This window comes from Procambarus clarkii, chromosome 25 (assembly GCF_040958095.1).
Source record: "Procambarus clarkii isolate CNS0578487 chromosome 25, FALCON_Pclarkii_2.0, whole genome shotgun sequence".
Lineage (NCBI taxonomy): Eukaryota > Metazoa > Arthropoda > Malacostraca > Decapoda > Cambaridae > Procambarus > Procambarus clarkii.
The window spans coordinates 41,350,913-41,420,445 of NC_091174.1; the positions used below are offsets into that span (position 1 = coordinate 41,350,913).

General features: G+C 50.7%; 6 protein-coding genes across 6 annotated transcripts; all 6 read right to left on the bottom strand.

The window, feature by feature from the left end:
- Positions 1-23,165: 23,165 nt before the first annotated feature.
- Positions 23,166-23,606, bottom strand: LOC138368576 (high mobility group nucleosome-binding domain-containing protein 5-like). Its single transcript, XM_069331104.1, has one exon. It carries the CDS (start codon positions 23,604-23,606, stop codon positions 23,166-23,168), a length of 441 nt encoding a protein of 146 aa, XP_069187205.1.
- Positions 23,607-26,198: 2,592 nt separating this feature from the next.
- Positions 26,199-27,344, bottom strand: LOC138368577 (eukaryotic translation initiation factor 3 subunit A-like). The gene has a single exon (XM_069331105.1). It carries the CDS (start codon positions 27,342-27,344, stop codon positions 26,199-26,201), a length of 1,146 nt encoding a protein of 381 aa, XP_069187206.1.
- A 91-nt stretch (positions 27,345-27,435) lies between these two features.
- On the bottom strand, positions 27,436-28,119 carry LOC138368578 (eukaryotic translation initiation factor 3 subunit A-like). Its single transcript, XM_069331106.1, has one exon. The coding sequence runs from the start codon at positions 28,117-28,119 to the stop codon at positions 27,436-27,438; it is 684 nt and encodes a 227-aa protein (XP_069187207.1).
- A 77-nt stretch (positions 28,120-28,196) lies between these two features.
- Positions 28,197-28,797, bottom strand: LOC138368579 (DNA topoisomerase 1-like). The gene is made up of 2 exons (XM_069331107.1): positions 28,675-28,797; positions 28,197-28,436 (listed from the first exon to the last, which is right to left on the bottom strand). Exons 1-2 carry the CDS (start codon positions 28,795-28,797, stop codon positions 28,197-28,199), a joined length of 363 nt encoding a protein of 120 aa, XP_069187208.1.
- Positions 28,798-46,024: 17,227 nt separating this feature from the next.
- Positions 46,025-47,320, bottom strand: LOC138368580 (fibrinogen alpha-1 chain-like). Its single transcript, XM_069331108.1, has one exon. It carries the CDS (start codon positions 47,318-47,320, stop codon positions 46,025-46,027), a length of 1,296 nt encoding a protein of 431 aa, XP_069187209.1.
- Positions 47,321-58,676: 11,356 nt separating this feature from the next.
- On the bottom strand, positions 58,677-59,471 carry LOC138368582 (uncharacterized). The gene has a single exon (XM_069331109.1). It carries the CDS (start codon positions 59,469-59,471, stop codon positions 58,677-58,679), a length of 795 nt encoding a protein of 264 aa, XP_069187210.1.
- Positions 59,472-69,533: the final 10,062 nt, after the last annotated feature.

The window sequence follows — 69,533 nt, forward strand, 5'->3', positions numbered from 1 at the left end:
TACAAAAAAAAACAAAAATACAGCACAATTATTTGCACATTACTGCACCATAATATAATCCTTGCCAACCTTTAGTAGGTTGCAATTTAGGCTGTGATTGTGTTGAATTTGGCACAAGCACAGACTAAATATAGTTGTAGTTTCTCAAGTAGAAATTCTCACGACTAGGCTTGAGCTAGTTAGTGACACATATTATTCATTTTGTGCTGACCCTATCAAGGGTGGGATTAACCATTTATTGTGTAATTATTTTATTGCATATTTCTATGTATGTCTTTGAGTGTTACTGTAAGTCCACTACCCATCCGAGGCTGATTTAGATGAGCTAAGCTGAGGAACACCTGTAGTGAGACCAAGGTACCACTCAAATCTTAGTTGCTTATTATTAGGTAGGTAGCTAACCTCTAAATGAGGTAAATTACAACCAGCCTCAAGAAATATCAGGCTGTCAATACTTATACCTGCTCTACATCAAGGAGCAGACACCATAGCTATACCACTAGCTACATAAGCCCTATCAGGCTGTCAATACTTATACCTGCTCTACATCAAGAAGCAGACACCATAGCTATACCACTAGCTACATAAGCCCTATCAGGCTGTCAATACTTATACCTGCTCTACATCAAGGAGCAGACTATAGCTATACCACTAGCTACATAAGCCCTATCAGGCTCAATTTACTGCAAGAATGAATCCTTTAGAAAGGAATGCAAGATTCTTGACAGCTCTTCAACTTCAGCTAGGAAAACAGTTTATCAAATGTGACAACTGTGTAGAAACTGACTCAGATTACGTCTACAAAATAGCAAGTTCCATAAGGAGCGCTAACAAAAGATATGACTATATCAAGACTGTAATCGAGTCCCACAGGAATTTACTCCAGGCCGATCATACTGTCACAGACGACTTATGTCTAACAGAATCTGAGCTTGATGACTATGAACGTATCGTTCAAACCAGGTTAGACCAATATGATAAAGTGCTTGCAAGACTAGATATTCCCGAGTGGATAGATCAGATCATTAATAGACCTGTATCCAAGTTAACACTCAGCTCAGATGAAATACTTGAGCTACATCAAGACGAGGAGAATCCTCTAATCAATACTGATCACTATACAAGATCCACAACTGAAGTTCAACCTTCATTTTCTAACCTCTCATCTAATACAGCTTCATGTGATGATTTGTTTACAGAGTCTGATCAAATTTCAGACCACTCTTCTCAATGTTCCCTGGATTCTATAAGTTCAATACATAAAACTACTGAATTAACTAGCTTATCACAAGAACCCAGAGAAACAAGTGAAGCTGCAGATGAAACAAGTGAAGCTGCAATGATCAGTGAATCTGAACCAGAAAATGATAAAGCTAATGCTGCAGCAGCAGTCGAAGCTGTAATCAAAGCTGAGGCTAAGCAAGAAGCCTTAAGTAACACAAGTAATGGTCACAATTGCTCACAACAGCCTTCTAAAGCAAGCGCTAACAATGAGAAGACTATTATAAACCTTGTGCACCAATTATTAAATTTATCTTCACCAGAGCAATCAGTTGACTCTTTACAAGCCTTTAGTTTTCAGCTTGAGTCACTGATAAATTCTTTCAGTAAAGAGGTGGATCACCCAACTACTGAGTGGATGACTAAAATTATCATCCAAAGAAAATTGTCTGGTGACACACTTAATAAATTATATGTATGCCAGAATGGTAATACCCTGTCAATGCAGGATATATTTACAGGTTTGCGTAATATGAGCAATCATACAGCAGACCAAGCAATTAATGCTAAATCTGAATGCACCAAAACTGTACCTACATCAGTTTCCTTACCTGAAACTCCTAAAGTGACTCTGTCACTAGGTAACCAAGGTGCTAATAATCAATGTAACCAAAATCAGTCAAACACTGATTTATCAGTGAGGCCTAAGAGTCCCACAGGTGCTCCTAAGAGACCTAATAGTCCAAAGAGCACTGCTAATAACTCCACAGGTGCTCCTAAGAGACCTAATAGTCCAAAGAGCACCCCCAATGATTCCATAGGTGCTCCTAAGAGACCTAATAGTCCAAAGAGCACTCCCAAGAGCCTATTAATGGTTCCCCAGAGTACACCAAGTACTCACAAGAGAATAAATAACAAGCAAATGCAAACAGCAAAACCATCACAACCTGCAAATACTGTTTTGCCTAAATCGGTAAGTCCTAAACGAACTGTAGGATGAGGAATGTGCTTGTTTTGCAATCAAAAACATTCTCTGTACAAATGTACTAATTATCCTAATAGAGACACGAGAGTCAGACGACTCAAACAGTTACACAAATGTACTAGGTGTCTCAAACCACATAATGTTAACAGCTGTGACACCCCACTGAACACCTGCAATAGGTGTAGAAGGGGCAAGCATCATTCTGCACTGTGCAAATTAGTTAGAACTAATTATGTCAATCCTAGAATAGGACGTAGAGAATCTACACCAGTACAGTGCTGCAAGGTGCGAGATGTGTACAGCGTAACTTCACAAGCATCTCAAGTGGATGCTGCCTTGCCCACTGCCCAACTCCAAGTGAAGAACAGAGGAACCAAGATCACCATACGTGGACTATTTGATCAAGGTTCCCAGAGAACTTTCATTACTCAAAGGGCAGCAGAGGCACTTAATTTACAACCAATTGGACAGGTAAAATTAAACTTGTCAGGGTCCATGATAAATCGAGGAACCCATGAATACTCAGTAGTTCAACCGCTTGTACGACTAGGTAGTCATGCCAAGGCTGTCCAAGCCATTGTTGTAGATCAAATACCTTTAGACTTAAACATTAAGGGTCTGGGGTACACAGCCCACTTCCTGCAGGAACGTGAAATTAATTTGGCTGACAACAAATTAATGTCTGACCGCCTTAACAATGTAGATGTACTAGTAGGAGCCGAACTACTATTACCAGTTCATAACTGGACATGTTAAACGATTGGGAATGAATATGCTCCAATCTGCAGGAGGCTACTTACTTACTGGTAAAGTTCTGAATGTGAACAAGCCTAAGCCTGCCAACAATAATAAATTAGTCAGCAGTAAATCAATTCTCCAGCAGCAAGCTAAAGTGAGAAACACAGCTGAGTAATAAACTCAGATTGAATGTAGTGCAATTGATACTCGCCGAGATGTTTCATGGCTCTCAGTGAAAATCAATGGTCCGTACTCAAACAAGTACAAGTCACAGCGACCAAACCATTGAATTCACTGCAGACCTAGAATTATTCTCGTCAAGTAGTAGTTGAACACACTCAGTCTTCCTAGTTAAAATGTAATGTTGGGCTAGAGAATCTAGTACCCCCTAGGTAATTAATAATGTTAGGCTAGAGAATCTAGCACTCAATGCCACTGGCATTTCCTGAATTTAGTAATAAATTCACTAGGACCACTGGTCCACTATACTTGCGCTTAAAGGTTTGCCAAGAAAACCTTCTTAATACCATGTTTTCTGCACTAAGAGTTAGTGATAAATACTTGCATTAATTGTTTGAGTTGTTTTTCTTTCGTTTCTGCTTATTTAGTGTAGGAGCGCAGCACGAACAAACTTGCAAACTTACTAATATGTAAGTGAATTTTCAGAGAACTAATATGTTTAATGCATTATCGTTAAACATTAGCATTGTTAATTAACATGCTTCCTGAGCTTAATATAGCTCACCTTAGAATTAACGTAATAATATGAGTGCTTCTTCACCATGCTTACGAGCTTAATATTGCTCGCCATGACAATTGAATGACAAAACTCCACCTCGTTAATTCGAGTTCACTGAACTCACCCTGTTAGCACTGCTAACAAGCTCACTGTAGCTCACCCTGTCAACACTGTTGACGAGTTCACTGCAACTCACCCTGTTAGCACTGCTAACGAGCTCACCCTGTCAACACTGTTGACGAGTTCACTGTAACTCACCCTGTTAGCACTGCTAACGAGCTCACTGTAGCTCACCATGATCACGAGTTCAATATAGCTCGACTTGTTAATGAGCTCAATACTGCTCACCATGTTAATTCGAGTACATTTTTGCTCACAATTAGCTTAGTCCCTTACTTAAGTAGGTTAGAAATTCAAACCATTTATTTAGGTAAGCTTAGGGACTTTAGTTAGTGCCAACTGAGTACTAACCTAATCTGTACTCACCATTAATTACAGTTGACTATACTTATAGAGACTGATTTAATAAACTCAATTTCATGTAAAGGTGATTTCGTATTAACAAGTTTACAGTGTCAAGCCTATGAGCTGCCATTTAATTAGCTCATAAGTCAGAATGACTAGGCTACTAATCTCACTGTCGACTCAGAATTTTCCTTGATTTTAATGAATAAACTTTTCAGTTCTCTACCTTTCTATTATTTTAGCTAGTTAGCAAATTAGTTGTACCATCAGTCAACATGACTACTGCACGGCAGTGCACATTTAATTCAATTTCCTCATTTGAATTTGAGGTGATCGTGATGCTGCGTGATGTTATTGTCTAGTAACTCAATAGTTACAAGTCACAGCGACCCTAGACAGTCACCTTACTGTAGTGTCATAGTCTCCTTGATCTTAAATGACTAATAATACTTTACTGGATAATCATACAATAGTGTTATCAGTTCTTAGGAACTTATTCTGAGTTTACCTACGATTCAGCAGCTACGTAATACACCATTACATGTCACTGCGACCCTAGTTGTTGAGTTTATTGTGAGCTTTAGAGTGTTCCTGATTACCGATAACTTAATCATTTAATGTTTCATAATTTCATGCATGTTTTCACTAAGGGAAACTGCAAGCCTATTACAACTCTGAACAAGAGTAATTTTCTTCACATCCCACTTAGATAACTATGATGATGCTACGATGTGATATCACGTAACGAAACATTACACGTCACTATGACCCAGGATATCGCATCGCCGTAGATTCTGTTAGTTTAAATTGGGAGAGTTGAATTGTATAAATATTGTGTAGGCTACAAACAACATGTTTCATTTGACATATAAATAGCAAGACTCAAGTTCTTGTGGGTCCTTGATAAATCCGGGACGTTCGTTATGTGTGTACTAACATATTAACATACTAATGTACTAATCTTAATATCACTTCGGGATAAGTCAGTACAACACAGTACACTACGACCCTAGAACCCTCCCCCCGGAGTTATGTTGGATATTTCCAACACCGAATACAACATTGTTGTATTCTCATTACTTATTACTAACCATACTAATTATTGTAGTAAGTAAAATTAACAACACATAGAATTCTCATGTACTAATAATTTCATCTGTGCAGTAGGCTAGAATTCTCACGTCACCTGACGCCAGTATTGCGTCAGATTTCCTTACAGTAAACACATTATATCCAATTTGTGTGAGAATTAAATTCGATTCTCCATAATTAAAGCATTTAAAGTTCTCTAACTAAAAGCCGAATAGAGCGTTAGAATCATAGCGTCTACCTCGCGATAGAGTTAACGTCATCAATGAATGCCATGGGGAAACATTAATTCCTCTCCCTTATATATTTACTATTCTTAAATTGGTAAATAACAATATTTTGTTCCTCTAAATAATAAACCCGTCCAGTCTTTAACGTTTCAAGCGCAAATGCGAGAAATATTAATGTTCGAGACAATAATTTATTCTATGAACGCAGGCTCGGCGTGGGTAGAGGGACGCCATCCTCAGTACACGTGTGGAGCCGAAGAAAGGCAGACCTGCGCTTACCGTACTCATAAGAAGACGCCATTGCCCAGCAAATAGGGCAGGTGTTATCCATCCTTAGATGAAAGTCGCCACTGTGAGGCGTGAATAACCTTGCAGATAATATCTTCAGCTAGTGCTGGTGTCAAATAAGGAGCCCTTTGACTTGGTTCCTGCCGACACGTGACCAGCCAGCGGAACGCATCACTATTCAGGATAGGCTTAGCCGGAGCCTGAGATGCGAAACACGGCAATCTTAATACTTATACAGTGCCCACAGCTAAGTATTCTTTTATGTGATGCATCAGGTAGAAGTTTGATAGTAGCAGGGTGATTGTCCGTTAAGACGCGCGATAACACCTAATAACAGGTGATTAAAATTTGTCACCTGTAATTCTTAATATTCTTGAATATAAATTGAGTAGTTAAATCAGTTGCTACTGAAAATTATTTATCTTGCAGCACGAGAAGAATTCCTCATGCTGCCCACCCCATGATAACCCGTTCCACTCGTCAGTGTACCGAGTCTGGAGAATAAGAGGACTTCTATGGCCTTCTAAAGGAATCTTCAATAAGCTAAGATTTATTTCCTTTTACCATTCTATTGCAATTTATTTTGTGCAGAATTCTTTAGGATTAATGTGTGGTTTACTGTAACTCATTACTATGCTCATAATCTATGTTCTTCCCTTTGGTAATGATATCAGTTTCAATATTATTTTAGAGGATTAGATTATTATTAATTGAATTAGTGAACGAACCACACTAATTCCTGGACGTGTTTACCTCCAGTAATAACCCCCCAATGTAGGTGTTTGAGGTTTGTTTCATTTAATAATACAGCCCATTAATTATTATTATGATCATACTTTCTAGTTTTATCCATAGTCACTGGTTTCATCTAGGAATTATCTAATGATCAGAAATTCTCAGTTTCCCTCTTTACTTTAAAAGCGGGTGGTCCTTCGTAATTTAATTTACTACATTAATATTTAAATAATCAGAATCAAGCCCAAATATCCCACACCTTGAAAGCCACTACTAACTTGGGGCCAGATACCCAAACTCTAATAACATCAGAGAAAGAACCCAGTTGCGACCCAATAGGGCCGTAACATACACAATTCTAAATGTGTGGTATATGTGAAACTCACATTCACAGACGAGTGAAATGCCGTGATACCACACAGATAACATGCATACACCGTCGATTCACCTATAACCTGTGACAGGTATGAGAAGGTGAGAACTGTGGTTGATACCTCAGATCAACACAGACACAATAAAACAATGACAAGATCTTGTACTTACAGATAAGGTACCTTTCCTTACTCACTCCCTCAGGCACATTTATGCAAGAACTCGTAGGTGGCCTAACAGCTGGGCGCTCGTTCTGACGTGAGACCATTGATGACAGGCTACCCACAATCCGTACTTGACACGGGGGTATTGCAGGAGGGCGTGCTGTATGCTGAATAGACAGACACACGCACACACACTGGCACTGGCGGTGAGTAAGGGTGGTGACGTCACGTGGTACAGTGAGGGCGGTGGCGGCTGGCTATATGGTACCATGCACTACACTGTACACTGTGATACAGGTACACTGTGGTAAAGTCACACACAGATTACTTAGGCGGCGGCACTGCCTTGGTTCACTCTAAGTCATTCACAACAATCTTTGTCACCAGGGGTTACCTGATACCAGTCTGTTTCGCTCTGATGATTTTGTCACTTTAGGCTTCTGAACATATATTCACACTCGTGATTCTGGGCAAGTGTGTGGTATATTTTAAAGACGCTGAGTTAACTTGATGGTAAGGAATGGACGGTTGTTCAGTCTATTGGCCGATAGACAGAACAGCTACACGTCCTCTTTGCAAGAGATCCCTCACGAGAATACTTTTTCCTGAGGCTCAGAGCATCTTGTGGGCACAACACAAAAAGAGTTACAATTTGACCAATAGCATTGCAGCAAATGAGCGGGAACCAATCATATTGACCGTTAGATGATCAGTAGCAGGAGTGACGTCATGAACACGTCATCGATGTTATTTTCCATTGCGCCGGTTGACCCCAGAGGTCAGACAGTCGCTGGTGTCTCCCCTCTACTCTCACGCTTACCCCAGCCAATGTACTCACTGACCCTGTGGCAAGTATGTTTAACTCCCTGTGTCTACTTCCTGCCTGGACATACGGCGGCCTCCGTATTATGAAAGTGTTCCTGGTTAAGTGGGCATTCTGGAGATACCCAACATGCCAGGTCACTATCCAGGGTTAACAGAAATAGGACCTTGTGCACGAAGTCGGTGCACTGTGCACTGCAATGAGCCATTCCAGTCAGCTGTGGGAGAATCTTGGAAGACATACTCCCACATCACCCCCCAACAAAGATCGAGCTCCACATGTGGTGCTCATTCCACCTCTCACACCGCTGACGCACGCGCACGTACCCTGATTGCACGTGGTGCGGCCGGGTCGAGCGGACCCCGTACTGCTAGGCAAGGCGGGTCCTCGTCTAGACTATTCTCTTCTGTTAAGTGAGGAATTTCTTCAGTCACCGGATCACATGTGGCTGTCTGTTCAGGTCTTGAGCAGGCACTGCGGTCGGACGTAGCTCCAGGTATGGGTCGGCTCAACACCTCGAAACACTGAGTGGCGCTAGTCTGTCCACTGCCTCTCTCCACCTGTGTCATGCCTGAAACATCAGAGACACACTGGGAAGTAGTGTCCGGTGAAGCGCGTTGCATTACCTCGCTCATGTCTCCCTCGTTCGACGTCTCGTTAATCACGCCTGACCTACTCTACCAGTCAGCACCAACGTTGTCGGCTCCCTTTATGTAAACCACGCGGAATGTGAACTGTTGAAGGAACAACACCCAGCGCATTATTCTAGGGTTTGCGTTTTTAAGCGTACCGATGTGGCTGAAGGGTTGGTGATCTACTTGAAACGTGAAACGCTTACCATAGATATACTGGTAGAATTTCCGTACTCCCACGACAGCAGCAAGGAGTTCCTTTTCTACAGTGGAGTACTTCTGCTCAGCATCGCTCAATTTACGACTGGAGTACGCAACTGGCCAGATTTCACCGTCGTACTCTTGCATGAGTACAGCACCAATACCTGTATTTGAGGCATCTGTCCGAAGGATGTACTCCCTGGTAGAATCTGGTAGTCTAAGGATGGGTGCTTCAGTCAGCTTCTTCTTGAGCGTCGAGAATGCCGAGTTCTCCATTTCTGTCCAACGAACTCTAACAGGTGCATTCTTCTTGGTGAGATTAGTTAGCGGAGTTGCTATGGACGTGAAATTGGGAATGAAAGTTCTGTAGTACCCTGCAAGTCCCAGTAATGACTTAACCTGTGTCTTGGTGGCAGGTGGAGCGGCTTCACTGATCTTGGTGATCTTCTCCGGCAGCGGCCTGGTGAACCCTCCTCCTATCACGTGACCAAGGTACCTGACCTTCTTGCACCCCAACTCACACTTTGTGGGTTTTGCAACCATTCCTACTTCTTGTAGTCTTGCCAACACCTGCCTTAGCAAGGTCAGATGTTCTTCCCACGTAGCAGAGTGGATGAGTACATCGTCCACGAACACTTCTACTCCAGTAATTCCCCCCAAGACTTTGCGCATAGTTCTGTTGAACACGGCTTGGGCGTTCACCAGTCCAAACGGAAGAACTGTGTACTGGAAGAGACCTTCGCTAGTCATGAAGGCAGTGCAGCGCTTACTGTCTTCATCTAATGGAATCTGCCAAAATCTTTTTGTCAGATCAAGCTTGGAGAAATAGCAACTGGAAGCTAACCTCGAGAAGATCTCATTTTGATTGAACATCAGTTCAGCATCAAACTCTATGATGGAGTTCAACTTCCTGAAGTCGAGGCAGATGCGCACACCTCCCCCAGGCTTCTTCACTAACACCATCGGGCTTGAGTACGGTGAGGTTGACTTCTCTATTACTCCTGCATTAATCATAGATGCCAGTTCTTCTCTCACCTGTGGTACAAGGTGATGAGGAACAGGATATGGTTTTGTTCGTACCGCTAGCTGCTCTAGAAAAGGTATGCGGTAACCCTTTGGGGAGCCGGTCGGCCGAGTGGACAGCACGCTGGATTTGTGATCCTGTGGTCCTGGGTTCGATCCCAGGCGCCAGCGAGAAACAATGGGCAGAGTTTCTTTCACCCTATGCCCCTGCTACCTAGCAGTAAAATAGGTACCTGGGTGTTAGTCAGCTGTCACGGGCTGCTTCCTGGGGATGGAGGCCTGGTCGAGTACCGGGCCGCGGGGACACTAAAGCCCCGAAATCATCTCAAGATAACCCTCTACCTTTGCTACTTTAGTGACGTCAGAGAGTACCTCCTTGTACTCTGCTACCAGTCGAGTAACCTGGTCGACTTGATCTTCAGACAGCTGATCATATCAACCTTAACATCTCTGTGTGTCTCCTGCTGCTGTTGATTGAAGAGACCTGGCTGACCAACCTCCTCGTCTGCGGTTATCATTGAGACACCGGCGATCGTTGCTGAGAGCAGAGGGTGGTCGATCGGCCCTGTCGATGTCGAGCCCCGGGGTCCTCTCCTGTTCTTACGTCTTACATGCTTCTTCGGTTTTGTGGATCCATCTACAGGAGGGTCCTCGTAGCGTTTGAGCATGTTGCGTTCCTTTGCTTCTTTCTCCATTACTTCACAGCTTGCTTTCTCTCCCTTATTCTTCAGCTGGGTGAGGGTGTGGTCACTCCCTGTGATGTCATCCCCGGGCGAGTCACCCGCTCCAGCTGACTGAGGGCGGCTGTGCGCCTTACTCTCCCCCGTTTTCTTCGAGGGTGGACTCGGGCAATCAGAGACCCCGGTACATTTCACCAATAAAAGTCCATATACAGCACGTTCCTGTTGAACGGCACGGATTTTACCTTTGATGTAAGCTGTGTCGACCCACACATACACCTACACCATCTCTTTAGCACAGCCATTTGGGAATTTGACATAGATATATCTACCTGTCTCAGATCCTGGCTTTAATAAGCTTTTTCTCACCATGTGGATAATGGCGCCTTTGTCACGGAAGATTTTCGCCGATTTTCTGTTAACATTTCCGTCCACCACCTCAAGGGTCCAAGCTAGTGGATCCTTTCCGACGTTGGAATGTTTCTTACCACTTGAGCTCACACCTGCTATGTAACCGGATTTCAGTTTACCTTGCAATCAGCTGCACGATGACCTGGCTTACCACAGGTGTAGCACTTGTGCACATGCTTGTTGGAGGAGTTTCCCTGCTCCCCTGACACACCAGTCTTAGGCTTAGCTTCCTCGCCAGTACCTGTAGCATGATGCTTCTCGTGCGGCTTCACCCCTTTCACCTGTCTCCTGGCCCCAGCCCACAGATCACCTTGCTTGGCCATAGACAGATTTGACACAATTTCTTGCTCTTTGAGCTTGACACGCAGAGACGATTCGCATGCTTCTAAGAACTGTTCACGAATCATCAGCTGATTGAACTCCATGCTCCCAGGAGCAGTCTCCATGAGTTCACAATAACGGTTTAGACTCGATTCTAACCCCTGTAACATTAGCACATATGTCTCTCCTTTTGCAATTGAGCCCTACGTAAATTCTCTAGCATCCGGTCTGCAGTGATGCCAAAACCATTCAGCAGCGCTGTTGTCAATGCCTCGTAATCTCCGCGCTGGTGCGGACCCAGACTGTGGTAGATAGTTAGTGCCCTACCCTTTAACAATGCACTAAGAGCGAGTGCCCACTCTGATCTTTCCCACCCGCAATCAGCGGCGTGACCTTCGAAACGCTTGATGTATGCATCCATCGAGTCGCCCCTTTCATCAAAGTTAGCTAGTTTAGGTAGTTTGACAGTCTTACCTTGTTCAACGTTAGTCTCTGTTGAACGACCACTTGTCTGGTCATCCTGCCTTGCTTGCAACTGCATGCGAGCTATGCGTTCAGTACTTTCTCGGTTCTGCTGATCAGTCCAGCGTTTGTTTTCTCTCTCCTGCTTATCAGTCCAGAGTTTGCTTTCTCTGTCCTGCTGATCAGTCCAGAGTTTCATAGCTTGCTCTGCTACTTTATTCCCTTCGAATCCCAACTCCCTAACTTGGTTACGGTATTCCTCTAAGGTAAATAACTGCGAGCCTGTAATACCTACTCTTTGAGTTGGTATCGTCCACAAGGACCTTTTGGGCCAAGATTCTTCCCTGTAGAATCCCCCCAATGGAGTGTTTAAAGGGCTAGATTCCCGCGTGACTCCGTTTTCTTCCGCAGCGCGCGTGATTCTAGTGACATCATTCTCGGTGACGTCACCCACAGGGGTCTCTACCTCCAAGTTATCTCTCACTGGGGTCTCTCCCACTGTGTTATCTCTCACCGGGGTCTCACCTCCAATAGCTTCATCCAGGGTGATGAGACTCATGCACGCCACCTCAGTACTACCCTGCATGTGTGCTTGTAGCATCACCTCTTCCACGACCCTCATGTGCTGCTCCACTCGTTCCATACACTCTAGCTCAGTAAGAGTGTCGTAGTCGTCAGGTCTAAGAGCGGTCACGGCCAAGTGAAGATGCAGGTAGCGTTGTTTGTACTCTACACACTCAGACATACTGGTGGTGTGTGTACCTAACAGGGTGTTAAACGTCCTCTGAATACTGCTCGTCACTTGAATTTTCAGGGAAAATTAAGTGCGAAATTTTACTGTACAACCTAGCTCATAGGTTCCAACTAAGCCAGTCACGTTGGGCGCCAGATGTGGGGGGTTTTCTTTTTTGCTTTCACGACTGCAATGCGTATGTCGCCAATGTACATGTGGCAGACGCTTCACGAAACTGTCGGAATTAGCAGAATAGAAAATACGAGAGCAACCGTACAGGGCCTGGGAGCAAGGTCGAGTTAGAGTCCTTGAGGGTCTCTTCTCAGACTAGCCTCACCTGGTCCTGCTCCACGTTGATCGTTGGAATATCCTCAATGATTTAACACTTTAAGGGACTCCTAGGGTCCTCATCACATTTATAGTTTAGTGAATTAGGCAACTCGGTGTTGAAGACACCTAGAGCTGAAGGCTTGAGTAATTGATTGGCAGTATTCGGAAGTGGTTCAACGGAAACACCGCATGAAGCTTAACAGTAGTTTATTTACTAACTTAACCACTAATACACAGGGTGCTTGATTTACTTTAGATTGGCGTCAGCAAAGCTATGGTTATATTAGCGAGACTCTTGACGTCTGGCTAATCGACTCATATCCACTCGTGGAGAAACACCTAACTTAACACAGTTGACAGCCAATTATTAACACGGCAACCTAACTGCCGGTATGCATAGGGATCACAAGAGCTCCAACCGGATACTCGGTAATGATGATATGCAATAACACAATGGCACTGTCAATGGGACAGGCATTAACATGCACAATAATAATGTCACACAATACTAAATGTGTGGTGTATGTGAAACTCACATTCACAGACGAGTGAAATGCCGTGATAACACACAGATAACACGAATACACCGTCGATTCACCTATAACCTGTGACAGGTATGAGAAGGTGAGAACTGTGGTTGATACCTCAGATCAACACAGACACAATAAAACAATGACAAGATCTTGTACTTACAGATAAGGTACCTTTCCTTACTCACTCCCTCAGGCACATTTATGCAAGAACTCGTAGGTGGCCTGACAGCTGGGTGCTCGTTCTGACGTGAGACCATTGACGACAGGCTTTCCCACAATCCGTACTTGACATGGGGGTATTGCAGGAGAGCGTGCTGTATGCTTAACAGACAGACACACGCACACACACTGGCACTGGCGGTGAGTAAGGGTGGTGACGTCACGTGGTACAGTGAGGGCGGTGGCGGCTGGCTATATGGTACCATGCACTACACTGTACACTGTGGTACAGGTACACTGTGGTAAAGTCACACACAGATTACTTAGATGGTGGCACTGCCTTGGTTCACTCTAAGTCATTCACAACAATCTTTGTCACCAGGGGTTACCTGATACCAGTCTGTTTCGCTCTGATGATTTTGTCACTTTAGGCTTCTGAACAATATATTCACACTCGTGATTCTGGGCAAGTGTGTGGTATATTTTTAAGACGCTGAGTTAACTTGATGGTAAGGAATGGACGGCTGTTCAGACAGGTACAAGAGGAGTGTTGTTAACGCATATGTCGACCGTGCTCTCAGCCACAGCTCAGAATGGAAGCAAGTCGACGAAGAACTCTGTAGGGTAAGGCAGGTCCTAGTCAACAACGGCTTCTCCAATGGTTTCGTCGAAGACATCATAAGAAGGAAAGTGAAACGCCATGCAACCTCTGAAGAGACAACTAACACAACACCTATACCCCCTATTAGACTATTTTACAGGAACTTCTTTTCGACAGCTCATAAAACGGAGGAAAGGGTCCTGAAAGATATTGTTAATAGAAACGTTATCCCTACAGACAAAAATCAGAGGATACAACTGACGATTTACTATAAAACCAGAAAAACGGCCAGCCTACTCATGAGAAACTCTCCAGACACAAAACAGAACGCTTTAAAAGAGACTAACGTCGTCTATGCCTTCAAATGCCCTCTTGGGGACTGTAAGCTCCAAAAAACCCAGTATATAGGCAAGACAACAACATCTCTTTCTAGGCGTTTAACGATGCATAAGCAACAGGGCTCCATTAAGGAACATATAATCTCTTCCCACAACCAAACCATCGCCAGAGAAATCCTAGTAAACAACACAGAAATCATCGATAGATACAGCGATAGCAGGCGGCTTGACGTTTGCGAGGCACTACACATCAAGAAGTCAACACCAGCAATCAACAGCCAATTAATGCACAACTATATTCTACCCACCTCAAGACTCCGCTCCAATATGGAAGCATCAAGAAATATGGACCAATAGGCTTTCTACAAACACTTCTATTCAATACCCATTGTTTCGTGTTCTGTCTTGTGTTGATGAAATTAATACCCTATTAATGCCACCTCTTGTTCTGTCTTGCGTTGATGAAATTAATACCCTATTAATGCCACCTATTGTTCTGTCTTGTGTTGATGAAATTAATGCCACCTCACCCCATCCACCTCACTCAAATGTAGATATAAAATCGGAGATGTGTAAGTTCTATTCAGTTGTGTATTTGTAAACTAAAGTCTTTGAAAATGTAATAAGTTCTACGAAACGCGCTCGTGTCGCGTCAGACTAGAAATAAAAATGAATTTTGGAGAATTGATTTTCGATTTACCTCCAACAGTGAAAAGAAATGTACGAAAGATTGAGAAAATTCGTGTTAGAATTATTAATCTTACTTTTTCGGTCATATTTAATAATATATATATATATATATATATATATATATATATATATATATATATATATATATATATATATATATATATATATATATATATATATATATATATGTCGTACCTAGTAGCCAGAACGCACTTCTCAGCCTACTATGCAAGGCCCGATTTGCCTAATAAGCCAAGTTTTCATGAATTAATTGTTTTTCGACAACCTAACCTACCTAACCTAACTTTTTTGGCTACCTAACCTAACCTAACCTATGAAGATAGGTTAGGTTAGGTTAGGTTCGGTCATATATCTACGTTAATTTTAACTTCAATAAAAAAAAATTGACCTCATACATAATGAAATGGGTAGCTTTATCATTTCATAAGAAAAAAATTAGAGAAAATATATTAATTCAGGAAAACTTGGCTTATTAGGCAAATCGGGCCCTGCATATTAGGCTGAGAAGTGCGTTCTGGCTACTAGGTACGACATATATATATATATATATATATATATATATGTCGTACCTAGTAGCCAGAACGCACTTCTCAGCCTAGAATGCAAGGCCCGATTTGCCTAATAAGCCAAGTTTTCATGAATGAATATATTTTCTCTAATTTTTTTCTTATGAAATAATAAAGCTACCCATTTCATTATGTATGACGTCAATTTTTGTTTATTGGAGTTAAAATTAACGTAGATATATGACCGAACCTAACCAACCCTACCTAACCTAACCTAACCTATCTTTATAGGTTAGGTTAGGTTAGGTAGCCGAAAAAGTTAGGTTAGGTTAGGTTAGGTAGGTTAGGTAGTCGAAAAACAATTAATTCATGAAAACTTGGCTTATTAGGCAAATCGGGCCTTGCATAGTAGGCTGAGAAGTGCGTTCTGGCTACTAGGTACGACATATATATATATATATATATATATATATATATATATATATATATATATATATATATATATATATATATATATATATATATATATATATATATATATATATATATATATATATATATATATATATAAGGCGATTAACAATGCTTAAGCAACAGGGCTCCATTAAGGACATATAATCTCTTCCCACAACAAGACCATCATCAGAGAAATCTTAACAAACAACACAGATATCATCGATAGGTACAGCGATAGCAAGCGGCTCGACATCTGCGAGGCACTACACATCAAAAATTCAACACCAGCAATCAACAGCTAATTGATGCACAACTAAATTCTACTAACTTCAAAACTCAGTACCAATATAGAAGCATCAAGAGGAAGTATAGGCCAATAGGCCCTTTGCAGTTACTTCCATTCTTATGTTATCCCCGTGGCCCGTGCTCCCCGCAGTAAATAAACAAATTCCTTAGGAGACTTCAGGCTGAAAGCACAAGGTACATAAGGATGCAATTTTCTGTCTGTATGACAGTAATTAATCACTCTAGTTAATTAGAGGGTAAAAACATCAAAGTTTAAACATCAAAGTTTAACATCAAAGTTAATTAGAGGGTAAAAACATCAAAGTAATGACAGTAATTAATCACTCTAGTTAATTAGAGGGTAAAAACATCAAAGTTCCTTGATACTCTGCACAAATTGACTGGTCTTCTCCTAAGTCAATTAGCTTGATTTCCAAGAATTTTAGGAGTGGTGGTGGTGTTAATTCTTAGTTTAATTCTACCATCCAGGACTGTAAAGATTTGTATGTTTTATATATATCATCCTTTGTCGTTCCTTCCCCTGTCCTTTGACAGCTGGGTAGACAGCGCTTCGGATTCGCAGTCCTGAGGATCCAGGTTCGATCCCTGGTGGAGGAGGAGACAAATGGGCAAAATGTTTTTTTCACCCCTGATGCCCCAGTTACCTTGCATTAAATAGGTATCTGGGAGTTAGATAGCTGCTACGGGCTGTTTACTGGCGGTGTGTAACAAAAAGGATGGCCTTGTCGGGATCATCTCAAGATAACCTCAAGATAGGAAATCATCTCAAGATAGGTCTCCTGCTAACTGGCTTGTGCATCTCTGCTGCAAGGGTAGACTCTACAAGTTTGCTGGAGTGGGATTTAACAATTATTACAGGTTGACCAGTTTAGCAACTATTATGGTAAGTGTTACGGTTGTGACATTAGTTTATAACGTTACAAGGGTAGCAGCAGTGTTTGTGATCGTACACCAAGCGTTAAACGAGTCCCTGATTATATTATGCTGGCTTGGTAATTATAAGCTCTGGGAAAACTTGAGGCTGCTTAGCGTTATTCATGGTTCTTATTTATTCCTGAAACATTACCTTGAGATTTAGCCTGGGTTCATTTACGAATTGATAATGGTACGAGACAGACCACAACGTCGTCGTTTCTTCATCTTCTGATGTGTGGTTTGGTCATCTTATCTTCAGTCACGTTATTGTGAATCGTCGTCTGCTTACCTTGAAATGTTTACGATATTCCTAATGACCTTAATTCTTACCTTGAGACGTTGAGAGCATTATTACTGACCTGGAGTCTTACCTTATGGTGACCAAATCACACACCAGAAGATGAAGAGTCGACGACGTTTCGGTCTGTCCTAGACCATTATCAAGTCGATTGTGTTGGGCACGAGATGACTGATTGATTGATAAATATTAAGACACCCAAGAGGTGGCACGGGAATGAATAGCCCGTAAGTGACAAACCAGTAGGGAAGTGAGGTTGTTGTTGTTGTTTTAGATTCAGCTACTCGGAACAAAAGTTCCAAGTAGCACGGGCTATGGTGAGCCCGTAGTAGACTTACCTGGCACAGGAGTGTGGCAAGAAACACGGGCTATGGTTAGCCCGCAGGGAGGTGAGGGAGGTACGAGCTTTATATAAGGCAAGCGTGAAGTGAGGAGCTTTAAATATCTAGAAGAAGGTAAGGTGTAGGATGGGGAGCAGGTAGGAGATGAAGGGAATTCCTAGAAGAAACTCCATAACTATCTCAATTATTCTTAATGCGTTTGAAATATGACGGTTTTAAATTTTAGGAAAATTGAGATGATAGTAGGGGAAACTACACGAACACACTAAGGCAGAGGACATGAGCTGGAGCTCGGTAACAAACTTATTTGTTCTAAATGTGTCTGAAATAACTATGTTTGAATTTGTACGAAAATTGAACTGCTAATAATGAAGTTACATGAGAGAAGTAAGGCGGATGAGAAGAGCTGAAACTCAGTAACTAACTTTGTCTCATTTAATACGTCTGAAATATGTGTTTTAAATCTATCGAGAACTGAACTGTAAATAACGAAATAACATGGGTGAACTAAGGGGAGAAGAAGAACTGAAACGCTGTAACTGTTTCTTTTCTTATTACGTCTGAAATAACTAACTTTTAAATCTCTTGAAAATCACGTTGATAGTAACAAAACCACATTTATAACGTCTAGAAGCGAGCCCAACCACAGACATCTGGCACTGCTAATTACGTCACACACTCCTAATTAACATATCTTCCGAAGGTGTACTTGATACGATCACGACTTAACCACAAAGCAGGTGGCAACTCAGTAACGAATTTTCTCTGACAGTAATTTCACCCTAAAACAGGCGGCAGTGAGGCGAGGAATTTTTCCGGTCCAACCCAGCCACCCTGAAACAGGTGGCAACAAATTTTTCCAAAATTTGAATTCGTCCCTACGCTTCTATCACACCTAATTACATTAAGACTTAGACAATGTTCTTAGTGACCTAAAGTCCTGCCTTACTAATTTGAAAGGATACCTTAGTGACCTGAAGACTTACGATGAAACGTTGACAGTATTTTTAGTGGCCTGAAGTCTTACCTTGAGAACTTGACAGAATTCTGAGTGACCTGAAATCTTACCTTCTGAGTGTTTCTTGGTGACCTGAAGTCATCAAGCAATTAAGCAACCTCTTATGGAAGCAGTAAATATTTCAACCATTATGACAGGTCTGCTTACCTTTATTAAGTGTTTACAAGCTTCCGATCTTCATAATCCAAGGTTGTTATTGTTGCAACAATCTTGTAGTGCTTCGGAGCTTATAAATTGCTTAAGAAATGTAAGAAACGGCCATAATTGTTGAAAAATGGACTTGTTTCGTAAGTGGTGGCATAAATTGTTGATGAATTCTGATCTTGAAGTCTTGCCTTCAGACGGTCACAATATTCTTAGTCCCCTGATGTCTTACCATAAAAGTTGACACTATTCTATGTGGCCTGAATTCTCACCTTAAGAAGCTGGCAATATTCTTAGTGACCTGAATATATTATACCTTAAGATATTGATATGATAGATATACCTTAAGATATTATACCTTAAGAATATACCTTAAGATATTGACAGTATTCAAAGTGACCTGAAGTCTTACGTCACTAAGACGTACGATACTAAGACCTAAGACTCTGTCTTAGGACATTGACAATGTTCGTATTGATCTCAAGTCTAACAGTCTCACTGATTGCGTTTCACATTTATTGCTTCACGTCAATAATAATTAATTTTACAGTTGTCTCATCAGATCAATTATCGGCGCGTCATCAGTACGAGAGCGTCAGCGACAGACTCCCTCAGCAGCACACATACAGGTGCTGGTCCCTAGGTCCTGACTTGCAACTGTTATTTTTTATTTTTGCAAACTGATCGCCATGCCTGCGAATATTTATGTATTTAATTGCGCATGCTTGTCCTCTATATGTTCATGAACGTTTAGGAGTACCCAAATAAATATACAGCGTATTTCACACAGCGTTTCTCCCAGAGCGCAAATAAATCCTCATCCGTTTGCTGGGATGGGAGTGGTCTCCCCCTCCAGCCCAGAGTACATATAAGGGCGGGCACAGGCGGTTACTTCACTCCTGTCCTACCCACCGCGCTCTATCAAAACGTTTCAAGGCCTCCTTCTGTGTCCTACTTTTGTCCCAGGACGTCTGTTCTAGTTTCTGCAGTCCTTTTCCTCTCTTTCATTTATGGACTGCTCCCAGCGCCCACAGGAGTGCGTAATTGCCACAACTAGCGTCATCCCAGCAACTTAAGGGCCGAGTCACCCATCCGCCTCCCACACAGCAATAACCGACGCCCGCTCCCTGCTTCGGCGCCTACTGAGGTATCTTTCTGCCACTTTAAATGTGTTGGTATTAGCCCAGAGATTTTAATTTTTTATATGTAATTCTACGCCACCTGCTCTCGGTGCCTCTCTTCATGCCGGTGACTTTGACGGTTTGTGCTCTAAACCCTCCCTGTACTCAGTTCCTTCACTGTGCTCCGTGCCTTCACTGTGCTCCGTTCCTTCACTGTGCTTTATTCCCTTCTTGTGCTTCGCGCCCTCCATTCGTACCGTGCCCTCCCTGTGCTCCGTGCCTACTTGAGCTACATGCATTCCTTGTGTTCTGTGACCTCCCTGTAGTAATTGCCCTCCCTGTGCTCAACACTCTTCCTTTGCTTCACTCCCTCCCTGTGTTCAACGTTTTCCCAATGCTCTGGCTACCTACCTCTGCTCCGGCGCCCTTCCTGTGCTCTTGAGTCCTCCATGGCCTCTTGAGTCCTTCATGACCTCTTTGAGTCCTCCCTGTGCTCCAACGTCTTCCCTGTGCTCCGGCGTCCGCCCTGTGCTCTGGCGTCCGCCCTGTGCTTCAACGTCCTCCCTGTGCTCCGGCGTCCTTCCTGTGATCCTCGCCCTTCCTGTGCTACTCGCTCTCTCTGTACTCCGGCGTCCTTCCTGTGATCCTCGCCCTTCCTGTGCTACTCGCCCTCTCTGTGCTCCGGCGTCCTTCCTGTGATCCTCGCCCTTCCTGTGCTACTCGCCCTTTCTGTGCTCCGGCGTCTTCCCTGTGCTTTGAGGTCCTGCCTGTGCTCTTGAGTCCTACCTGTGCTCCGGCAACCCGTTCTCACACAAGACAGCACATATATGACTTAATGCTTAAAGTCAATATGTTGAATATGAATTAGTAAATATGTGATATATTCCCAGTTACTTTTTTTACCAAGGCCCAAACTCTTCCTCACGTACCAATTTACGTGTCACAATACCCGTCCGTCAACATAGATAGCAGAATATTCGTGATTGGTTCAATTATAAGGAAAATTGTAGTTTTCAGGTCCCACATGGGTTGTGAAATTTACCTACTATTGTCCATGCTCTTAGAATATTACAGATCAGCTACTTCCTATTGAAGGCTCGTAGTTTTGTTTTGAGAAATATTAGTTGTTCTTAGTAAATTATAATAAGCACTAAAAATTATTACATAGAATAACAGTCCTTCACCAATCAATATTATATACCATAGTTTGTGCTTTAAAAATCTTTAAAGAATGTTTTGTAGGAACGCTAACAGAAAACAATGTTACGTTGGAATGTCTATAGGGTAGACTACTGCAAACAGGACGGTATTGTGTCTACTATACCAACTATAGCTAGGATGGGTATATTGTCACCTACCGCCTGTTAGGTGGGAAAGGGGTCCAATACCACCCACAGGATGGGTATGAGGGTCACATCCACCCACAGGATGAGTATGAGGATCACATCCACCCACAGGAAGGGTATGGGGTCCAATACCACCCACAGGATGAGTATGGCGTCCACTACAACCCACAGGATGGGTATGGGGCTCCAACCACCCATAGAATGGGTATGGGGCTCCAACCACAAATAAAATGGGTATAGGGTCCAATGACACCCACTGGATGTGTATGGCGTCCATTGCCGCGCGTCGAGCTCGAAAACCGCAGCATTCATCTCAGAACCATGCCTATTTCACACAGATTCCTTAATAAACGTAAGAGTTTTATATGTCACAAGAAAGATAGAAATATAAGCTTCATTCTAAATACCTTACCATGGGCATATTTAAATTTAAAGCGAAGATACGTGTACTTTTATAATAGCCGAGCTTTAACCCCGGACAGATTGATCGACCGAGCAACTCTCTCTCAGAACAATGTTTATTTCACGTGAATTCGTTAATAAACATATATGTTTTATATGTCTCAAGAAAGGCAGACATATAAGCTTCACTTTAAACACTTTACCATGGACATATTTAAAGTTCTAATGAAGATACATGTATTTTAAAAATTACGGAGCTCCCACCCCGTACATACTGAACGACAGAGCAACTCTTTCTCAGATCAATGCTTATTTCACGTAAATTCGTTAATAAACACAAATGTTTTATATGTCTTAAGCAAGATAGAAATAAGAGCTTCATTTTAAATACATTACAATAGACTGTGCTGTGCTCTTGCATCCTCCCTGTGCTCTTGCGTCCTCCCTGCGCCCTCCCTGTGCACCGGCATCCTCCCTGTGCTGTTGCGTCCTCCCTGTGCTCCGGCGACTTCCCTGTGTTCCGGCGTCTTCTCAGTGCTCCGGCGTCCTCACTGTACTCCGGCGTCCTCACTGTACTCCGGCGTCATCCCTGTGCTCCAGCGTCCTACCTGTGCCCAGGCGTCCTAACTGTGCTACGGCGCCCTCCCTGTGCTCTGGCGCCTTCCTTGTGCTCCTCGTCCTCACTTTGCTCCACGTCCTCCCTGTGCTCCTCGCCCTCACTGTGCTTCACGCTCTCCCTGTGCTCCACGCCCTCCCTGTGCTCCACGACCTCCCTGTGCTCTTGCGCCCTCCCTGCGCTCCACGCCCTTCCTGTGCTCCACGCCCTCCCTGTGCTCCACGCCCTCCCTGTGCTCTTGCGCCCTCCCTGCGCTCCACGCCCTTCCTGTGCTCCTCGCCTTCCCTGTGCTCCTCGTCCTCCCTATGCTCCTCGTCCTCCATTTGCTCCAGCGTCCTCCCTGTGCTCCGGCGTCCTCCCTGTGCTCTTGAGTCCTCCCTGAGCTCCGGCGTTCTCCCTGTGCCCCGGCGTCCTCCCTGTGCTCCGACGTCCTCCCTGTGCTATTGCGTCCTCCCTGTGCTCTGGCGTCCTCCCTGCACACTTACGTCCTCCCTGTGCACTTGCGTCCTTTCTGTCCTCCTCGCTCTTCCTGTGCTCCATGCCCTCCATGTGCTCCTCGCCCTCTCTGTGCTCCACGCCCTTCTTGTGCTCCATGCCCTCCCTGTGCTCCACGCCCTCCCTGTGCTCCACGACCTCCCTGTGCTTCTCGTCCTCCCTGTGTTTTTGCGTCCTCACTGTGCTCAGGCGTCGTCCCAGTGCTCCGGCATCCTCCCTATGCTCCAGCGTCCTCCCTGAGCTCCACGTCCTCCCTGTGCTCCTCGTCCTCCCTGTGCTCCTCGTCCTCCCTGTGCTTCCCGCCCTCCCTGTGCTCCTCACCCTCCCTGTGCTCCTCGTCATCTCTGTGCTCCTGAGTCCTCCCTGTGCTCCGGCGACCTCCCAGAGCTCCGGCGTTCTCCCTGTGCTCTGGCGTCCTCCCTGTGCTCTTTACTTCCTCTGTGTGCTCCAGTATCCTCCCTGTGCTCCTGCGTCCTCCCTGCGCTCCTCGCCCTTCCTGTGCTCTTGCGCCCTCCCTGCGCTCCACGCCCTTCCTGTGCTCCTCGCCTTCCCTGTGCTCCTCGTCCTCCCTATGCTCCTCGTCCTCCATTTGCTCCAGCGTCCTCCCTGTGCTCCGGGGTCCTCCCTGTTCTCCGGCGTCCTTCCTGTGCTCCGGCATCCTCTCTGTGCTCCAGCGCCTTCCCTGTTCTCCGGCGTCCTCCCAGTGCTCCAGCGTCCTCTCTGTGATCCGGCGTCCTCCCTGTGCTCCAGCATCCTCCCTGTGCTCTTCGTCCTCCCTGTGCTTTTGCGTCCTCCTTGTGCTCCGGCGTCCTCATTGTGCTTAGGCGTCGTCCCAGTGCTCCGGCATCCTTTCTGTGCTCTGGCGTCCTCCATGTGCTCAGGCGTCTTCCCTGTGCTCCGGCATCCTCCCTGTGCTCCTCGCCCTCCCTGTGCTCCTCGTCATCCCTGTGCTCCTCGTCATCCCTGTGCTCCGCCGTTCTCCCTGTGCTCTGGCGTCCTCCCTGTGCTCTTTACTTCCTCCCTGTGATCTAGTATCCTCCCTGCACTTCGGCGTCCCCCTGTGCTCCGGCATCCTCCCTGTGCTCTGGCGTCCACCCTGTGCACAGGCATCCTTCCTGTGTTCCAACGTCCTCCCTGTGCTCCGGCGTCCTCCATGTACTCCGGCGTCCCCCGTGTGATCCGGCGTCCTCCCTGTGCTCCTGCATACTCCCTATGCTCAGACATCCTCCCTGTGCTTGTTACCAATCGTTCGTTACGGCTCGGAACCCTAACAGCCAGACCTTTAATAGTCTAGGGATACTACAACTGCTGTTCTCTAGAGCGGGTCACCCCCTAATTGGTACAAAGCACTTAGTAAAATTTTCCTTTAGGACTGAAGAAATATACATATAAATTTTAATATATATATTAACAATATAATCAATATTATATAAAGTACAGAAGGACAAGGTCAATTATAAAACAAAATAAGAAATACTGTTTCTCCCAGAATATATATCTACTAATGACACAAGAGAATCTCAGACTTATCTCCCACAGATGTTATCCCTCCTGGTCCTTTGAAGCCACTGACCTACATAAGCGACAGGACTAAAACTCATAGCTTCTGCCCCGCGAGAAATTGCCAAAGTTACAAGTATTTATAAAACTTACATGGAGCAATATATTGTGACAAGAGCAATCTTGAACTAACTTAGTAATTGGTTATAATAACATGTATAACAGAAATAAGGTAATTATACTTCATGTAGTAATTAAAATAATACAAACAAAAGGAAATGATGGCACGCCCCAGCAGCAACTGATTCTCACGAACAACTTGCCGACTAAGGTTCAAACAATTATAATTCACCTACTGTTACCCACTTATGATCCCTACAAATCATTACTTCCCACGGGAACAAGCGAACACACAATGAAAACAAACAATCATTCCCACGATACGTTGGGCCTAACTCCAACATACAACAATGTAATATATAAACACACAATTTGTATACAATTATCAATGTACATATATTACACATATATAAATGGGCATACATGTAATCATTTTATACACAAAGCATATATCAGTACAAATCTCCGGTGTCCTCCCTGTGCTCTAGAGTCCTCACTGTGCTCAGGCGTCCTCCCTGTGCTTAGGCGTCCTCCCTGTGCTCCGGCGTCCTCTCTGTGCACCGACATCCTCTCTGTGCTCTTGCGTCCTCCTTGTGCTCCGGCGTCCTCCCTGTGGTCGTGAGTCCTCCCTGTGCTCCGGCGTCCTCCTTATGCTCCGGCGTCAGCCCTGTGCTCTGGCGTTCTCCCCGTACTCTGGCGTCCGCCCTGTGATCCAGCGTCCTCCCTGTGCTCCTGAGTCCTCTCTGTGCTCCGGTACCCTCCGCTCCGGTACCCTCCCTGTGCTCCGACGTCCTCCCTGCGCTCTTGCGTCGTCCCTGTGCACCGACGTCCTCCCTGTGCTCCGGCGTCCTCCCTGTCCTTCGGCGTCCACCCTGTGCTCCGGCGTCCTCCTTGTGCTCCTCGTCCTCCCTGTGCTCCACGCCCTCCCTGTGATCTTGCGTCCTCCCTGTGCTCCGGCGTCCTTTCTGTGCTCCATGTGCTCCTCGCCCTCCCTGCGCTCCACGTACTTCGTTTTCTACGTCCTCCTTGTGCTCCACGTCCTCCTTATGCTCCACGTCCTCCCTGTGCTCCACGCACTCCCTGTGATCTTGCGTCCTCCCTGCGCTCCGGCGTCCTCCCTTTGCTTCTGAGTCCTCCCTGTGCTCCGTCGTCCTCTCTGAGCTCCTGCGTCCTCCTTGTGCTCCTGCGTCATCCCTGTGCTCGTGTGTCCTCCCTGTGCTCCGGGGTTCTCAATGTGCTCCGGCGTCCCCCCTGTGATCCGGCGTCCTCCCTGTGCTTCTGAGTCCTCCCTGTGCTCTGGTGCCCTCTTTGTGCTCCGGCGTTCTCGCTGTGCTCCGACGGCCTCCCCGTACTCTGGCATCCCCCACTGTGATCCGGCGTCCACCCTGTGCTCCTGCGTCCTCCCCTATGCTCCGGCATCCTCCCTGCACTCCGGCGTTCCCCTTGTGATCCGGCGTCCTCCCTGTGCTCTGGCGTCCTCTATGCTATGGCATCCTATCTGTGCTGCGGCGTTCTCTTTGTGCTCCGGCGTCCACCTTGTGCTCCGGCGTCCTACCTGTGCTCAAGCGTCCTCCCTGTGTTCCACGACCTCCCTGTGCTCTTCGTCCTCCCTGTTCTCCCCGCCCTCCCTTTACTCCTTGCCCTCCCTGTGCTCTGGCGTCCTCCCGGTGCTCCGGCGTCCTCTCTGTCCTCCGGCGACCTCCCTGTGCTCAAACGGCGTCTCTCTGCTCCGGCGTCCTCCCTGTGCTCCGGCGTCCTCCCTATGCTCCGGCGTCCTCCTTGCACTCCGGCGTCCCCCCCTGTTATCCGGTGTCCTCCTTGTGCTCCGGCGTCCTCTATGTGCTCCGGCATCCTTTCTGTGCTGCGGCGTCCTCCTTGTGCTCCGGCGTCCTCCCTGTTCTCCGGCATCCTCCCTGTGTTCTGGCGTCCTATCTTTGCTGAGGCGTCTTCCCTGTGCTTCGGCGTCCTTGTGCTCCGGCGTCCACCCTGTACTCCGGAGTCCCCACTGTGATCCGGCGTCCTCCTTGTGCTCCGGTGACCTCCCTGTGCTCTGGAGTCCTCCCGGTGCTCCAGCGTCCTCTCTTTGATCAGGCGTCATCCCTGTGCTCCGGCGTCCTCCCTGTGCTCCGGCGTCCACCCTGTACTCCGGCGTAACCACTGTGACCCGGTGTCCTCCCTGTGCTCCTGAGTCATCTCTGTGCTCCGGTGCCCTCCCTGTGCTCCAGCGTTCTCGCTGTGCTCTGGCGTCCTCCCTGTCTTCCGGCGTCCTCCCTGTGCTCTTCGTCCTCCCTGTTCTCCCCGCCCTCCCTTTACTCCTTGCCCTCCCTGTGCTCTGGCGTCCTCCCGGTGCTCCGGCGTCCTCTCTGTCCTCCGGCGACCTCCCTGTGCTTAAACGGCGTCTCTCTGCTCCGGCGTCCTCCCTGTGCTCCGGCGTCCTCCCTATGCTCCGGCGTCCTCCTTGCACTCCGGCGTCCCCCCTGTTATCCGGTGTCCTCCTTGTGCTCCGGCGTCCTCTATGTGCTCCGGCATCCTTTCTGTGCTGCGGCGTCCTCCTTGTGCTCCGACGTCCTCCCTGTTCTCCGGCATCCTCCCTGTGTTCTGGCGTCCTATCTTTGCTGAGGCGTCTTCCCTGTGCTTCGGCGTCCTTGTGCTCCGGCGTCCACCCTGTACTCCGGAGTCCCCACTGTGATCCGGCGTCCTCCTTGTGCTCCGGTGACCTCCCTGTGCTCTGGAGTCCTCCCGGTGCTCCAGCGTCCTCTCTTTGATCAGGCGTCATCCCTGTGCTCCGGCGTCCTCCCTGTGCTCCGGCGTCCACCCTGTACTCCGGCGTAACCACTGTGACCCGGTGTCCTCCCTGTGCTCCTGAGTCATCTCTGTGCTCCGGTGCCCTCCCTGTGCACCAGCGTTCTCGCTGTGCTCTGGCGTCCTCCCTGTCTTCCGGCGTCCTCCCTGTGCTCCGGCGTCTTCCCTGTCCTCTTGCGTCCTTCCTGTGATCTTGCGTCCTCCCTGTGCTCCGGCATGCTCTCTGTGCTCCTGCTTACTCTTATGCTCCGGCGTCCCCCTGTGTTCCGGCTTCCTCCCTGTTCTCTTGCGTCCTCCCTGTGCTCTGGCGTCCTTCCTGTACTCCAGCGTCCCCCGTGTGATCCGGCGTCCTCCCTGTACTCTGGTGCTCTCCCTGTGCTCCAGCGTTCTCGCTGTGCTCCGGCATCCTCCCTGTCCTCCGCGGTCCTCCTCGTACAACGGCGTCCTATCTGTGCTCTTGCGTCCTCCCTGTGCTCCTGTGTCGTCCCTGTGCTCTGGCGCCCTCTCTGTGCTTTTGCGTCCTCACTGTGCTCCGGCGTCCTCCTTGTGCTTCGGCGTCCTCCCTGTGCTATGGGGTCCTCCGAGTGCTCGTGAGTCCTCCCTGTGCTCCGGCGTCCTCCCTGTGCTCCGGCGTCCTCCCTGTGCTCGTGAGTCCTCCTTGTGCTCCGGCGTCCTCCCTGTGCTCCGGCGGCCTCCACGTACTCCGGCGTCCCCCACTGTGATTCGGCGTCCTCCCTGTTCTCCGGCATCCTCCCTGTTCTCTTGCGTCCTCCCTGTGCCCCAGCGTTCTCTCTGGGCTCCGTCGTCCTTTCTGTGCTCTTGAGTGCTACCTGTGCTCCTCGCTCTCCCTGTGCTCCACGCCCACCCTGTGCTCCTCGATCTCCCTGTGTTCCTCGTTCTCCCTGTGCTCCACGTCCTCCCTGTGCTCGTCGGCTTCCCTGTGCTCCACGCCCTCCTTGTGCTCCTCGCCCTCCTTGTGCTCCTCGCCCTCCTTGTGCTCCTCGCCCTCCTTGTGCTCCTCGCCCTCCTTGTGCTCCTCGCCCTCCTTGTGCTCCTCGCTCTCCCTCTGCTCCACGTCCTTCCAGTGCACAACGCCCTCCGTGTGCTCCTCGCCCTCCCTGTGCTCTTGCGTCCTCCCTGTGCTCCTCGTCTTCCCTGTGCTCCTCGTCGTCTTCCCTGTGCTCCAGCGTCCTCCATGTGCTCATTGTCCTCCCTGTGCTCCAGCGTCCTTCCTGTGCTCCTCGTCCTCCCAGTGCTCTTGCGTCCTCCCTGTGCTCCGGCGTCCTCCCTATGCTATGGTATACTTTCTGTGCTCCGGCGTCCTCCTTGTGCTCCGGCGTCTTCCCTGTGCACCGGCGTCCTCCCTGTTCTTCGTCATCCTCCCTGTGCTCCGACGCCCCCTGTAGAGCCAGCCTCACATGACACATTTTGGGGGATATTCTATGAGATTAATCTATGTGTAACATATATTATGCAATAATAATAATAATAAGTATAATATGCACACACATAGATAATGAGTAAATTATGTAATGCTAGAAATACTACTGCAATGTGAAGATTAATAATGCATAAAAGGCAGTATCAGATATATATATAAGGACTCTGAATAATAAGGTACTATCAATGAAAACTGATTAAATCTCAGCTGTGACAGAGGGACGTAGATGCAGTCCACTGTACGCCAGTCTGGAAACAGTTTGAGATAGTGATACTTGGCACACATGAGGGTATGGCGGTCACACGCTTCCTTAAGGGTGTTGCACTATGCTGCAATAATGATAATTCCATAATTTCCACCCCAAACTAGTATTCACACACATATAAGGTAATATCTAAATATTTGGAGGGGAAAGAGATGCACTTACATGAGATTATTTTTTACGCCCGCAGCATAACGACATGGCACCTACATGATCTTATTTAAGAGCTCGTTAAATAGAACAAATGAGGTAAAAATGCCTGCCGAACTGATGTCCGTGATTCTGGTAAGCTGCGTCCACAATCCAGCATCTAGGGATGTAAGGATGACGTCAGGATGGTAAGATTTGTTGGACCGCTTCGGAGCACCGTCATGCTTGTTGATCGAATATGGCGAGAGTCCTCTCTTCTCCCTTCCCGAAAGTCGCGCATGCGCGTTAGCTCACCGAGAGTGTTCGAGCATATATTATATTTATTTATTAAAGCTAAATCGGGAAGAGGGCGTTTATGAACACTCTTTATATTTTATGTGGCGATGTTTGATTCTCACAGTGCAAGTCAGTTAATGTAGACTGCATAAATAAAACAATACTTGCTTGGTGGTGCAAATGATGTTAGATTATGATGTTTTTACTGGAACAGCGATTAAGCTGGGTAAAGAAATTCCAGTAAACTTTTGTATACTAAAGGTAAACCTATTACTAAATAATTATTCCTAATAAGGGAAAGTAAATGGTTTCATTTGTGTTAGATCTACTGGTATGTGGAAATTTAGTCTCCGTGAGTGGCTGACGCAACACTACACAATTCTAGGAGAAATTACATGATGTTCCACAACCTAATACAGTAAATTCCAAAATACTAAGCTACATATTAGTAGTGTTAATTATTACGCTTAATACAGGAAATACATCCCGTTGTATTAAGGATTAGTAAATGAATATTAGATGTGTATGAAGCCTAATATAGGAAATACGTCCTCTTGTATTATGGATGAGAACAACTGTTGGAAATTTCCAACGTAATTCCGGGGCGGGAATTACAGGTCGTAGCTCAATGTTAAGTACTGACGTATCTATTCCCTTTCCCTGAAATTACATTCTTATATGTTGGTATGTACATAACGAATGTCCTGCATCTGTGTGACAGGTATAATCTGTTATCTCGGGTACATCTATGTAATAATTAATTATTCTATATCTCTTTGAGATCAAGGAGATACTGAATCTACAGTGAGATCAGTGTCTAGGGTCGCAGTGACATGTAACTAGATGAGTTACTAGACACTAACTGATCACTGCAGCTCACAAATCACCTCAACATCAAATGAGAAATTCTAAGTGTTTATACATGATTAAATTTAGCCTAAGGTGTAGTTCTTGCTGCATAAGCATTTCAGGCTATGCAATGATAATAACTAAATTCCTAACCTAGCTAAATTTTAGATAAAGTAGAGAACTGAGTATATGAGTATTAGTCTCTATAAATGTAGTCAGTGGCATGCTAAAGTGAGTACAGACTTAACTTGCACTCAGCTGACCCTAACTAATGTTCCCTAACCTACCTAAGTAGAGGGTAAATGCGAATTATATACATTAGGTTACAGTGCTATAACTTCTCTGGAAGTATAACTAAACACATATAGCAACCTAAAGATTCTAAGTGAGAAGTAAACCTATTCGGTTTATATACATTAAGTTACGGTACTATAACTCTTTGGAGCTATAATTAAGTACATGATAACTTATATAAAGACTGAATGTGGTCAATTATTACTGTCGAGAATAGTTCTGGGTCTACAGTGGGTCAATGACATGTGTCGCTGTGACGTGAACCGGTTTAGGCTGCTAGTCACTGAGGTCCATAGAAACTAACTCGGCTAGTAATAATTGTATCAGACTCAATCTGAAGAAAGATAAGATGAGTTTATTCTATTATGAGAAACAATTTATTTCAATTCTAATAGTCTTCTGGCAAATGTTCACTGACAGGCTGTTGCAAAGTTCAATTTTGCTTGTGCAAAGATACTTCTCCAAACTGTTTCTAAGATGCTTGTGGGCAGAGACAAGAAAGCAGAAGGAGCTCAAACCAAACTGATACAACCCTTCAGGTGTATCATATTAATGGATTACTAAATCCTTGTCCAGACGACTTAGTATAAACCTAGTCTTCTCTGGAAGACTTACCTAAGATACTATAAATGCTGTCTTCACTAGCAGACTTACCTAAGTTTGATAAGGGCAATAAGATCTTATGAAATGCTACGAAGACTCGGCTAGTACTAATTGTACCGGACTCAATCTGGAATTTACCTGGTTGATGGGGTTCTGGGAGTTCTTCTACTCCCCAAGCCCGGCCCGAGGCCAGGCTTGACTTGTGAGAGTTTGGTCCACTAGGCTATTGCTTGGAGCGGCCCGCAGGCCCACATACCCACCACATCCCGGTTGGTCCGGCACTCCTTGGAGGAATAAATCTAGTTTCCTCTTGAAGATGTCCACAGTTGTTCCGGCAATATTTCTTATGCTTGCTGGGAGAACGTTGAACATCCGCGGACCTCTGATGTTTATACAGTGTTCTCTGATTGTACCTATGGCACCTCTGCTCTTCACTGGTTCTATTCTGCATTTTCTTCCATATCGTTCACTCCAGTACGTTGTTATTTTACTGTGTAGATTTGGTACTTGGCCCTCCAGTATCTTCCAGGTGTATATTATTTGACATCTCTCTCGTCTTCTTTCTAGTGAGTACATTTGGAGGGCTTTGAGACGATCCCAATAATTTAGGTGCTTTATTGCGTCGATGCGTGCCGTATATGTTCTCTGTATTCCCTCTACTTCAGCAATCTCTCCTGCTCTGAAGGGGGAAGTGAGTACTGAGCAGTACTCAAGACGGGACAACACAAGTGACTTGAAGAGTACAACCATTATGATGGCATCCCTGGATTTGAAAGTTCTCGTAATCCATCCTATCATTTTTCTGGCTGTCGCAATATTTGCATGGTTATGCTCCTTAAACGTTAGGTCGTCAGACATTATTATTCCCAAATCCTTTACATGCTGTTTTCCTACTATGGGTACATTTGATTGTGTTTTGTACTCTGTATTATGTTTAAGGTCCTCATTTTTACCGTACCTGAGTACCTGGAATTTATCACTGTTAAACATCATGTTATTTTCTGATGCCCAGTCAAAAACTTTATTAATATCAGCTTGAAGTTTTTTAGTGTCTCCAGCCGAGATAATTTTCATACTGATTTTTGTGTCATCTGCAAAGGATGATACGAAGCTGTGACTGGTATTTTTGTCTATATCTGATATGAGAATAAGGATAAACTGTACCAGCGGTGCAAGGACTGTACCCTGAGGTACAGAGCTTTTAACTGCACTTGGACTAGATTTTATATGGTTGACCGTTACTCGCTGAGTCCTATTTGACAGAAAACAGAGTATCCAGCGTCCTGCTTTACCGGTTATTCCCATTGACTTCATTTTGTGTGCTATCACGCCATGGCCACATTTATCGAAAGCCTTTGCGAAGTCCGTGTATATCACATCAGCATTCTGTTTTTCTTCTAATGCCTCAGTGACTTTGTCATAGTGCTCAAGTAGCTGTGAGAGGCACGATCTTCCCGCTCGAAATCCATGTTGGCCTGGGTTGTGAAGGTCATTGGTCTCCATGAAATTGGAGACCTGACTCCTAATCACTCTCTCAAATGCTTTTATGATGTGCGATGTTAGTGCAACTGGTCTATAATTCTTTGCTTTGCTCCCTCCCTTGTGTAGAGGGGCTATGTCTGCTACTTTAAGTGCATCTGGTATCTCCCCCGTGTCCAAGCTCTTCCTCCACACTATACTGAGTGTCTGTGCTACCGGCACTTTGCATTTCTTTATAAATATTGAATTCCATGAGTCTGGACCTGGGGCCGAGTGCATGGGCATGTTTTCAATTTCTCTTTCAAAATTTAGTGCGCTCGTGTTAATATCAGTTATATTTACAGGAGTTTGAATATCCCGCATAAAGAAATTGTCTGGATCTTCCACTTTCATGTTGTTTATTGGAGTGTTAAACATGTCTTCATACTGCTTTTTTAGGATTTCACTAATTTCTTTATCATCCTCCGTGTATGAACCTTCACTTGTACGAATAGGTCCAATACTGGCAGTGGTTTTTGCTTTTGATTTCGCATATGTGAAGAAATATTTTGGATTTTTCTTTATTTCCTAAATTGCTTTCTGTTCTAACTGCCTTTCTTCAGTTTCATATGAGTGTTTCAATTTCCGCTCGATTTCTTCAATCTCCCTATTTAAATTATTCCTTCTTTGACGGGAAATTCGTGTCTGCATAAGCAGTTCCGTTATTTTTTTCCTGCGTTTATAGTGTCGTCTGCGTTCTCTTTCTACGTTGGATCTCTTTCTGGCTTTCCTCAGGAACATGTTTCAGACAGACTTGATACGCTTCCGAAGTCAGTTTTTCTATTCCTTCTGTATGACTTGTATTACTTAGAATAGTTTCCCATGGAATGTTTGTAAGTTCCCTGTTTATTATCTCCCAGTCTATCCTTTTATTATTAAAATTGAATTTACTGAATAGCCCCTCTCGCTTTATCAACGTTTTAGGTCTATTCTGAGTATTGATGGTCGTTTGCACTTCAATGAGCTTGTGATCTGAGTATGTGGTATCTGATATCGTAATGTCTCTGATAATGTCTTCATTGTTCGTAAAGACCAGATCTAAAATATTTTAATTTCTCGTTGGCTCCGATATCTGCTGATTGAGTGAAAATTTGTCACAGAATCTTAGTAGTTCTCTAATCTGTGGTTGGTTAGGTCCTTATAGATTTCCTAGTATAATATTATTGTTTGCTATTTTCCACCTGAGACTAGGCAAGTTGAAGTCACCTAGGAAGATAATATCAGGTATCGGGTTCTCCAAATTATCAAGGCTATTCTCTATTTTGTTTATCTGTTCTGTGAATTCCTCAGCCATTGTATCTGGCGGTTTGTATATTAGAATAATCACTAAATTTATTTTCTCTATTTTAAATCCCAGTACCTCTACCACCTCATTTGTAACGTTTACGAGCTCCGAGCATACAAGGTCTTCCCTAATATACAGACCCACTCCTCCATGTGACCTAGTTTTCCTATCACACCTGTATAGGTTATATCCTGGAATCCAGATCTCACTGTCCAACAGTTCCCCTGCATGGGTTTCTGTGAAAGCTCCAAATACTGCATTTGACTCCGTGAGGAGGACATTCATGAACTGTACTTTGTTGTTTGTTCTTGTTTTCAGTCCTTGTATGTTGGCAAAGATGAATGAGGTTACTCTATTAGTGATAGTGTGAATGGGAGACTTTTTCGGCAAGCCCATTATGCGTGGACATAATGAGTTTGTTCTAGCCAGTACTGATTGTTGTAGGGCAGTTGCCTGTCGTAGTTGTAGTTCCCTTTCGGTGTGTAATTGTATCTGTAATTCTGGAATGCAAGTGGATCTGGCATCCAGTTCCATACACTCTCCATGCTCCTCCTTTTGAATTCTCTTTCGGTCTGGTATAAAAAAATTATAGAGTTTCCTCCAAATTCATTATCCTGCTTGCCGCAGGACAAATTAATGTTGGTTGTCAGCTGGCATAGGCTTCCTCAGGTTCAAGACTTTACCAAGTAAGACAAGTAAGTATCCGCCTGCTGAATTCAACAAGTTCATTCAATGCTGGCTTGTAGTTCCAGTAATGAACTGATAATATTGGTCTGCCCCTACTAATAGATCTATATTGGTGAGGTGGTCAGACTTTATCTTGGTGTCAGCCAACTTGATTCTATTTTTCTGTAAAAATTTGGGTGTGTCCCTTAGACCTTTGACATTCATGTCAAGAGGAATGTGATCAATTACTATGGCCTTAACAGGTCGGATATAACCGCCTAAGCGTACTAGTGGTTGTACTACTTCAAATTCTTGAGGTCCAGTATCTGCTAGGAATCCTGATATGTTCAATGTCACATTACACAAGGGTTTAAGTTTCAGCTGGTTAGCTGCTTGTTGAGTGATGAACGTTCTCTGGGATCCTTGGTCGAATAGATCTCTTGTAGTGATCCTAGAATTCTTACTATTTATTTGTAGTTGTGCAGTAGGTAATACGGTATTATTACAATACTTGGTGTTAAGCACCTTAACCTCCTATCACACCTTACAACACTGCACAATGGTGGAAGTATCCTGTTCCACCTGGAGTTTTGGTGATTTTGGCCTATCAACTCCACACAATGCTGAATGATGTTGATCCTGGTGGCATCTGTTACATATGTGTAATGGGGTGGTGCATGTATTAGGATCGTGTTGCAACAAGCACCTGGTGCACTTGTGCAATTCCGTGAGGCGCTTTATCCTAGAAACGCGATCAGGAAAGTTTTGACATTGATAAATAGTATGACTCTCTTGGCAAAAGAGACAGCATCTCCTTCATGCAGTAGATGTAGGAGTCACTGACTTGGATGACTTATGGGCTACAGGCTGATAGTGTAGGCACCTATGTAGTATTCATCCATCTTGTAGTGGAAGTAGCGGTTTTAGATTTATTAGGCTGTTTGGAGGTACCTATGGATTTGACTGTTTTATCAGTGGTTGATTTGTCAGTGTCAGATATTATTTTCCCATGAGCACTCAGTCGATTAACTGTTATCCTTAATCCCTCGAAAATTTCATCTAAGGATAGGATATCTGTTCTATAATGGGAACAGATGGATGCTAGAATCTCCTTAGGAAACTTGCTCTGTATTTCTAATTTCAATACCCACTCTGGTTTAGGTACATCTGTTTTGACACCTAGAGCTTTAATTAGAGACTCTACCTGGAACCTAAATTCTTGTAGAGCTTCACGGGTTGTATCTGGTGTAGATATCGCTCTTAACTTATAATAAAGATTAGCAATAGCAATTTCTTTATTGCTGTAATTAACTTCAAGTAACTGAATAGCAGTATCGTAGTCCTTATCACTAGGAATTAGGGGTTCGACAACTGCTTTTGCTTCACCCTCTAGGGTACTTTGCAAATAGAGGAATTTATTAAGTTTGCTAATAATTTTTTTGGAGTTTACTAAGGAGTCGAATGTTTTCCAAGAGCATTCAAAATTCTCATCATCTCTACCATGGAAGTGAGGGAGATCAACTGTTGGAAGACGAATTTCCTGGAGTGTTTCCTGTTTATTAGTTTCACTCGTGGTCAGAGTATTTTGAGAAACTGAGTCGCTCTGCAATTTTTCTAGAGATTGTGTTAATATATTAAGATGATCTTGGATACCCTCCTCAAACTTCTCCATCTCAGCATGAAAGGTATCTAGTTGATCCGGCTCAGCATTCTGTTGCATGAGGACTCTGAGATAGTCATCTGCAGCTTCATTTGTTCTTTGCAACTTTTGCTTGGCCGTCTCAATGAGATTTTCTAATACTTTGGCTGTGGCACCTGATTGTACGAGCTGATCACACTTATTCAACTGTCTAGTCACATGGCCTGTGTGACTCGTGTATGATCTAAAATATAATAAGCAGTTGCTGGATATTTCTTCTAGTGCACTGCCTGTGGACTTTGGCTTAGTTGATGCCATGATTTAATAATGAAAATAACTGGGGTATTGATTCCTATATACGTGGAACCAGTCCGATTATTAATAGCCTAATATCTGATTCTATAATTAGGCTATGTGAATCCTACCTCACGTAGAGGTTAGCTTACCTACCTAATAGTAAACAGCTAATATTTGAGTGGTATTTCAGTGTCTCTACAGGAATTCCTCTGCTTAGCTCCTCTTTATCAGCTTTGGATGGGTAATGACACTTCAATAACACTGAAAATGTACACAGTAAATATATATAATGATATAAAAACACAATTGTGTAAAATAATGATAAGTCCTACCCTGACTTGAGTTTGCACAATAATAAATGTTGACTAGGTTGTATTGCCTTGTACAATGCTAGTCTACTAATAATCCAACCTATCAAGGTTGGCTAGTAATAATGAGTTAGGCTAGAGTTGTACACTAGTAAGTACAATTCCAGTCTAAGAATTCTATTCTTCATGGATTGGCATAAAATGCTATAATACTACTGATGTGCAGATTCAAGATAGTGCTATGTTTTTGGCTTTTTATAATTTTTGAGTTATATAGAGTATATACAACTGATTATATGTGTATGACAGTTATTCTACTACTATAAATGATTATATATGTGGCAGATATTTTCCTGACGTAATTCTATATGTGTGGCAGGTATGCTGTAATGGATTCTATGAGTGGCAGATATGCTGCCGTAAATTCTATGAGAGTGGCAGATATGCTGCCCTAAATTCTATCCTAGTACCTGATAATACTCCCTAATTAAAGAGTATAATGTTATCATGGATGAAAAATGAATAATGAATTGTAGATAGCCTAACTTCTGGCTATATTCTACTAATTATAATGTTAAATGTGGTTCATCCGGTACGAAGTCCACCATAAAATATGGGCTCTGAGAACCGGTGAAAATTCTAATCTTAACTCTGGTTCGTTGGATCTCAGACAAGATCCTGGTTCGTAGGAACATATAATATGTGGGGAATTCTGGCTCCAGTATAATACTAATAAAATGTATATTTTTAAGAATGCAAAATAATGATTAATTCTAAGATAGCTCGAAGGACCAGAATGAGTAATGAAATGAGAAAATCAGTGGCTTATAGATCTATGATTTTTTTTTTTTTTTTCAATTTTGTGAGGGTACCACCTCTGGTGCCAATGTGGGGACCCATAGCCTCGGAGAAGAAAATAAAAAGTATTCAGAGGAGACCTTGTGGTTTCTCACTGAACACTAATATTATCTTCTCCTACCACCCCCATTCTTTTGTATGTACACAAATATATTTACTTTATTTGAACTTTGTTACAAAAAAGGAGTTACATATGGGTTACAAAGATGGTTGTCATAGGTTGTCGAGTTCCTCCAGCTCCTCAGATGGCGGGCAGGAACCCTGGATGCAGTGCGCATTTCCCCTCTGTATCGCCACACTGAGGCGCTGGAAAAGAAAGCTTGCAGCTCTCGGGTCCCTTGTTGTTTCAATGAGCCTAGAACCCAGTTCCTTCAAAAAACTGGTAGCACTTTTACCCCAGGCGCCGAGCGTCTCAGAAGCAATGGGGACAAAATTGTAGTGGTGATCCAGTTCTCTATACTTACGGGATTTGGCTGCTTCCCTGTGGGTGGCAGCGCCACCTGGTTGTGCAACACTGAGGTTAATGTAGGTGTTAGCCAGGGTTGATACGCACGTGTAGTCCCATACCAACTGCTTGCCATTCTTCCAGGGGTTCACTGTGATACCATCCGGGCGACCAATAAGAGCATCAGAGTTACGGGGCGTTAGGTAACGGGGCTCTCTTTCAGCTGGGCATCCAGCTGTGGTGAGGCTCCTCTTGATGATGTCGTTAACTTCACTGTGCCTCGAGTGCCATCCCCCTGTGCTTTGGCAGAGTAGGCCATGGTGACCGTACCTGTCAGCCACCACCTCGCCGCAAATACACCTATATCTGGTGTGGATTGGGGCAGCAAGGCGGAGGGCCACAGCAATTCGGAGGGCGTGTGGTGTGAGACGCGTGCCAGTTGCCGACATTGGGGTTGCTAACAGGAAATCCCCTGCATGTGGTGCTGCTACTGCTGTGAGGCGAGCAATGTCGTGTTGTGTTGTTGCAGCACCCAGGCACTCTGCAGCAACTTGGTCTACAATGGGACCATCCCAGCTATGATTATATGTGAATAAATTCTATTAAGCAATGACTGTAAATTAGATAATTCTAGAGCCAGCCTCTCACGACACATTTTGGGGGGTATTCTATGAGATTAATCTATGTGTAACATATATTATGCGATAATAATAATAATAAGTATAATATGCACACACATAGATAATGAGTAAATTATGTAATGCAAGAAATACTACTGCAATGTGAAGATTATTAATGAATAAAAGGCAGTATCAGATATATATATAAGGACTCTGAATAATAAGGTACTGTCTACAATGAAAACTGATTAAATCTCAGCTGTGACAGAGGGACGTAGATGTAGTCCACTGTGCGCCAGTCTGGAAGCAGTTTGAGATAGTGATACTTGGAGCACGTGAGGTTATGGCGGTCACATGCTTCCTCAAGGGTGTTGCACCATGCTGCAATAATGATAATTCCGTAATTTCCACCCCAAACTAGTATTCACACGTATATAAGGCAATATCTAAATATTTGGAGGGGGAAAGAGCTGCACTTACATGGGATTATTTTTTACGCCCGCAGCATAACGACATGGCACCTACATGATCTTATTTAAGAGCTCGTTAAATAGAACAAATGAGGCAAAAATGCCTGCCGAACTGGTGTCCGTGATTCTGGTAAGCTGCGTCCACAATCCAGCATCTAGGGATGTAAGGTTGCCGTCAGGATGGTAAGATTTGTTGGACCGCTTCGGAGCACCGTCATGCTTGTTGATCGAATATGGCGAGAGTCCTCTCTTCTCCCTTCCCGAAAGTCGCGCATGCGCGTTAGCTCACCGAGAGTGTTCGAGCACATATTATATTTATTTATTAAAGCTAAATCGGGAAGGGGGCGTTTATGAACACTCTTTTTATTTTATGTGGCGATGTTTGATTCTCACAGTGCAAGTCAGTTAATGTAGACTGCATAAATAAAACAATACTTGCTTGGTGGTGCAAATGATGTTAGATTATGTTATTTACTGGAACAGCGATTAAGCTGCGTAAAGAAATTCCAGTAAACTGTTGTATACTAAAGGTAAACCTATTACTAAATAATTATTCCATAAAAGGGAAAGTAAATGGTTAAGTAAAGTAAATTTATAAAGTAAATTTAACTTTAAGTAAAGTAAACGAAAGTAAATTTGTGTTAGATCTACTGGGATGTGGAAATTTAGTTTCCGTGAGTTTTTTTTTTTTTATTAAGTTATGAGGTACATCTGCATTAGTGCAGCTACCCTAGACTATATGAAGTGAAGTACAGTGTGTCAAAAAAGCTAACTAGGTGATGCTAAAAAATCCCCATCACACAGGCTGGTTAGTCATACAGAGGCATGTGATAAGCGGTCTGCACTGGCAGACTCCGGATGCATTTTGAGGATATCAACAACACAAGATTGAATAAGGTAGCAGTGGTAATACAAGTCCCCATCTCGCAGGATGGTTAGTCATACAGAGCCATGTGTTTAATAGCCTGCACTGGCAAATTTTGGGTATTTGCCCAAAATTTGGAGAACTCTGAACTCTGGAGATCATTTTTGTATTCTCTGAGGATATCTTCAAGAATACGAGAGTGAATAAAGTAATTACAAAGCTCCAGGTACCTCATGCCAACTGGTCTGAAAGGTCTAATAACTGGGCATTCAGTGATGTAGTGCGGGAGATCATGCCGTAGTTCCTGCTCACAGAGTTTGCAACTGGAGTGCTCAGGATTGGGAAACCCGTCACCTGCAGTCACCTGCCACAGGTAACGGTAACCCAACCTGATCCTTGCAACCACTGTGTCGCACAGTCTAGTGGACGTTTTGTGCTGTCCATAGATGTAGGTTTCAGATCTGAACAAATCATAGCTTTTTATACTTGTACTTTCAGGTCGCTGGGAGTCAGTACGTTCTTTCCTATCAGATCTGAATGTTTGGACCAATACAGTTTTGACAGCAGAGATGGGGATACCTAGATCTAATTCAACTTCAAACTTGTTACACGCTAATTTGGCTGCAATGTCTGTCTCATTATGATGGGTTATATTTATGTGTGAAGGTATCCATACAAAGGAGATTCGAGGCCCTTTACTCTGTGCATCAATTAGGTCATTCATAATTGGGAGGTTCTTGCTGTCGATCTTCCAAGAGAAGTTTCGATTGCTTGAAGAGCAGACTTTGAATCACAGAATATTATTCCTCCTCCAATGTTTTTTAATGTACTGGTTGCTAGGTGTAATGCTGCTAGTTCTGCTTGTGTGGAGGTCAGCCAGTTGTTTAACCTTACACTGACAGTCTGTGTGCAAATATTATTTCTATAAAACCTACATGCCGCTGCAGTCCGTCCAGTAGAGGATTAGACTGAGCCGTCGGTGTAGACACAGTGCTCGTGAGATCTTAAACTCTCGATGGAGGAGGCAATTGTTTCAAGAGTGACAGCTTTGAGAAGAGCAAGATTCTCATTATCTTTCTTGGTGACAGGTGTGTATGATACTTGAATGGTGGGGTACAGATAAAGAGGAATATCAGAGACAGGTAGATTGCACTTAAAAGGAATGTTAAGTTTAATGAGATTGTAAGCATTGTTGCTCAGCCAATTATCATAAAAGGAGTGAGTTGGTATGTCGGCACCAGTCAATAGGCTGTTAACAGCACTAAATAATTTGTCTCTGAGCAATGCAGGAGATGTAGGATCTTTCATGACTTTAAGGCAAAAGGTAGTGTTGACTTGCATTATGTCTTCATGCAGTTGACTTCATCGGACCTGGCTACATAGATGTAGGGCGAGGCGTGTCTAGGGATTATGAGGTCAATGGGGTCAGGAAAATGGCGAGGAAGGTCACATCTCATCCAGGCGTACCTCTGGTCACTGGTAACTTGAGATGGAAATGCCAGCCTGGCATATTTATTACAGGGTGCTAGGGTGGGTCGTGGTGCCCCCCCCCTAGTAGGAGCCGGTCGGCCGAGCGAACAGCACGCTGGACTTGTGATCCTGTGGTCCTGGGTTCGATCCCAGGCGCCGGCGAGAAACAATGGGCAGAGTTTCTTTCACCCTATGCCCCTGTTACCTAGCAGTAAAATAGGTACCTGGGTGTTAGTCAGCTGTCACGGGCTGCTTCCTGGGGGTGGAGGCCAGGTCGAGGACCGGGCCGCGGGGACACTAAAAAGCCCCGAAATCATCTCAAGATAACTCAAGATAACCCCTGTTGTGGGGGTGACATTGGTCGTCTTGACAGAATTGTTACCTTCCCTTAACGTCCTCTCATTACGTAAGGTCTTCCGGCTTTTGTGTACAGTAAAACTACCATCCGAGGCTGCTTCATCACTTGAGCTGGTGTCCTCCTCATACATAGCTAAGGAGGAATGGAGTGTTTGGCCATCCTGTAAGCCATGCCGGGTGGTGGCCGAAGTGGACGCCAATGCGTCTGAAGCATTTTGGGAAGGGTCAACTGATCAACCTCAATTCTTGGACGCGGCTGCTCGCAGCCTGACATATGAGTCACAGCCTGGTTGATCAGGTATCCTTTGGAGGTGCTTATCCAGTTCTCTCTTGAACACTGTGAGGGGATTGCCAGTTATGCCCCTTATGTGTAGCGGAAGCGTGTTGAACAGTCTCGGGCCTCTGATGTTGATAGAGTTCTCTCTCAGAGTACCTGTTGCACCTCTGCTTTTCAACGGGGGTATTCTGCACATCCTGCCATGTCTTCTGGTCTCATGTGATGTTATTTCTGTGTGCAGGTTTGGGACCAGCCCCTCTAATATTTTGCACGTGTAAATTATTATGTATCTCTCCCGCCTGCGCTCAAGGGGGTACAGATTTAGGCTCTTTAGTCGGTCCCAATAGTTTAGGTGTTTTACTGAGTGGATTCTAGCAGTAAAGGATCTCTGCACGCTCTCCAGGTCAGCAATTTCTCCAGCTTTGAAAGGGGCTGTCATTGTGCAGCAGTACTCCACTCTAGAGAGCACAAGCGTTTTGAAAAGTGTCATCATCGGTATAGCATCTCTAGTGTGAAAAGTTCTTGTTATCCAACCTGTCATTTTTCTTGCAGTTGTGACGGATACTTTATTGTGTTCTTTAAAGGTAAGGTCTTCCGACATGAGTACACCGAGATCCTTTACATTGCCTTTTCGTTCTATGTTATGATTTGCCTGAGTTTTGTACGTGGTTTCCGTTTTTATATTTTCATTTTATCCATAGCGCATGAGCTGGAACTTATCTTCGTTAAACACCATATTATTTTCTGTAGCCCATAGAAAGACCGGATCTACATCTGACTGGAGGTTTGCCGTGTCCTCTATGTTGCCTACTCTCATGAAGATCCTAGTGCCATCTGCAAAGGATGATACAGTGCTATAGGTTGTGTTCTTGTCTATGTCCAATATGAGGATGAGAAAAAGTACTGGAGCAAGCACAGTACCCTGGGGGACTGAGCTCTTCACGGTTGATGGGCTGGATTTTATTTTGTTGACTATTACACATTGGGTTCTGTTGGTCAGGAAATTGTAGATCCATCTGCCTATTTTTCCGGTAATTCCTTTTGAACGCATTTTATATGCAATAACGCCATGGTCACATTTACCAAAAGCTTTTGCGAAATCTGTGTAAATTACATCAGCGTTTTGTTTGTCTTCCATAGCATCTAATGCCATATCATAGTGGTCCAGCAACTGCGACAGGCAAGAGCACCCTGTTCTGAAACCATGTTGTCCGGGGTTATGGAGATGCTGTGATTCCATGTATTTTGTGATCTTACTTCTTAGCACTCTCTCAAAATTGTTTATAATGTGCGATGTTAGTGCTATCGGTCTGTAATTTTTTGCCTCTGCCTTATTTCCTCCTTTATGAAGTGGTGATATCTCTGCTGTATTTAGTGTATCAGGAATAACGCCAGTATCTAGGCTTTGTCTCCACAGAATGTGGAGGGCCTGCGATAATGGTTTTTTACAGTTCTTGATGAATATGGAGTTCCAAGAATCCGGGCCTGGTGCAGAGTGCATAGGCATACTGTTTATGGCTTCTTCAAAATCCAGTGGGGATAGGGTGACGTCTGATATATGATTTGATGTTGGTATCATATCCATGAAAAATTCTTTTGGGTTATCAATCTTTAGTGCATTTAATGGCTCACTGAAAACAGAGTCCTACTGCTTCCTCAGTAGCTCGCTCATTTCTTTGTTGTCATCGGTGAAAGTTCCATCTCCCTTTCGCAGGGGCCCGATACTAGGTGTGGTTTTTGATCTTGATTTTGCATAGGAGAAAAAATATTTCGGATTTCTCTCTATTTCACTGATGGCCTTTTCCTCTCTTTGCCTCTCCTGGGTTTTGTATGATTCTTGTAGCTTGCGTTCAATTGTTTCTATTTCTTTACCTAACCTTCTTCGCCGTTCTTGAGATAGGGTGCGACTCTCAAGTTGTTCCGCGATTCGTTTTCTTCACCTATACAGGGAACGACGTTCCCGTTCTAATCTGCATCTCTTCCTCTTTTTTCTTAGGGGTATGCGGTTTGAACATATTTCTAGTGCTACTGAGCTTATTTTTCCAGGCACTGGTTCAGGTTTGCATTTTCTAGCTGTTCTTCCCAGTTTATTTCTGTGAAGTCCTGGTTTATTTGCTCCCAGTTTATCTGTTTATTATTGAAGTTGAATTTGCTGAAATCTCCTCCACCGGGAATCTGGACTGGTTTTGAAGGTCTACTCCCCATGGTTGTCATAACTTCAATTAAGTTGTGATCTGAGTAACAGGTATTTGTAATCATTATGTTCCTGATCAATTCATCATTATTAGTGAAAATGAGGTCCAGCGTGTTCTCTTTCCTAGTTGGTTCTACTATTTGCTGGTTTAAGGCAAACCTGTCTCACATCCGTAGCAGGTCATTTGCATGTGCCTGTTCATTTAGGCTACTTCCTGGTATTCTTTCTGATATTACTGTATTAGCCAGGTGCTTCCATTTCAGGTGCCGTAGGTTGAAGTCCCCAAGCAGGATGATGTTCGGAGCTGGATTTGTGAGGTTTTCCAAGCAGTGTTCTATTTTCATTAGTTGGTCTTTAAACTGCTGAGGGTTTGCCTCCGGTGACTTATATACAAGGACAATAACTACATTTAGAATCTCTATTTTGATTATCAGCACTTCCACCATATCATTTGAGGTGTTTAGCAGCTCAGTACAGATGAGTGTGTCTTTGATATAGAGGCTGACCCCACCCTGAAGCCGGTGTTTCCTATCACATCTGAAAAGATTGTACTCTGAGATCCATATTTCACCATCATGGTAGTCCTTTGTGTGGGTTTCTGTTAGGGCTGCAAACACTGCATTTGCCTCACGAAGGAGACCATCAATAAAGTGAACTTTGTTGGATTTGCGTGTTTTTATACCCTGGATGTTGGCAAATATAAATGATGTTATCGTGTTAGTGGAAGTGCTGGATGCCTTACTTGGTGTTAATATCTGAGGCTCTGGTAAGGAGGCCACTGTGTTTGCGTCCAGGGTGTGTTGTTGAGAATAACTGTTGAAAATTTCCAACACTCCCTGTCCACCGGTGACCTCCCTGTGCTCCTGCATCCTCCCAATGCTGCAGCGTCCTATCTACAGTCCGGCGTCCCCTCTCTGATCCGGCGTCCTCCTTGTGCTCCGGCGTCCTCCCTGTGCTCAAGCGTCCTCCTTGTGCCCCGCCATCCTCCCTGTGCTCCGGCGTCCTCCCTATGCACCAGCATCCTCCACGACCTCCCTGTGCTCCTCGTCCTCCCTGTGCTCCCCGCTCTCCCTTTGCTCCTTGCCCTCCCTGTGCTCTGGCGTCCTCCCGGTACTCCAACGTCCTCCCTGTCCTCCTGCGACCTACCTGTTATCTGGCGTCCTCCCTGTGCTCCAGCGTCCTCTATGGGCTCCGGCATCCTTTCTGTGCTGCGGCGTCCTTCCTGTTCTCCGGCATCCTCCATGTGCTCCGGCGTCTTTCCAGTGATCCAGCGTCCTCTCTTTGCTCAGGCGTTTTCCCTGTGCTACAGCGTCCTCCCTGTGCTGCGGCGTCCACCCTGTACTCCGGTGTCCCAACTGTGATCCAGTGTCCTCCTTGTGCTTCGGCGACCTCCCTGTTCTACGGCTAACTACCTGTGCTCTGGCATCCTCTCTGCACTCCAGTATCCTTCCTGTGCTCCGGAGTCCTCCCTATGCTCCGGCGTCCTCCCTGCACTCTGGCGTCCACCCTGTTATCCGGCATCCTCCCTGTGCTCGGGCGTTCTCAATGTGCTCCGGCATCCTTTCTGTGCTGTGGCGTTCTCCTTGTGCTCCGGAGTCCTCCCTGTTCTCCGGCATCCTCCCTGTGCTCCGGCGTCCTCCCTGTGCTCCGGCGTCCACCCTGTACTCCAGCGTCCCCACTGTGATCCAGCGTTCTCCCTGTGCTCCTGAGTCCTCTCTGTGCTCCGGTGCCCTCCCTGTGCTCCAGCGTTCTCGCTGTGCTCTGGCGTCCTACCTGTCCTCCGGCGTCCACCCTGTACTCCGGCGTCCCCACTGTACTCCGGCGTCCCCACTGTGATCCAGCGTCCTCCCTGTGCTCCTGAGTCCTCTCTGTGCTCCGGTGCCCTCCCTGTGCTCCAGCGTTCTCGCTGTGCTCTGGCGTCCTCCCTGTCCTCTTGCGTCCTCCCTGTGATCCGGCGTCCTCCCTCTGCTCTTGAGTCTTCCCTGTGCTCCGGTGCCCTCCCTATGCTCCAGCGTCCTTCCTGTACTCCAGCGTCCCCCCTGTAATTTGGCGTCCTCCTTGTGCTCCTGAGTCCTCCCTGTGCTCCGGTGCTCTCCCTGTGCTCCAGCGTTCTCGTTGTGCCCCGGCGTCCTCCCTCTCTTCTGGTGTCCTCCCTGTTCTCCCGCGTCCTCCCCGTACTCCGGCGTCTCCACTGTGATCCGGCGTCCTCCCTGTGCTCCTGAATCATCCCTGCCCTCCGGCGTCCTCCCTGTGCTCTGGCGTCCTCCTTATGCTCTAGCGTCCTCCCTGCACTCCGTCGTCTTCTCTGTGCCCTTGAGTCCTCCATGTGCTCCTCGCCCTCCCTGTGCTCCACGCTCTCCCTGTGCTCCGCGTCCACCCTGTGCTCCTCGTCCTCCCAGTGCTCCAGCCACCTCCCCTGTGTTCCAGCGTCTTCCCTGTGCTCCTGCATCCTTTCTGTGCTCCGGCGCCCTCCTTGTGCTCCGGCGCCCTCCTTGTGCTCCGGCGTCCTCCCTGTGCTCAGGCGTCCTCCTTGTGCTCCGCACCCTCCCTGTGCTCCTCGCCCTCCCTGTGCGCTGGAGTCCTCCCTGTGCTCCTCGTCCTCCCTGTACTCCGGCGTCCCCCCTGAAATCCAACGTGCTCTCTGTGCTCCTGAGTCCTCCCTGTGCTCCGGTGCCCTCCCTGTGTTCCAGTGTTCTCGCCGTGTTTCGGCGTCCTCCCTGTCCTCCAACGACCTCCCTGTGCTCCGGCGTCCTCCCTGTGCTCCGGCGTTCTCCCTGTGCTCCGGCGTCCTCCCTATGCTCCGCATCAACCTTGTGCTCCGGCGTCCTCCCTATGCTCCGGCGTCCTCCCTATGTTCCGGCGTATCCCCTATGATCCGTCGTCTTCCCTGTGCTCCGGCGTTATCTATATTCTCCTGAGTCCCACCTGTGCTCCTCGCTCTCCCTGTTCTCCACGCCCACCTTGTGCTCCTCGATATCTGTGTTCCTCGCCCTCCCTGTGCTCCACGTCTTCTCTATGCTCGTCGCCCTCCCTGTGCTCCACGCCCCTCCCTGTGCTCCACGCCCTCCTTGTGCTCCTCACTCTCCATCTGCTCCATGTCGTCCCTGTGCTGCACAGCCACCCTGTCCTCTTGCGTTCTCCCTGTGCTCCTCGCCCTCCCTGTGCTCCTCGTCGTCTTCCCTGTGCTCCAGCGTTCTCCCTGTGCTCATCGTCTTCCCTGTGCTCCAGCGTCCTCCCTGTGCTCTTCGTCCTCCCAGTGCTCTTGCGTCCTCCCCGTGCCGCGGCGTCCTCCCTGTGCTCCGACGTCCTCCCTATGCTATGGCATACTTTCTGTGCTCCGGCATCCTCCTCGTGCTCCGGCGTCCTCCCTGTGCACCGGCGTCCTCCCAGTTCTTCATCATCCTCCCTGTGCTTCGGCGTCTTCCCTGTGCTCCGGTGCCCTCCCGGTGCTCAGGCGTCCTCCTTGTGCTCTGGCATCCTCCCTGTGCTCCGGCGTCCTCCCTGTGTACCTGCATGCTCTCTGTGCTCCACGCCCTCTTTGAGCTCCTCGCCCTCCCTGTGCTCCCCGCGCTCCCTGTGCTCCTCGCCCTCCCTGTGCTCCACGCCCTTCCTGAGCTCCTAGCCCTCCCTGTGCTCCTCGTACTGCCTGTGCTCCGGTGTCTTCCCTTTGATCCGGCGTTTTCTCTGTGCTCCTGAGTCCTCCCTGTGATCCGATGCCCTCCCTGTGCTCCAGTGTTCTCGCTGTGCTCCGGCGTCCTCCCTGTCCTCCGGTGACCTCCCTGTGCTCCTGCGTCCTTGCGGTGCTCCGGCGTCCTCTCTTTGCTCCTGCATTCTCCCTATGCTCCGGCGTCCTCCCTGCACTCCGGTTCCTCTTTTTGATCCGGCGTCCACCCTGTGCTCCGGCGTCCTATATGTGTAATGGTATCCTATCTGTGCTGCGGCGTTCTCCTTGTGCTCCGGCGTCCTCCCTGTCCTCCGGCGACCTCACTTTGCTCCGGCGTCCTCCCTATGCTCTGGCGTCCTCCTTGCACTCCGGTGTCCCCCTTGTTATCCGGTGTCCACTATGGGCTCCGGTATCCTTTCTGTGCAGCGGCGTCCTCCCTGTGCTCCGGCGTTTTTCCTGTTCTCCGGCGTTCTCTCTTTGTTCAGGCGTCTTCCCTGTGCTCTGGCGTCCTCCCTGTGCTCTGGCGTCCTCCCTGTACTCCGGCGTCCCCGATGTGATCCGGCGTCCTCTCTGCGCTCCAGTATCCTTCCTGTGCTCCGGCGTCCTCCTTATGCTCCGGCGTCCTCCCTGCACTCATGCGTCCACCCTGTTATCCAGCGTCCTCCCTGTGCTCGGGCGTTCTCTGTGTGCTCCGGCATCCTTTCTGTGCTGTGGGGTCCTCCCTGTTCTCCGGCATCCTCCCTGTGCTAAGGCGTCCTCCCTGTGCTCCGGCGTCCTCTCTTTCCTCAAGCGTCTTCCATGCGTTCCGACGTCCTCCCTGTGCTCCGGCGTCCACCATGTACTCCGGCGTCCCCACTTTGATCCGGCGTCCTCCCTGTGCTTCTGAGTCCTCTCTGCGCTCCGGTGCCCTCCCTGTGCTCCAGGGCACAGGGAGGGCGTCCTCATTGGCCTCTTGTGTCCACCCTGTGATCTTGCGTACTCCCTGTGCTACGGCGTCCTCTCAGTGCTCCTGCTTACTCCCTATGCTGCGGCGTCCTCCCTGTGCTCCGGCGTCCTCACTGTGCTCCGGCGTCCACCCTGTACTCCAGCGTCCCCACTGTGATCCAGCGTTCTCCCTGTGCTCCTGAGTCCTCTCTGTGCTCCGATGCCCTCCCTGTGCTCCAGCGTTCTCGCTGTGCTCTGGCGTCCTACCTGTCCTCTTGCGTCCTCCCTGTGATCCGGCGTCCTCCCTCTGCTCTTGAGTCTTCCCTGTGCTCCGGTGCCCTCCCTATGCTCCAGCGTCCTTCCTGTACTCCAGCGTCCCCCCTGTAATTTGGCGTCCTCCTTGTGCTCCTGAGTCCTCCCTGTGCTCCGGTGCCCTCCCTGTGCTCCAGTGTTCTCGCTGTGCTCCGGCGTCCTCCCTGTCCTCCGGTGACCTCCCTGTGCTCCTGCGTCCTCGCGGTGCTCCGGCGTCCTCTCTTTGCTCCTGCATTCTCCCTATGCTCCGGCGTCCTCCCTGCACTCCGGTTCCTCTTTTTGATCCGGCGTCCACCCTGTGCTCCGGCGTCCTATATGTGTAATGGTATCCTATCTGTGCTGCGGCGTTCTCCTTGTGCTCCGGCGTCCTCCCTGTCCTCCGGCGACCTCACTTTGCTCCGGCGTCCTCCCTATGCTCTGGCGTCCTCCTTGCACTCCGGCGTCCCCCTTGTTATCCGGTGTCCACTATGGGCTCCGGTATCCTTTCTGTGCTGCGGCGTCCTCCCTGTGCTCCGGCGTTTTTCCTGTTCTCCGGCGTTCTCTCTTTGTTCAGGCGTCTTCCCTGTGCTCTGGCGTCCTCCCTGTGCTCTGGCGTCCTCCCTGTACTCCGGCGTCCCCGATGTGATCCGGCGTCCTCTCTGCGCTCCAGTATCCTTCCTGTGCTCCGGCGTCCTCCTTATGCTCCGGCGTCCTCCCTGCACTCATGCGTCCACCCTGTTATCCAGCGTCCTCCCTGTGCTCGGGCGTTCTCTGTGTGCTCCGGCATCCTTTCTGTGCTGTGGGGTCCTCCCTGTGCTCCTGAGTCCTCTCTGCGCTCCGGTGGACGCCCTCCCTGTGCCCTGGAGCACAGGGAGGGCGTCCTCCATGGCCTCTTGTGTCCACCCTGTGATCTTGCGTACTCCCTGTGCTACGGCGTCCTCTCAGTGCTCCTGCTTACTCCCTATGCTGCGGCGTCCTCCCTGTGCTCCGGCGTCCTCCCTGTCCTCTTGCGTCCTCCCTGTACTCCGGCGTCCTTCCTGTGCTCCATCGTCTTAACCGTACTCCGACATCCCCCCTGTGATCTGGCGTCCTCCCTGTGCTTCTGAGTCCTCCCTGTGCTCCGGTGCAATCCATGTGCTCCAGCGTTCTCGCTGTGCTCCGGCGTCCTTCCTCTCGTCCGGTGTACTCCCTGCGCTCGAGCGTCCTCCCCGTACTCCAGCGTCCCCCCTGTGATCCGGCGTCCTCCCTGTGCTCAGGTGCTTTCCATGTGCTTCAGCGTTCTCGCTGTGCTCGGCGTCCTCGCTGTGCTCCACGCCCTCCCTGTGCTCCGGTGCAATCCATGTGCTCCAGCGTTCTCGCTGTGCTCCGGCGTCCTTCCTCTCGTCCGGTGTACTCCCTGCGCTCGAGCGTCCTCCCCGTACTCCAGCGTCCTCCCTGTCCTCCGGCGTCCTCCCTGTGCTCCTGAGTCCTCCCTGCCCTCCGGCGTCCTCCCTGTGCTCCATGTTCTCTTGCGTCCTCCCTGTGATCTTGCGTCCTATTTATGCTCTAGCGTCCTCCCTGTGCTCCGTCGTCCTCTCTGTGCTCTTGAGTCCTCCATGTGCTCCTCGCCCTCCCTGTGCTCCACGCCCTCCCTGTGCTCCACGCCCACCCTGTGCTCTTCGCTCTCATTGTGCTCATCGCCCTCCCTGTGCTCCACGTCCTCTCTGTGCTCTGGCGCCCTCCTTCTGCTCCGGCGCCCTCCCAGTGCTCCACGTCCTCCCTGTGCTCCATGCCCTCCCTGTGCTCCACGTCCTTCTTGAGCTCCTCGCTCTCCCTCTGCTCCACGTCCTCCCTGTCCTGCACGGCCTCCCTGTGCTTCTCACCCTTCCAGTGCACAACGGCCCCCCTGTGCTATTCGCCCTCTCTGTGCTCCACGTCCTCTTAGTGATCTTGCGTTCTCCCTGTGCTCTTCCCCCTCCCTGTGGTCTTGCGTCCTCCCTGTGCTCTTCGTCCTCACTGTGCTCCTCGTTGTCTTCCCTCTGCTCCATAGTCCTCCCAGTGCTCATCGTCCTCCCTATGGTCCAGCGTCCTCCATGTGCTCCTTATCCTCCCAGTCCTCTTGCGTCCTCCTTGTGCTCCGGCATCTTCCCTGTGCACCGGCGTCCTCCCTGTTCTTCGTCATCCTCCCTGTGCTCCGGCATCCTTTTTGTGCTCCGACGTCCTCCTTGTGAACCGGCGTCCTCCCTGTGATCCGGTGTCCTCTCTGTTCTCCGTCATCCTCCCTGTGCTCCGGCGTCCTCCTTGTGCTTCGGCGTCCTCCCTGTGCTCAGGCGTCCTCCTTGTACTCCGGCATCCTCCCTGTGCTCCACGCCCTCCCTGTGCTCCAGCGTCCTCCGTGTGGTCCTCGTCATCCCTGTGTTCCACGCCCTCACTGTGCTCCTCGTCCTACCTGTGCTCCTGCATCTTTCCTGTGCTAAGGCGTCCTCCCTGTACTCCGGCGTCCCTCCTGTGATCCGGCGTCCTCTCTGTGCTCCTGAGTCTTCCCTGTGCTTCGGCGTCCTCTCTGTTCTCCGTTATCCTCCCTGTCCACCGGCATCCTCCGTTTGTTACACGTCTTCCCTGTGCTTCTCGTCATCCCTGTGCTCCACACCATCCTTGAGCTCCTCGCCCTTCCTGTTCTCCGCGTCCTCACTCTGCCCTCCGGAGTCTTCCCTGTGCAAAGGCGGCCTCCCTGTACTTCAGCTTCCCAACTTTGTTCCGGCGTCTTCTCTGTTTTTCTGAGCCCTCCCTGTGCTCCGGTACCCTCGCTGTGCTCCAGTGTTCTCTCTGTGCTCCGGCGTCCTCCCTGTCCTCCGTCGACCTCCCTGTTCTGTGGCTTCCTCTCTGTGCTCAGGCGTCCACCCTGTGCTCTTGCGTCCATCCTGTGCTCTTGCGTCCTCTCTGAGATCCACGCCCTCCCTCTTTTCCTCGTGCTCCCTGTACTCCGGCGTCTTCGCTGTGCTGCGGCATCCTCCCTAGTCTCCGGCATCCTCCCCTTTGCTCTTGAGTCATCCCTGTGCTCAGGCATCCTCTCAGTGCTCCGGCGTCCTCCCTGTGATCCACGTGAACCCTGTGCTATGGCGTCCTCCCTGTGCTCCGGCGTCCTCCGTGTGGTCCGGCGTCTTCCCTACGCTCCGGCGCCCTCCCCTTTGCTCTTCAGTCCTCCCTGTGCTCCGGCGTCCTCCCAGTGCTCCGGCGTCCTCCCTGTGCTCCGCAATTCTCCCTGTGCTCCGGCGTAATCCTTGTGCTCTTGCGTTCTCCCTGTGCTCTTGCGTCCTCCCTGTGATCTTGCGTTCTCTCTGTGCTCCGACGTCCTCCCAATGCTCCAGCCTACTCCCTCAGCTCTTGAGTCCTCTCGGTGCTCCGGCGTTCTTCCTGTGCTCCGGCGTCCTCCCTGTGCTCCGGCGTCCTCCCTTTGCTCCGGCGTCCTCCCTGTACTCTGGCGTCGTCCCTGTGCTCCGGCGTCCTCCCAGTGCTCCGGCGTCCTCCCTGTGCTCCGCAATTCTCCCTGTGCTCCGGTGTAATCCTTGTGCTCTTGCGTTCTCCCTGTGCTCTTGCGTCCTCCCTGTGATCTTGCGTTCTCCCTGTGCTCCGGCGTCCTCCCTGTTCTCCGGCGTCCTCCCTCTGCACTTGCATCCTCCCTGTGTTCCGGCATCCTCCTTGTGCTTTTGAGTCCTCCTAGTGCTCTAGCGTCCTCCCTGTGCTCCGGCGTCATCCTTGTGCTCGTGAGTCCTCCCTGTGCTCCGGCATCCACCCTGTGTTCCGGCGTCCTCCCTGAGCTCATGCGTCCTCACTGTGCTCCGGCACCCTCCCAGTGCTCCGGCGTCTTTCCTGTGCTCCGGCGTCCTCCCTATGCTCCTGCGTCCTCCCTTTGGTTTTGAGTCCTCCGTATGCTCTGGCGTCCTGTTAGTGATCCACATGAACCCTGTGCTCCGGCTTCCTCCCTGGGCTCCGGCATCCTCCCTGTGCTCCTCGTCCTCTATGTGCCCCGGCGTCTTCCCTTTGCTTCGGCGTCCTCAGTTTGCTCTTGAATCCTCCCTGTTCTCCGGCGTCCTCCCTGTGCTCTTGAGTCTTCCCTGTGCTCCGGTGCCCTCCCTATGCTCCAGCGTCCTTCCTGTACTCCAGCGTCCCCCCTGTAATTTGGCGTCCTCCTTGTGCTCCTGAGTCCTCCCTGTGCTCCGGTGCCCTCCCTGTGCTCCAGTGTTCTCGCTGTGCTCCGGCGTCCTCCCTGTCCTCCGGTGACCTCCCTGTGCTCCTGCGTCCTCGCGGTGCTCCGGCGTCCTCTCTTTGCTCCTGCATTCTCCCTATGCTCCGGCGTCCTCCCTGCACTCCGGTTCCTCTTTTTGATCCGGCGTCCACCCTGTGCTCCGGCGTCCTATATGTGTAATGGTATCCTATCTGTGCTGCGGCGTTCTCCTTGTGCTCCGGCGTCCTCCCTGTCCTCCGGCGACCTCACTTTGCTCCGGCGTCCTCCCTATGCTCTGGCGTCCTCCTTGCACTCCGGCGTCCCCCTTGTTATCCGGTGTCCACTATGGGCTCCGGTATCCTTTCTGTGCTGCGGCGTCCTCCCTGTGCTCCGGCGTTTTTCCTGTTCTCCGGCGTTCTCTCTTTGTTCAGGCGTCTTCCCTGTGCTCTGGCGTCCTCCCTGTGCTCTGGCGTCCTCCCTGTACTCCGGCGTCCCCGATGTGATCCGGCGTCCTCTCTGCGCTCAAGTATCCTTCCTGTGCTCCGGCGTCCTCCTTATGCTCCGGGGTCCTCCCTGCACTCATGCGTCCACCCTGTTATCCAGCGTCCTCCCTGTGCTCGGGCGTTCTCTGTGTGCTCCGGCATCCTTTCTGTGCTGTGGGGTCCTCCCTGTGCTCCTGAGTCCTCTCTGCGCTCCGGTGCCCTCCCTGTGCTCCAGGGCACAGGGAGGGCGTCCTCCATGGCCTCTTGTGTCCACCCTGTGATCTTGCGTACTCCCTGTGCTACGGCGTCCTCTCAGTGCTCCTGCTTACTCCCTATGCTGCGGCGTCCTCCCTGTGCTCCGGCGTCCTCCCTGTCCTCTTGCGTCCTCCCTGTACTCCGGCGTCCTTCCTGTGCTCCATCGTCTTAACCGTACTCCGACATCCCCCCTGTGATCTGGCGTCCTCCCTGTGCTTCTGAGTCCTCCCTGTGCTCCGGTGCAATCCATGTGCTCCAGCGTTCTCGCTGTGCTCCGGCGTCCTTCCTCTCGTCCGGTGTACTCCCTGCGCTCGAGCGTCCTCCCCGTACTCCAGCGTCCCCCCTGTGATCCGGCGTCCTCCCTGTGCTCAGGTGCTTTCCATGTGCTTCAGCGTTCTCGCTGTGCTCGGCGTCCTCGCTGTGCTCCACGCCCTCCCTGTGCTCCGGTGCAATCCATGTGCTCCAGCGTTCTCGCTGTGCTCCGGCGTCCTTCCTCTCGTCCGGTGTACTCCCTGCGCTCGAGCGTCCTCCCCGTACTCCAGCGTCCTCCCTGTCCTCCGGCGTCCTCCCTGTGCTCCTGAGTCCTCCCTGCCCTCCGGCGTCCTCCCTGTGCTCCATGTTCTCTTGCGTCCTCCCTGTGATCTTGCGTCCTATTTATGCTCTAGCGTCCTCCCTGTGCTCCGTCGTCCTCTCTGTGCTCTTGAGTCCTCCATGTGCTCCTCGCCCTCCCTGTGCTCCACGCCCTCCCTGTGCTCCACGCCCACCCTGTGCTCTTCGCTCTCATTGTGCTCATCGCCCTCCCTGTGCTCCACGTCCTCTCTGTGCTCTGGCGCCCTCCTTCTGCTCCGGCGCCCTCCCAGTGCTCCACGTCCTCCCTGTGCTCCATGCCCTCCCTGTGCTCCACGTCCTTCTTGAGCTCCTCGCTCTCCCTCTGCTCCACGTCCTCCCTGTCCTGCACGGCCTCCCTGTGCTTCTCACCCTTCCAGTGCACAACGGCCCCCCTGTGCTATTCGCCCTCTCTGTGCTCCACGTCCTCTTAGTGATCTTGCGTTCTCCCTGTGCTCTTCCCCCTCCCTGTGGTCTTGCGTCCTCCCTGTGCTCTTCGTCCTCACTGTGCTCCTCGTTGTCTTCCCTCTGCTCCATAGTCCTCCCAGTGCTCATCGTCCTCCCTATGGTCCAGCGTCCTCCATGTGCTCCTTATCCTCCCAGTCCTCTTGCGTCCTCCTTGAGCTCCGGCATCTTCCCTGTGCACCGGCGTCCTCCCTGTTCTTCGTCATCCTCCCTGTGCTCCGGCATCCTTTTTGTGCTCCGACGTCCTCCTTATGAACCGGCGTCCTCCCTGTGATCCGGTGTCCTCTCTGTTCTCCGTCATCCTCCCTGTGCTCCGGCGTCCTCCTTGTGCTTCGGCGTCCTCCCTGTGCTCAGGCGTCCTCCTTGTACTCCGGCATCCTCCCTGTGCTCCACGCCCTCCCTGTGCTCCAGCGTCCTCCGTGTGGTCCTCGTCATCCCTGTGTTCCACGCCCTCACTGTGCTCCTCGTCCTACCTGTGCTCCTGCATCTTTCCTGTGCTAAGGCGTCCTCCCTGTACTCCGGCGTCCCTCCTGTGATCCGGCGTCCTCTCTGTGCTCCTGAGTCTTCCCTGTGCTTCGGCGTCCTCTCTGTTCTCCGTTATCCTCCCTGTCCACCGGCATCCTCCGTTTGTTACACGTCTTCCCTGTGCTTCTCGTCATCCCTGTGCTCCACACCATCCTTGAGCTCCTCGCCCTTCCTGTTCTCCGCGTCCTCACTCTGCCCTCCGGAGTCTTCCCTGTGCAAAGGCGGCCTCCCTGTACTTCAGCTTCCCAACTTTGTTCCGGCGTCTTCTCTGTTTTTCTGAGCCCTCCCTGTGCTCCGGTACCCTCGTTGTGCTCCAGTGTTCTCTCTGTGCTCCGGCGTCCTCCCTGTCCTCCGTCGACCTCCCTGTTCTGTGGCTTCCTCTCTGTGCTCAGGCGTCCACCCTGTGCTCTTGCGTCCATCCTGTGCTCTTGCGTCCTCTCTGAGATCCACGCCCTCCCTCTTTTCCTCGTGCTCCCTGTACTCCGGCGTCTTCGCTGTGCTGCGGCATCCTCCCTAGTCTCCGGCATCCTCCCCTTTGCTCTTGAGTCATCCCTGTGCTCAGGCATCCTCTCAGTGCTCCGGCGTCCTCCCTGTGATCCACGTGAACACTGTGCTATGGCTTCCTCCCTGTGCTCCGGCGTCCTCCGTGTGGTCCGGCGTCTTCCCTACGCTCCGGCGCCCTCCCCTTTGCTCTTCAGTCCTCCCTGTGCTACGGCGTCCTCCCTGTGCTCCAGCGTCCTCCCTGTGCTCAGTCGTCCTACCAGTGCTCCGGCGTCCTCCCTGTGCTCCGGCGTCCTTCCTGTGATCCGGCGTCCTTCCTGTGCTCTGGCGTCCTCTCTGTGCTCCGGCGTCCTCCCTGTGCTCCGGTGCCCTTCCGGTGCTCCGGCGTCCTTCATGTGCCCCAAAGTCCTCCCTGTGCTCCGGCGTCCTCAGTGGGCGCTTGCGTACTCTCTGTGCTCCGGCGTCCTCCCCTGTTCTTATGCGCCTTTCCTGTGCTCTTGCGTCCTCCCAATGCTCCGGCGTCCTCACTGTGCTCCGGCGTCCTACCTGTGCTCCGTCGTCCTCCCTGTGCTCTTGAGTCCTCCCAGTGCTCTGGCGTCCTTCCTGTGCTTTAGTGTCATCCCAGTGCTCCAACGTACTCCCTCTGCTCTTGAGTCCGCTATGTGATCCGGCGTACTCCCTGCGCTCCGGCGTCCTACCTGTGTTCCAGCGTCCTCCCTGTGCTCCAGCGTCCTCTTGGTGCTCTTGCATGCTCCCTGTGCTCCGGCGTTCTCCATGTGCTCTTGAGTCCTCCCTAGGCTCCAGCGTCCTCCCTGTGCTCCGGCGTCCTCCCTGTGCTTTTCAGTCCTCCCTGTGCTCTGGCGTCCACCCTGTAATCAGGAGTCCTCCCTGTGCTCCAGCGCCCTTCCTGTGCTCCGGCGTCCCCCATGTGCTCCGGTTTCCTCACCAGCGCTTCGGCCTCCTAACTGTGCTCCGGCGTCCTCCTTTTGCTCCTGCGTCCTCCCTGTGCTCCGGCGCCCTCTCTGTGCTCCGCAATTCTCCCTGTGCTCCGGCGTAATCCTTGTGCTCTTGCGTTCTCCCTGTGCTCTTGCGTCCTCCCTGTGATCTTGCGTTCTCTCTGTGCTCCGACGTCCTCCCAATGCTCCAGCCTACTCCCTCAGCTCTTGAGTCCTCTCGGTGCTCCGGCGTTCTTCCTGTGCTCCGGCGTCCTCCCTGTGCTCCGGCGTCCTCCCTTTTCTCCGGCGTCCTCCCTGTACTCTGGCGTCGTCCCTGTGCTCCGGCGTCCTCCCAGTGCTCCGGCGTCCTCCCTGTGCTCCGCAATTCTCCCTGTGCTCCGGTGTAATCCTTGTGCTCTTGCGTTCTCCCTGTGCTCTTGCGTCCTCCCTGTGATCTTGCGTTCTCCCTGTGCTCCGGCGTCCTCCCTGTTCTCCGGCGTCCTCCCTCTGCACTTGCATCCTCCCTGTGTTCCGGCATCCTCCTTGTGCTTTTGAGTCCTCCTAGTGCTCTAGCGTCCTCCCTGTGCTCCGGCGTCATCCTTGTGCTCGTGAGTCCTCCCTGTGCTCCGGCATCCATCCTGTGTTCCGGCGTCCTCCCTGAGCTCATGCGTCCTCACTGTGCTCCGGCACCCTCCCAGTGCTCCGGCGTCTTTCCTGTGCTCCGGCGTCCTCCCTATGCTCCTGCGTCCTCCCTTTGGTTTTGAGTCCTCCGTATGCTCTGGCGTCCTGTTAGTGATCCACATGAACCCTGTGCTCCGGCTTCCTCCCTGGGCTCCGGCATCCTCCCTGTGCTCCTCGTCCTCTATGTGCCCCGGCGTCTTCCCTTTGCTTCGGCGTCCTCAGTTTGCTCTTGAATCCTCCCTGTTCTTCGGCGTCCTCCCTGTGCTCTTGCGTCTATCCTGTGATCTTGCGCCCCTCCCTGTGCTCCTCGTCCTCCCTGCGCTCCTCGCCTTACCTGTGCTCCTTGTACTCCCTGTGCTCCACGCCCTCCCTGTGCTCCTCGTCCTCCCTGTGTTCCATGTCCTCCCTGTGCTTTTGCGTCCTCCCTGTACTCCTCGTCCTCCCTATGCTCCTCGTCCTCCCTGTGCTCCAGCTTCCTCCCTGTGCTCCGGCATTCTCCCTTTGCTCCGGCAACCTTCCTTTGCACCGGCGCCCTCCTTGTGCTCCGGCGTCCTCCATGTGTTCTGGCGTCCTCTCTGTGCTTATGAGTTCTCCCTGTGCTCCGGCGTCCTCCTTGTGCTCCGTCATCCTCAGTGTGCTCTTGCGTCCTCCCTGTGCTCTTGCGTCCTCTCTGTGCTCTTGCATACTCCCTGTGCTCCGGCGTCCTCCTTGTGATCCTCGTGAACCCTGAGTTTTGGCGTCCTCCCTAGCTCTTGAGTCCTCCCTGTGCTCCGTCGTCCTGTCTGTGGTCTTGCGTTCTCTCTGTGCTCCGGCGTCCTACCTGTGCTTTTGAGTCCTCCCTGTGCTTCGGCATCCTCCCTGTGCTCCGGCGTCCTTCCTGTGCTACGGCGTCCTCCCTGTGCTCCAGCGTCCTCCCTGTGCTCAGTCGTCCTACCAGTGCTCCGGCGTCCTCCCTGTGCTCCGGCGTCCTTCCTGTGCTCCGGCGTCCTTCCTGTGCTCTGGCGTCCTCTCTGTGCTCCGGCGTCCTCCCTGTGCTCCGGTGCCCTTCCGGTGCTCCGGCGTCCTTCATGTGCCCCAACGTCCTCCCTGTGCTCCGGCGTCCTCAGTGGGCGCTTGCGTACTCTCTGTGCTCCGGCGTCCTCCCCTGTTCTTATGCGCCTTTCCTGTGCTCTTGCGTCCTCCCAATGCTCCGACGTCCTCACTGTGCTCCGGCGTCCTACCTGTGCTCCGTCGTCCTCCCTGTGCTCTTGAGTCCTCCCAGTGCTCTGGCGTCCTTCCTGTGCTTTAGTGTCATCCCAGTGCTCCAACGTACTCCCTCTGCTCTTGAGTCCGCTATGTGATCCGGCGTACTCCCTGCGCTCCGGCGTCCTACCTGTGTTCCAGCGTCCTCCCTGTGCTCCAGCGTCCTCTTGGTGCTCTTGCATGCTCCCTGTGCTCCGGCGTTCTCCATGTGCTCTTGAGTCCTCCCTAGGCTCCAGCGTCCTCCCTGTGCTCCGGCGTCCTCCCTGTGCTTTTCAGTCCTCCCTGTGCTCTGGCGTCCACCCTGTAATCAGGAGTCCTCCCTGTGCTCCAGCGCCCTTCCTGTGCTCCGGCGTCCCCCATGTGCTCCGGTTTCCTCACCAGCGCTTCGGCCTCCTAACTGTGCTCCGGCGTCCTCCTTTTGCTCCTGCGTCCTCCCTGTGCTCCGGCGCCCTCTCAGTGCTCCGGCATCCTCCCTGTGCTGCGGCGTCCTCTCTGTGCACCAGCGTCGAACCTCTGCTGCGGCGTCCTCCCTGAGCTCCGGAATCCTTCCTCAGCTCCGACGCCCTACATGTGCTCCTGCGTCCTCCCTGTGCTCAGGCGTCCTCTCTGTGCTCCTGAATCCTCCCTGTGCTCCTACGTCCTCATTGTGATCCACGTGAACCCTGTGTTTTTGCGTCCTCCCTTGTTCTTGAGTCCTCCCTGTGCTCCGTCGTCCTCTGCGTGCTCTTGCGTTCTCTCTGCACTCTGGCGTCCTCCCTGTGCTATTGAGTCCTCCCTGTGCTCCGGCGCCCTTCCTGTGCTCCGGCGTACTCCATGTGCTCCAACGTCCTCCCTGTACTCCGGCGTCGTCCCTGTCCTTGTGCGTCCTCCTTGTGCACTTGCGCCCTCCCTGTGCTCCGGCATCGTCAAGGTGCTCCAGCGTGCGTCCTGTGCTCCAACGTCCTTCCTGTGCTCCTGAGTCCTCCTTGTGCTCGAGCGTCCTCCCAGTGCTCCAGCGTTCTCCCTCTGCTCTTGTGTACTCTATGTGCTCCGGCGTCCTCCCTGTGCTCCGGCGTCCTCTCTGTGCTCCGGCGTCCTCACTGTCCTTATGCGTCCTCCCTGTGCCCCCAGCGTCGTAAAGGTGCTCGAGCGTCCGTCCTGTGCTCCGAAATCCTCTCTGTGCTCTTGACTCCTCCTTGTGCCCTAGCGTCCTCCCAGTGCTCCAGCGTTCTCCCTCTGCTCCTGTGTCCTCTATTTGCTCCGGCGTCCTTCCTGTTCTCCGGCGTCCTCCCTGTGCTCCAGCGTCATACATGTGCTCCATCGTCCTCTCTGTGCTCGTGCATCCTCACTGTGCTCTGGCTTCCTCAATGTGCTCTTGAGTCCTCTCTGTGCTCTTGAGAGCTCCCTGTGCTCCGGCGTCCACACTGTGCTCCGGCGTCCTCTCCTGCGCTCCGGCATCCTCACTGCGCTCCCGCGTCCTCACTGTGTTCCGACGTCCTCCCTGCGCTCCCGCGTCCTCACAGTGTTCCGACGTCCTCCCTGTGCTCTTGCTTCCTGCTTGTGCTCCGATGCCCCTCCCAGTGCTCCAGCGTCCTCCATGTGCTTCGGCGTCCTCCCTATGCTCCTTCAGTCCTCCCTTTGCTCTTGAGTCCTCCTTGTGCTCCGGCGTCCTCCCTGTGCTCCGGCGTCCTCCCTGTGATCCACGTGAACCCTGTGCTCCGGCTTCCCCACTGTGCTCTTATGTCCTTCCTGTGCTCCGGCGTCCTCCCTGTGCTCTTGCGCCCTTCCTGTGCTTTTGCGTCCTCCCTGTGATCCACGTCCTCCCTGTGTTCCTCGTTCTCCCTCTGCTCCTCTTCCTCCCTGGGCTCCTCGTCCTCCCTTTGCTCCTGCGTCCTTCCTTTTGCTCCTGCGTCCTCCCTGTGCTCCGGCGCCCTCTCAGTGCTCCGGCATCCTCCCTGTGCTGCGGCGTCCTCTCGGTGCACCAGCGTCGAACCTCTGCTGCGGCGTCCTCCCTGAGCTCCGGACTCCTTCCTCAGCTCCGACGCCCTACATGTGCTCCTGCGTCCTCCCTGTGCTCAGGCGTCCTCTCTGTGCTCCTGAATCCTCCCTGTGCTCCTACGTCCTCATTGTGATCCACGTGAACCCTGTGTTTTTGCGTCCTCCCTTGTTCTTGAGTCCTCCCTGTGCTCCGTCGTCCTCTGCGTGCTCTTGCGTTCTCTCTGCACTCCGGCGTCCTCCCTGTGCTATTGAGTCCTCCCTGTGCTCCGGTGCCCTTCCTGTGCTCCGGCGTACTCCATGTGCTCCGACGTCCTCCCTGTACTCCGGCGTCGTCCCTGTCCTTGTGCGTCCTCCTTGTGCACTTGCGCCCTCCCTGTGCTCCGGCGTTGTCAAGGTGCTCCAGCGTGCGTCCTGTGCTCCGACGTCTTTCCTGTGCTCCTGAGTCCTCCTTGTGCTCGAGTGTCCTCCCAGTGCTCCAGCGTTCTCCCTCTGCTCTTGTGTACTCTATGTGCTCCGGCGTCCTCCCTGTGCTCCGGCGTCCTCTCTGTGCTCCAGCGTCCTCCCTGTGCTCCATCGTCCTCTCTGTGCTCCTGCATCCTCACTGTGCTCCGGCGTCCTAAATGTGTTCTTGAATCCTCTCTGTGCTCTTGAGTCCTCCCTGTGCTCCGGCGTCCACACTGTGCTCCGACGTCCTCATCTGCGCTCCTGCATCCTTACCTGCGCTCTGTCGTCCTCACTGTGCTCCGACGTCCTCCCTGTGCTTTTGCTTCCTGCCTGTGCTCCGGCGCCCTCCCAGTGCTCCAGCGTCCTCCATGTGCTCCGGCGTCCTCCCTATGCTCCTGCGTCCTCCCTTTGGTCCTCTTCCTCCCTGTGCTCCTCGTCCTCCCTTTGCTCCTGCGTCCTTCTTGTGGTCTTGCGTCCTCCCTGTGATCCAAGCGCTCCCTGTATTCCTCGTCCTCCCTGTGCTCCGGCGTCCTTCTTGTGCTCCGGCGTCCTCCCTATGCTCCAGCGTCCTCCCTTTGCTCTTGAGTCCTCCCTGTGCTCCGGCGTCCTCCCTATGCTCAGGAGTCCTTTCTGTGCTCCTGAGGTCTCCCAGTGCTCCGGCGTCCTCCTTGTGCTCCGGCATCCTCAGTGTGCTCCTGCGTCCTCCCTGTTCTCTTGCGTCGTACCTGTGCTCCGCCGTCCTCTCTGTGCTCTTGCATACGCCCTGTGCTCCGGCGTCCTCCTTTTGCTCTTGCGTCCTCCCTGTGCTCCGGCGCCCTCTCAGTGCTCCGGCATCCTCCATGTGCTCCGGCGTCCTAACTATGCTCCTGCGTCCTCCCTTTCTTGAGTTATCTTGAGTTATCTTGAGATGATTTCGGGGCTTTAGTGTCCCCGCGGCCCGGTCCTCGACCAGGCCTCCACCCCCAGGAAGCAGCCCCTGACAGCTGACTAACTCCCAGGTACCTATTTACTGCTAGGTAACAGGGGCATTCAGGGTGAAAGAAACTTTGCCCATTTGTTTCAGCCTCGTGCGGGAATCGAACCCGCGCCACAGAATTACGAGTCCTGCGCGCTATCCACCAGGCTACGAGGCCCTCTGTTCTTTGTTCTTGAGTCCTTCCTGTGCTCCGGTGTCCTCCCTGTGACCCACGTGAACCCTTTGCTCCTGCGTTCTTCCTGTGCTCTCGCATCCTCCCTGTGATCCAAGCCCACCCTGTGTTCCTCGTCCTTACTGTGCACCGGCGTCCTTCCTGTGCTCCGGCGTCCTCCCTATGCTCCGGCGTCCTCGCTTTGCTCTTGAGTCCTCCCTGTGCTCCGGCGTCCTCCTTATGCTCTCGCGTCCTCCATGTGCTAAGCGTCCTCTCTGTGCTCTTGAGTCCTCCCTGTGCTTCGGCGTCCTCTCTGTGCTCTTGAGTCCTCCCTGTGCTCTTGCGTCCTCCCTGTACTTCTCGTCCTCCCTATGCTTCTCGACCTCCCTGTGCTCCAGCGTCCTCTCTCTACACCGGCGTCCTCCCTGTGACCCGGCATTCTCCCTGTACTCCGTCGTCCTCTCTGTGCTCTAGCGTCGACCCTGTGCTCCGGCGTCCTCCCTGAGCTCCGGAATCCTTCCTCAGTTCCGGCCCCCTCCTTGTGCTCCGGCGTCCTCCCTGTGCTCAGGCGTCCTCTCTGTGCTCCTGAATCCTCCCTATGATATTGAGTCCTCCCTGTGCTCCGTCGTCCTCTGCGTGCTCTTGCGTTCTCTCTGTGCTCCAGCGTCCTCCCTGTGCTATTGAGTCCTCCCTGTGCTCCGGCGTCCTTCCAGTGCTCCGGCGTACTCCGTGTGCTCCGACATCCTCTCTGTGCTCCGGCGTCCTCCCTGTGCTCCGGCGTCCTCACTGTCCTTATGCGTCCTCCCTGTGCCCCCAGCGTCGTAAAGGTGCTCGAGCGTCCGTCCTGTGCTCCGAAATCCTCTCTGTGCTCTTGACTCCTCCTTGTGCCCCAGCGTCCTCCCAGTGCTCCAGCGTTCTCCCTCTGCTCCTGTGTCCTCTATTTGCTCCGGCGTCCTTCCTGTTCTCCGGCGTCCTCCCTGTGCTCCAGCGTCCTACATGTGCTCCATCGTCCTCTCTGTGCTCGTGCATCCTCACTGTGCTCTGGCTTCCTCAATGTGCTCTTGAGTTCTCTCTGTGCTCTTGAGTGCTCCCTGTGCTCCGGCGTCCACACTGTGCTCCGGCGTCCTCTCCTGCGCTCCGGCATCCTCACCTGCGCTCCCGCGTCCTCACTGTGTTCCGACGTCCTCCCTGCGCTCCCGCGTCCTCACCGACGTCCTCCCTGTGCTCTTGCTTCCTGCTTGTGCTCCCATGCCCCTCCCAGTGCTCCAGCGTCCTCCATGTGCTTCGGCGTCATCCCTATGCTCCTTCAGTCCTCCCTTTGCTCCGGCGTCCTCCCTGTGATCCACGTGAACCCTGTGCTCCGGCTTCCCCACTGTGCTCTTATGTCCTTCCTGTGCTCTGGCGTCCTCCCTGTGCTCTTGCGCCCTTCCTGTGCTTTTGCGTCCTCCCTGTGATCCACGTCCTCCCTGTGTTCCTCGTTCTCCCTCTGCTCCTCTTCCTCCCTGGGCTCCTCGTCCTCCCTTTGCTCCTGCGTCCTTCCTGTGATCTTGCGTCCTCCCTGTGATCCAAGCGCTCCCTGTGTTCCTCGTCCTCCCTGTGCTCCGGCGTTCTGCTTGTGCTCCGGCGTCCTCCATATGCTCAGGAGTCCTCTCTGTGCTCCTGATTACTCCCTGTGCTCCGGCGTCCTCCTTGTGCTCCGGCGTCCCCCTTGTGCTCTGGCGTCCTCAGTGTGCTCTTGCGTCCGCCCTGTTCTCCGGTGTCCTCTCTGTGCTCTTGCGTATTCCCTGTGCTCCAGCGTCCTCCTTGTGATCCATGTGAACCCTGTGTTTTGGCGTCCTCAGTGTGCTCTTGCGTACTCCTTGTGCTCCGTCGTTCTCTCTGTGCTCCGACGTCCTCCCAATGCTCCAGCCTACTCCCTCAGCTCTTGAGTCCTCTCGGTGCTCCGGCGTTTTTCCTGTGCTAAGGCGTCCTCCCTGTGCTCCGGCGTCCTCCCTTTGCTCCGGCGTCCTCCCTGTACTCTGGCGTCGTCCCTGTGCTCCAGAGTCCTCCCTGTGCTCCTGCGTCCTCTCTATGCTCTTGCGTCCTTAATGTGCTCCGGCGTCCTCCCTGTGCTCTTGAGTCCTCCCGATGCTCCGGCGTCCACCCTGTGATCTGGCGTCCTCCATGTGCTTCTGCGTCCTCACTGTGCTCCGAAGTCCTCCCTGTGCTGCGGCGTCCTCCTTTGGCTCCGGCGCCCTCCCAGTGCTCCGGCGTCCTCCCTTTGCTCTTGTGTCTTCCCTGTTCTCCGGCGTCCTTTCTATGATCCACGTGAACCCTGTGCTCCGGCGTCCTCCCAGTGATCCACGTGAACCCTGTTTTCCGGTTTCCTCCCTGTGCTCCTATGTCCTCCCTGTGCTCCTATGTCCTCCCTGTGCTCCTATGTCCTCCCTGTGCTCCGGTGTCCTCCATGTGCTCTTGGGTCCTTCCTGTGCTTTTGAGTCCTCGATGTGCTCTGCCCTCCTTCCTGTGCTCCATCGTCATCCCAGTGCTCCAGCGTACTCCATTCTGCTCTTGAGTCCGCTATGTGCTCCGGTGTCATCCCTGTGCTCCGGCGACCTCCCTGTTCTACAGCGTACTCCGTGTGCTCCGGCGTCCTCTCTGTGCTCCTGCGTCCTCCCTGTGCTCCGGCGTCCTCCCTGTGATCTGGCGTCGTCCCTGTGCTCCGGCGACCTTCTTGTGCTCCGGCGTCTTCCCTGTGCTCTTGCGTCCTTCCTTTGCTCTTGCGTCCTCCCTCTGCTCCGGCGTCCTCTCTGTGCTCCGGCGTCCTCCCTGTGCTCCGGCGTCCTCCCTTTGCTCTTGAGTCCTCCCTGTACTCTGGCGTCATTCCTGTGCTCCGGCGCCCTTCCTGTGCTCCGGCGCCCTTCCTGTGCTCCGGCGTCCTCACCTGCGCTCCGGCGTCCTCACTGTGCTCCGACGTCCTCCCATAGCTCTTGCGTCCTCTCTGAACTCCAGTGCCCTCCTAGTGCTCCGGCCTTCTCCCTGTGCCTCGGCGTCCTCACTGTGCTCTGGCATCCACCCTGTGCTTCGGCGTCCTCCCGTTGCTCCGGCACCCTTCTTGTGCTCCGACGTCCTCCAAGTGCTCCGACGTCCTCCCTATTCTCCGGCGTCCTTCTTGTGCTCTGGCATCCTCCCTGTGCTCTGGCGTCCTCCCAGTGCTCTTGAGTCCTTCTTGTGCTCTTGAGTCCTCCCTGCGTTCCAGTGTCCTCCCCGTGCTCCTCGTCCTCCCTGTGCTCTTCATTCTCCATGTGCTCTTGCATCCTTTCTGTGCTCTTGCGTCCTCCCTTTGCTCCAGCGTCTTTCCTTATCCCTGTACTCTGGCGTCCCCCCATGTGATCTGTCGTCCTCCCTATGCTCCAGCATTCTTCTTTTTGCTCTTGCGTCCTCCCTGTGCTCCGGTCCCCTCTCTGTGCTCCTAAGTCCTCCCTGTGCTCTGGCGTCCTCCCTATGCTTCGGCGTTCTTCCTGTGCTCCTGCGTCCTTCTTGTGCTCCGGTGTCCTTCCTGTTCTTGGGCGTCCTCCCTGTGCCCCGGCGTCCTCTCTGTGCTCTTGCGTCCTCCCTGTGCTCCGACGTCCTCCCTTTGCTCTTGCATCCTCACTGTGCTTCGGCGTCCTCGCTGTGCTCCTGCGTAATTTTTATGCTCCGGCATCCTCCCTGTGCTCTAGCGTCCTCCCTGTGCTTCGGCGTCCTCCCTGTGCTTCTGCGTCCCTCTTGTGCTCCGGTGTCCTTCCTGTTCTTGGGCTTCCTCCCTGTGCCCCAGCGTCCTCTCTGTGCTCCTGCGTCCTCCCTGTGTTCCGGCGTCCTCCCTTTGCTCATGAGTCCTCCATGTGCTCCGGCGTCCTCACTAACCTCCGGCGTCCACCCTGTGCTCCGACGTCTTCCCTGTGCTCTTACATCCTCCCTGTGCTCTTGCGTCCTCCCTGTGCTCCTCGTCCTCCCTATGCTCCTCGTCCTCCCTGTGCTCCGGCGTCCTCCCTGTGCTCCTACGTCTTCCCTGTGCTCCGGCCCCCATCCTGTGCTCCGGCGTCCTCCATGTGCTTCGGGGCCTTCACCTGCGATCCGGCGTCCTCACTGTGCTCCGACGTCCTCCCAGTGCTCCGGCGTCCTCCCTGTTCTCCGGCGCCCTTCCTGTGCTCTCGCGTCCTCCCTGCGCTCCTGAGTCCTCCCTGTGCTCCTGAGTTCTCCCTGTGCTCCGTCGTCTTCCCTATGCTCTTGCGTCCTTCCTGTGCTCTTGCGTCATCCCTGTGATCCACGCCCTCCTTGTGTTTCTCGCCCTCCCTCTGCTCCTCTCCTTCCCTGTGCTCAACGCAGTCCCTGACCTCCTCGTCCTCTCTGTGCTCTTGCGTCCTCCCTGTGCTATTCCTCCTCCTTATGCTCCACGTCCACCCTGCGTTCCAGCATCCTCCCGGTCCTCCTCGTCCTCACTGTGCTCCTGCGTCCTTCCTGTGCTCTTGCGTCCTCCCTGTGCTCCAGCGTCTGCCGTGTGCTCCGGCGTCCTCCCTCTACTCCGGCGTCCCCCCCTGTGATCTGTCGTCCTCCCTGTGCTCCGGCGTCCTCCCTGTGCTCCGGCATCCTCCATTTGCTATGTCGTCCTTCCTGTGCTCCGGTGCCCTTCCTGTACTTCATTGTCCTCACTGTGCTTCGGCGTCCTCTCTGTCCTCCGGCGTCCTGCCTGTGATCCGGCGTCCTCGTTGTTCTCCGGTGTCCTCTCTGCCCTCCGGCGTTCTGCCTGTGCTCCGGCGTCCTCCCTGGCACTTGCGTCTGCCCTTTTCCGTTGCGTCCTTACTGTGTTCCGGCGTCCGCTCTGTGCTCCTGCGTAATTCTTATGCTCCGGCGCCCTCTCTGTGCTCTTAAGTCCTTCCTGTGCTCCGGCTTCCTCCCTGTGCTCCTGCGTCCTCCCTTTGCAATTTAGTCCTCCATGTGCTCCGGCGTCCTCCCTATCCTCCGGCATCCACATTGTGCTCCGACGTCCTCCCTGTGCTCTTACGTTCTCCCTGTGCTCCGACGCACTCCCTGTGCTCCGGCGTCCTCCCTGTGCTACATCTAAGCCCTGTGCTTCGGCGTCCTCTCTGTGCTCTGGAGTCCACCCTATGTTCTTACGTCCTTCCTGTGCTCCGGCGTCCTCCCTTTGCTATTGAATCTTCCTTGTTTTCCGGCGTCGTCCCTTTTCTCTTGTGTTCTCCCTGTGCTCTTGCGTCCTCCCCGTGCTCCTCTCCCTCCTTGTGCTCCTCTCCCTCCCTGTGCTCTACGTCGTCCCTGTGCTCCTCGTTCTTCCTGTGCACCACGTCCTCCTCTCCTTTCTTGTGATTCTCGTTCTCCCTGTGCTCTTGCATCATCCTTGTGTTCTTGCGTCCTCCCTGTGCTCCTCGTCCTTCCTGTCCACCGGCGTCCTCCCTGTATTCCGGCGTTCCCCCCTAAAATCCGGCGTCCTCCCTATGTTTCGGCATCCCCTCACTGTGCTCCGGCGTCCTCCTTGTGCTCCAGCGTCTTCCCTATGCTCTTGCGTCCTCCCTGTGCTTTCGCGTCCTCCCTGTGCTCCGCCATCCTCTCTGTGCTCTTTCGTCCTCCCTCGGCTCCGGCGTCTGCCCCGTGCTATTGAGTCCTCCCTTTGCTCCAGCGTCCTTCCTGTGCTCCTGCGTCCTTCGTGTGCTCCAGCGTCCTCCCTGTGCTCTTGAGCCTTCCTTGAGCTCCGGCGTCCTCCCTGTGCTCCGGCGTCCTCCCTGTGCTCCGTCGTCGTCTGTGTGCTCTTGCGTTCGAACTGAGCTCAGGCCTAGTCCCTATGCTCAGGATTCCTCCCTGTGCTCCGGCGTCTTCCCTGTGCTCCGGCGTCCTCCCTGTGCTCCGACGTCTTTCCTGGGCTCCGGCGTCCTCCCTATACTCCAGCCTTCTTCCTGTGTTCCAGCGTCCTCCATTTGCTCCAGCGTCCTCTATGTGCTCCGGCATCCTTTCGGTAAAGCGGCGTCCTCCTTGTGCTCCGGCGTCCACCCTGAGCACCGGCTTCCTCCCTGTGCACCGGCTTCCTACCTGTGCTCCGGCGTCCTCCCCGTACTCCGGCGTCCCAATGTGATCTGGCGTTCTCTCTGTGCTCCTGAGTCCTCCCTGTGCTCCGGTGCTCTCCCTGTGCTCCAGCGTTCTCGCTGTGCTACGGCGTGCTCCCTGTGCTCTTGCGTCCTCCCTGTGATCTTGCGTCCTCTCTGTTCTCCAGCTTCCTCCCTGTGCTCGTCTTCTCTCTCTGCTCTTGCGTCCTCCCTGTGCTCTTGAGTCTTCCCTGTGCTCTGGCGTCCTCCCTGTGCTCCGGCATCCTCCAAGTGCTCCAGCGTCCTCTCTGGCTCCTGAGTTCTAACTGGGATCCGGTGTCCTCTTTGTGCTCCAGCGTCCTCACTGTGCTCGGGCGTCCTACATGTCCACCAGTGTCCTACCTGTGCTCCACGTCCTCCCTGAGCTTCTCGCCCTCCCTGTTTTCAGCGCCCTCACTGTGCTTCGGTATCCTCTCTGTGCTCCGGCGTCTTCCCTGTGTGTTTCGGCGTCCTCCCTGTGTACCGGCATCCTCCCTGTGCTCCACGTCCTCCCTTTTCTCCTCGTCATCCCTGTGTTCCACGCCCTCCCTGAGCTCCTCGTCCTCACTATTCTCCACGCACTTCCTGTGCTCAGGCGTCCTCC

Coding starts and splice junctions, on each gene's coding strand:
- LOC138368576 (XM_069331104.1), bottom strand. CDS start 23,606: ATGCCGGAGCACAGGAAGGACGCCGGAGAACAGGGAGGACCCCGGAGC.
- LOC138368577 (XM_069331105.1), bottom strand. CDS start 27,344: ATGACGCCTGATCAAAGAGAGGACGCTGGAGCACCGGGAGGACTCCAG.
- LOC138368578 (XM_069331106.1), bottom strand. CDS start 28,119: ATGCCGGAGAACAGGGAGGACGCCGAATCACAGTGGGGGACGCCGGAG.
- LOC138368579 (XM_069331107.1), bottom strand. CDS start 28,797: ATGTGTCATGTGAGGCTGGCTCTACAGGGGGCGTCGGAGCACAGGGAG. Junction 28,437..28,674: donor AGGACGCCGGAGCACAGAAA/GTATACCATAGC, acceptor GACGTGGAGCAG/AGGGAGAGCGAGGAGCACAA.
- LOC138368580 (XM_069331108.1), bottom strand. CDS start 47,320: ATGCGGAGCATAGGGAGGACGCCGGAGCACAGGGAGAACGCCGGAGCA.
- LOC138368582 (XM_069331109.1), bottom strand. CDS start 59,471: ATGCAAGAGCACCAAGAGGACGCTGGAGCACAGGGAGGACGCTGGAAC.